This window comes from Cricetulus griseus (genome assembly GCF_003668045.3).
Source record: "Cricetulus griseus strain 17A/GY chromosome 1 unlocalized genomic scaffold, alternate assembly CriGri-PICRH-1.0 chr1_0, whole genome shotgun sequence".
NCBI lineage: Eukaryota > Metazoa > Chordata > Mammalia > Rodentia > Cricetidae > Cricetulus > Cricetulus griseus.
The window spans coordinates 267,394,011-267,466,099 of record NW_023276806.1 but is presented as its reverse complement, the minus strand read 5'-3'; the positions used below and the strand labels follow the sequence as shown (position 1 = coordinate 267,466,099).

At 44.2% G+C, this 72,089-nt stretch overlaps 1 protein-coding gene across 1 annotated transcript; it reads left to right on the top strand.

The window, feature by feature from the left end:
• Positions 1 to 28,011: 28,011 nt before the first annotated feature.
• Slc16a9 (solute carrier family 16 member 9) lies at positions 28,012 to 54,205 on the top strand. Its single transcript, XM_035450514.1, has 5 exons — positions 28,012 to 28,207; positions 37,961 to 38,104; positions 46,139 to 46,234; positions 52,609 to 53,508; positions 54,027 to 54,205. Exons 1-5 carry the CDS (start codon positions 28,012 to 28,014, stop codon positions 54,203 to 54,205), a joined length of 1,515 nt encoding a protein of 504 aa, XP_035306405.1.
• Positions 54,206 to 72,089: the final 17,884 nt, after the last annotated feature.

Genomic DNA, 72,089 nt, shown 5'->3' with positions numbered 1-72,089 from the left:
GCTAGAGAGCTCATGGAGGGCTGCTGCTCTTCAGTCTATGTTGGAAGTCCAAAGAAGTTGGTTCTAAGACCATCAAAGGAATATCTCAGCAACAAGATAGATGAACTTGCCTGTGAGAGTGAGTGCAAGCAGGCAAAAAATCAAAGTTTCCTTCTTCCATGTTTATGTCCTTTATCTGGGTTGTCACCAAAAGGTGTCATCACCTAAAACAGAGGTGGGAGGGGTCTTCCTGTCTCAAATAATATGACCAAGAAAATCCCTCTGTTCCCGCTCTAATTGGTGGCATAAACCTGGGCGCGTGGAGCCTAACAATGAGGCTAACTGAAGTTTCAAGTAATAGCCAACTTTATTCAAGGCATCAGACAATTTATATTCTGAGAATTAGGCAGGGTCATATAAGTTTAGGCCGTATACAGTCACAAGGGCAACCCATGCTTGGAGACATGTTGTGTAACAAAAGTGAGCAGCAATGTGTCACCTGAAGCAACCCCACTCCTGTTTACCATACCTGGGAGGGGTGCCGGAGCACATTCCAAGAACAAATCCATGTTATGGAGAAACAGAGGTTACAAAACTCTTGCCCTGTTTACTTGAAGTGTTCCCACAAGCTCTCTGAAATCTGCTCACATGGCTTCCTTCATGGACAGTGTTGTGACACCTCTGTAATGGTCTGAAAGAGAAATGTTCCCCATAGGCTTCAGTATTTGAAGAACTGGTCCCCAGTTGGTGGTAATGTTTGAGGAGGTTCAAGAGGTCTGTCTTTGCTGGAAGCATCTCACTGGAGTGGGCTTTGACAGGTCAAAGACTTGTGCCACTTCTAGTTTGCTCTCTGTGTCATGGTTCCAATTAAGGATGCAAGCTCTCGGCTTCCTAATATGGCCACTATACCTAATGGCCTGTATCCAACATAATAGATTCTTATTTCTCTGGAACAATGAGCCAAAATAAACTCTCTTTTTCTGTAAGTTACTTCTAGGTGTGGTGTTTTACCACAGAAAAGTAACTAATCTGCCCTGGAAGGCATGCATGGCAGCCTGCATTTCGGTTGACTCCAGATCCAGTCAAATTGACAACCAAGATCAGTCATCACAGCCGAGAACAATGACCATGGCTTGTCTTGTTTTGGAGGACACCCCTGCCCGAAAACTCTAGGCCAAGCATCATCTTACACCTGGCACAGGGCTTTTTATTTGTCAACCTATGGCTTTCTGCAGTAACATTACCCTACTCCAACTAAACTCATATACGTGCAGCTTATAAAAATAGGTTTCCATATAACTGCTTCAAACATCCTTAGGGTTAAATAACCCTTTCTCCACCCCCTCCTGTGCCCTCCCGCCCCTCCCCATCCCCCCTCTGCCCTACTCTCCTCACTTAACCCTTCATCCTCACTGTCTTCTTCCATTCATATTACCAGCATTCTGCTGTCCTGTCTTCCTTAACATAAAATCATTTTTCATGTGAAAATGTAAATACGGATCACTGAGAAGTCCCCGATTTTATTTGAGCAGTCTCCAAAGATTCCAAAGATACTCCCTCCCCCCAGAACACTTGCCACTTCCTTGAGCTTAAGGAACACTTCTGGGTGGCCAGCACTGTGAAGCACTCAGTAACAAGGATGGTAGATGGTCTAACATTTGGGTTCCCTTTTGAAGTAACCCTAAGGATAATAAACCATAGAGCTGTTGCAGGAAGTGTGGACAAACCCTAGCCCCAGGGGAGGTGTGCTTGGGATAAACCATTTCTGTCGATGCTGGGGACCAGGTCTGAGGAAAGGGCGTCAGGGAGTGATGTTTGTGTGATGGGTCGTACCCCGGTTATTGTTCTGAGTTATTGTTTTTTGGCTCTTTGATGCTCTAACCAGGACCTCTCCTACCTACTGAACAGACTGTGGGCAGGAGGCCATGTGGGCCAGTCCATGACGAGCTGCAAGCTCAGACTTATTTATAAACCACAGGACAGCCCCTGAGCATGCTCTTCTGTGTGACCTGGGACTGAGGTTAGGGAAGATTACTGTGAAAGCCACTGAAGCCTTTGTAGCCAACTGGGTTTCCAGTGTAGGTCACCTGTTCTAGTCAGGAGGCAGCTAACATCAGAGCTCCTGTGTGTCAGGCCCCGGACTCCTGTAAGGGGAGCTCTCCAGACACACACAGTCACTTTTGCAGCCATGTTTATGAACTTATTTTTCTAGGTAGAGATTATTTGCTCAATACACACTGTCACACACCAATTGCCTGTCCAGTGGTGTGGTGGATATAGGCACAGATTGAAGAACAAAGTAAAAAGTGTCCCTGTTCCCCCTGGAGTTGGCTTTCTCATATGAAAGGCAGACAACAAACTGATAATCACATGAAGATTCTAGCTGTGTGAGAATAAAACATAGAGCTAGAGTAAAAAGAATTAATGTGGAGTGAAGCCATGAACCCTTTCCTGAGAAAGTAACACTGGAGTAGAGGTTTGACTGATATGGCTAGCTATGTAGAGACTTGGAGAAAGAGTGAGAACTCTGAGTAAATAGCAGGTCCAAAGGCCCCGGGGTATGCAGAACCCATCAAAACACAGCAGCCTAGAAAACACCAGGAGATAATGCTTCTAGGTTGAGAAAGACCAGCTTCATTAAGGCTATTTCCCTACAACCATGGTAGATGTCTCCATGGCAGAGGATAGAATGCGAAGCTATGTAGGTGCTGGCGCATGTCCTTTCTGTCAGCTGATATCACAGACGCATGACTTACAAGAAATTTAAAATATATAGCCAAATGATCATACACTCATTTGGGGCTATTTTCATCACCCCAAAATAGGAACTTTGTGTCCTTTCCAGCTCTCACAACTGCTAAGCCATCTGCCCATAGAGCAACCTGATTCTAGATATTTAATATAAATGCAGTGGTGTCATTTCTAGTCTTTCACATAACATAGTTTTTCAAAAAGTTCATCATGGAATAATATGCATCAGCATTTTCTCATGGCAGAATAGTAGTAACTGTATGGATATCCTGTGTTTTGTTTATTTATCTGTCAGTCAGTGGACATTTGGCTTGCTCCAATTTTTGGCTATTTTTAAACAATGCTTCTAGGGACATTTGTACACAAGTCTTTGTGTATGTTTTCACTTCTCTTGGCTAAATCCTCCAGGGTGCAATTAGTTCATATTATGCAAACCCAATTCCTAACCTTTGTTTTTAATACAATCTAGACTAAATAATTGCTCTTCCTTCATTTTTAAAACAGCTACAATTAGTGTAGCACTTAATGATAATTTACATACCCTCTTCTAAAACCAGTGTCCTACTCTGAGCTTTGAAACAACAGAGTTGTTGGTGATCAGTATAATATTACATCTCTTGATATTTTTTTCTTTAAAAGAATATGTTGAGAGCATATCCAGAAAGCAATGAATCCATAATCACTTTTCATAAACATGCAATAGATAGAATTTTGTATTAAAACATCCCAAATTTATAATTATTTTGGAGAAAGTTCATCATTTTTTCTTCAAAATTCTTTTTTATCTCCCATAAGCTTTACATGGAAATGTTAAAGATATGCAAACTAAGTGTTCACTAAAATTTACCCTATTAAACAAGTTTAATTGATTTGAGATTTCAAACATGCAACAATATATTTTTTATATTTACCACTTACTGTTCCCCAAACCCTCCTCTCAGAACTCCCTCCCACTTCATGTCTTTTTTTTTTTTTAAAACATAACTTACTGACTCTGCCTTTGACCAGTTGAAGAGCTGTTAGACTTTTACAAATGGCTGTTCCACATTTATAGTTTTGGGAATGCTTTCTCCTCATCTTTATGGGGAAGGAAATATTTTTGGCACACTGATAACCCTTAGGATTTCAAATGTTAGATTGTGATGATGAATCTCAGCTGCCAACTGGACTGCATCAACTAAAACCCAAGATGCTGAGCACTCCTGTGAAAAAAAAATTTCTTATTCAGATTATTTGAAGTGGAAAGACACACCCTAAATCTAGGCCTTGCCCGCTGGTAGTGGCCCAGATAAAAGTCATCAAAGAAGGAAACTGCTTTCTGTCTCCTCATCCTCACTCTTTGCTGGTGAGTTCATTTATCCTGCTTCTGTGGCATCACTAATATTAGAACCAATGTCTTTGGGATTACAACATAGACTGGAGCCCAGCAGTTCTCCTGGAGTGCTCCGGACCTTCAGCACCAGAGTGTAACTGTTGAGACATCCAGTCTTGTGGAATGAGCAACCACTGGCTTCTCAGTCTCTCCAGTGTGAGACAGATATGGTTGGACTACCTGGACCACATCCTGTAAGCCAGTCATATATATTACATAATTATATAAAATATTATATGATATCTAAAACATATATATTATAATTACACAATATAATATATCAGTTCTATTCCTTTGGAGAACCCTGGCTAATACACAGAAAGATCATGAAAAAAGGGTGAAGACTAAAGCCTCTACTTTCAGCCTGTTAATCTACTTTGAAGTTTTTAAAATTTCATTGGTTTTCTTTAATCTCTGTTTTATGACATCCAGAAATCATAGCTGCTTCTGGGATTCTTCCCTATGTTTTGAAGTCCTAAAAACTCCTTCACATTACCCTCAAGTATCCCAGGCTAAGGCATTCGAAGAGATTTTTTTCATCAGTGATGATTAGAGTCCATCGCCTAATTTGGAGCATATGTAAATTGTATTATCTGTAAGTTTCGCTTTACAAAAGAAAAAAGGAATTATAAGATACTCATGCATATGTTAACACATTTACTTGTATTTAAATGATATGAAATATAAAATACAGTATATCACACCATAATTTATAAGAGCTATGTTTGTTGAGTACTGTATTATACTATATTACTATACAATTACAGATTGCATGTCTCTACATTATAAATTGTATAGGAGTTTCATGGATTACATATTGAAAGGGGCTCATTTGATTAGCTGAAGGTTAGGAAAATGTCATTCCAATGGCTTATTTTTCATAGGCAGAAACTTTGAGGATTGAGGTTTAGGATTTTGGTGTTCATTAGCTATGAAGTTCTCACAAATTGTGCTGTTGGGGTTACACTATGTCAAACTGATTACAGGTTATAGTTGCCAGCACTGTTGGGTGTTTCTTTTTCTACCCCATAGGAAAGTTCATTTCTTGATTTATTAATGGCATAGTGTAACACTATTGGCTGAAGAATCTAGTGAAGATTAATCTTGGCCTGCCAAAGAAAAGTTGAATAACCGGGCTATCCAAGAATCACAGCTAAGTCAGAGCCCAGCTCTCTGGATCACTTGGAGGACAGTTGACAGAAGATACTCGGAGTTGGAGGTGATGTTGGTGAGATGTGGAGTGAGAACGGTGTCTGAGGAGTGGTGCAGGTCGACTTAAATCACTCATTTTAAGGTATTTTTGGTTGTTGTTGTTGTTGATACTGCTGCTGTTTTTCAAGATAGGGTTTCACTATGTAGTGCTTGCTGGCCTCAAACTCACAGAGACTCACCTGAGTCTGCCTTCTGGGTGCTGGGATTAAAGGTCTGTGCCACCACACCTGGTTTTTAAGGCTAATTTTAAGACTCTATTGGTCTTCTTTGTTGATTATCCTAGCTGATTGCCATAGTGAATTGATAATACAGACATTTCTTGAGTAAATCTGGGCAACTAACACTGATGATGTAACTTGAAGGGTGCACTATGCAGTGTCTGTCCATAATCACTGTAACAGATGTACTGTCTACTGCACAGTATGGGCAAATCAGAATGAAAATTGTGGTGGAGTTCTTTGGTACACTCATGTGAGTACTCACTGCATTTCTAAGTATCAGGCTGTAACAAGTACCTTTTCTGGTATAATTTACAGGTTTCCACAGTTACGATGTGACTTATGTGTTAGAGATGAAGAAACAGGACACAGAAGATAGAAAACCCAACCGAGGTTACAAAGCCAAGTGTCAGTCTTGGCTTTAGCATCCACACTTTTGTCCTCTATGCCCTTTGCCTCTTCACTCAACCTCTTGGGACTTCTGTCTCTTCACCTAAAATTGTCGGCAGGTTAAATTCTGCCTGAAATGGGAGTAATGTGTGTGCTGATGGAGCGTGCCAATCTCCAAGTTGGCCTCTACTTCTAAACTTCTGATTAAATTCAGTACTCTCAAATAAATCAATCCAGAAACCCATTTAAAGCCAGGTGGGATGCCACACACCGGCCATCTCCATACGTGGGAAGCTGGAGCAGGTGGACCAAGAGTAAAGGACACATTAGGCTACAAAAGGAGGCTCTGGGGGAAAAAGAAGAGACAGTCAAGGAAAAAGATATTCTAAGAATGAGAACACTCAGAAGCAACCTCCCGGATCTTCCGAGGATGCCTGGAGGGCCAAGCTCAATGGGAAGAAATGCCTCCAGTTATCATTATATGTGAGGTTTATGGTTCATTCAGCCTCATTTTGGTGAGTACCAGAGTTTGAGTGATAGCTCCAAGCATTTCTCCCGTGGTGACAGCACTCTGCAGATTTGGAAAGGCAATGGTTTTTAATATAAGTACACAATGATGGATTTATTTGGAGGTAGAAGGAACTAGCTATATGTCTGGGTTTGATTGATGGCTGTTTGCTTATATTGCCAAAGAATGTCACTCCATTACTTCTTAAGGCTCCTTTAGCCTGATCATCAGCTCTTGATTTCTCACAAAACATTACCATCTGCCTTGACAGATACCATTCTTAATCTCCTGGGATTGAGTAACTGCTACTTTCTGTTTCTGTTGTGTCTGCTGGCTCATCTATGATCTAGTGTTTGAAACCACAGATCAGGAAACTGAATCTTAGATGAGAATCTGTACTGTTTCCAGTGGAAAAAAGAAATCTTGGAGATATTTCTTGATTCAGTAATGCTGCAACTCCATAGAAGGTTTTGTGAACTGTTGGAACATTGGGATGCTGTGGGCTGGACCACTTCTGGACTGGTTTGCAGTTGGAATATATACCTCCACGTGTTCTCAAAAGCCCAAGTGGGTGAATCAATTAGTTCCTTGGATTTTTTTACTTACAAGAGTGCTGGTGAGGGGTTACTTACAGAAGCATGCACAACTCAAAAGCCACTGCATCATGAAAACCCATACAGGCAGGGTGACGGCTCGTGGCTGGAACCCTGGAGCTCTGCATAAGTTATTAGCAACTCTGCAGGTTGGAAAGTCTTCTCCTCAGTAGGCTTTTCTACTTGTATCACCTTGGGGAGGGGATCTTGGAAATCTGGTGCCAGAGACTCCCGAGTTGTTTATGAGTCTTAAAGTTCCCCTCTGGAATGGAATGCTTTCAATCCGATATCTGCCCTTCTCTTCCTGTGTTCCCGGAAGTTGAGCTACTGTGAGCAACAGTCCCTTGGCTCCCTCAATGCCAGGCTTCTGCTTTGGTTTGTCCATTTCTGGGTACTTTCAAAAGACTGGAGAGCAGAGCCACATATACCTTGTCACTTTAGCCATGAAGTGCCATCTCTTTCTGATTTCAACTCTTTGTATTGGCCCTCTGTATTAATCAGGGTTCTCTAGAAAAACAGAATTTATAGAATGAATATATATGGGATTCGTTAGAATGGCTTATAGGCTGTGGTCCAGCAGTTACAACAATGGCCGTCTACCAACAGAATCCAGTAGTTGTTCAGTCCATGAGGCTGGATGTTTCAGCTGGTCTTCAGTATACACTGGAATCCTGAAGTAGGCTCTAATGCCAGTGAAGGAATGGACTTGCTTGTAAGAGCAACAGCAAGTGAAGAGCAAAATCTTCCTTCTTCCATGATATATATATATATATCCAGCAGAAGGTGTGACTCAGATTAGAGGTGAATCTTCCTACCTCAAAGAGCCAGATTAGAAGTGATTGCAATTCAAATGATTTAAGAAAAAAAAAATCATCGTAGATGTTCCCAGTCATTTGAGTTTTAGTTCATTCCAAATGCAGTCAAGTTGACAAGCCAGAATAGCATTGCATCCTCCTTACAGGTGCTGTTCTCCCAGGCACTGGGAACGAGAGATCTGACCTTTTGTGTCATTTGAGACTCATAACCAGTTTTATAGCTCTTGGTTTCTCTTTTGAATCTTCTCAGACTTCTATTTATAGTTTTCTTATAGACTTCTATAAATAGTTTTCTTATAGACTTCTATAAATAGTTTTCTTTTCAATAGTTTGACTGACTGGATCAAATGAGTTTGTTTTCTGCCTGGATCCTGACACTGTGAGTATTAATTGGTGAATAATGTGAACTATTGTTACAATATTACATTATTGATAGTATTAGCATGAATATTAAAATAGTTCAAGAAGTAAAACAAATATATATTATTAATAGTAAATACTGTAATCTGACAAATATGCATATTGAGTTGAAGGTAGGATCATCTTCATCTTTCAAATAAGGCAGAGGCTACTTTATGTCTACAGAAGGCTGCTTGGCTTACAGTTTGGAATAACTTTCAAGCACTTGTCCTGGCTAGTTGTGCATCACCTTGACTCAAGCTAGAGCCATTTTGGAAGAGGAACCTCATTAAGAAAATGTTCCCACTAGGCTGGCCTGTGGGCAAGGCTGTACTGCATTTTTTTTTTGATTGGCAATTGATGTTGGAAAGCCCAGTTCACTGTGGTTGGTGGCACCCCTGGGCTGGTGGCCCTAGGTCTTATGAGAAGGCAGGCTGCACACATCATGAGAAGCAAGCAGCACTCCTCCATGGCTTCTTCATCAGCTCCTGCATCCAGGTCCCTGCCCTGATTCTGTTCCTGCCCTGGCTGTCTTAGTTGATGTACTGTGATGTGACAGTGTAAGTGAAATAAACCCTTTCTTCCCCCAAGTTGCTTTTGGTCATGTTGTTTCATCACAGCAATAGTATCCCTGACTAAAACACGTACTGCGACAGAAAGTGTAAGACCTTGTATAGCATAGGGGTTAGAGGTTTAGCTCAGTAGTAGGTCACTTACTTAGAAAGAGCAAGATGTTGGCTTGGCCCCCAGCACTGAGAAAAAAATAGCCCAAGGATTTCTACAATGTGGTGGGTCCTAGTGATAAAGATGAGAAAATGTTTTGATGTGTGTTGTTGAGGGTAGATGTGTTATTCACTTTTGGTCTGGTTCTGTCTATATCCATTCAGTTTGTCATCACAGTGATACTCCCTTCTGAGGTTTAGTTTTTCTCTTTAACTTTTCATCTCGTAAGCTAATGGCCACTATCTCAATCATTCCCAAGAAGTTTAATGGCTACAGTTTTAGTAATTCCCAGGCCTTTACTTGCTGGAATCCCAGAGTCAAGTCTTTGAACTGGCCACAAGTGTAGGGTTGTCTGGACTCTGTCCATGTATAGAGTACAGATCATGTTCATTCTCTCTCTCTCCATAAAATTTGACACTTTGAGCTGAGAAAGTACTTGGCAATCTCTCAACTTGTTATATAAGGCATGGAAGTCTGATTCTGGTGGGAGGGCAGATTTGAAGATATTGGCACTATTGAGGAGAAAGATTCACTTCACTGGTCTTATGTTTATTTTTACATAATATCCATCTACTCCACCTGTATTTTCCCAAGAAGAAATTGGATCCTGTGGTACATTTGAGCCCAACAGTTTATCTCCAGGCAACGAGCCCTTTGCTCCTAGTATGTTATCTAACAAAACTGTACTATAGGCTTATGTCAACTGAATATATGCAGTCCATGTGGGAAATGGCCTTGAACCATCCTAGACACTTGAAGAAATTTTATATTCCCTTCTTCAGTGCACTTAGGAGAACTTATTGTGTGCCAAGGAATGGCTCCTGGAATGTTACAATAACTTTTCCTTGGGAGACATGGGCAAACTTTGAGTTACCCCAGATAAGGCACCAGTGACAGACCAAAGGAATGGTTCTTCTACTCATTGAGTTTGGTGACCCAGTGAGGATTTGGGCTTATACATGGTACATGGCTAAATGGTTACTTACAGGGTATGCATAACTCCAACACAACAGCATCATTGAGAAGTCTGGCCCCAGTGTGATGACTTCCCATGTAGCTAACCTACCTCTGGGTACACTAGCACTTCCCAAGACCCACAGGCAGCTGGGAAGGAGTTCTGGGATTGCAGATGAGACTCTAATAGCCTTCTCTAATCCCTCTTCTATGAGAGAACATCAAAAGGTCCAATCTTGAGGGTCATTTGCCTGTAAGCACAGCTTCTGTAAGTGGCAATGGCTATGCTTATAGGACAGTGTCTTACTACATGGGATAAGCTGTGAATGTATGCAACACATGAACATGGAGGTCACATGATGTAAGTATCACTGCCTGGTTTGGGTTTTTTTTGTTGTTTGTTTTTTTGGGTTTTTTTTTTTTTTTTTTTTTGGCTCTTCTTGTCTTTGCCACTTTGACACCCTCTGTGGCTCTGAGAAGTTCATTCAACTTTATGGTACTTTATTTTCTGTATTGGTTATTTTTGGGTCTCTGTAACAAGAATACAAACAGAAATAGCGCTCAAAGTTGCGGAGAGGTTTTAGTCCATTGCTGTAGGAAGGCAGGGTGGATTGCTCCATCAGTGGCAGGTGGAACAACAGGCGGTGGTTTGTTTATATGGTAGCAGGCAAGAAGAGAAGGCCAGCTGGAACTAGGGGCTAGTGTGACCTTAAAGGCCTCCTCCATGGGGATGGAGAGATGGCTTAGTGGTAAAGGGCGTGAGCTGCTCCCAAAGAGGCCCCTAGTTCAGTTCCCAGCACCCATCCTCAAACCATCTGTAACTCCAGCTCTGGGAGATTTGATGTCCTTCTTTGGCCCACATGGCTTCTGCATACATGTGTTCATACATGCGTGCACATGTGCACATACACACACACACACACATAAAAATAAAAAAATATTTTTAAAAGAAGACTCACCCCTAGTGTAGGTGAACTTTTCCATTTAGACCACCAGTCAGCTCTGTCCCACCAGCCACTCCTCACATAACCACAAAGAGACTAATTATTAATTGTAAATGCTCGGCCAATAGCTTATGCTTGTTACTAACTAGCTCTTACAACTTAAACTAACCCATACTTCTTATCTACCCTCTGCCACGTGGCGGTACCTTCTTTCAGCGTGGTGTGTTTGTCTCTTGCTTCCTCTCTGTGTGTCTCTATCGTGACTCCTCACACTCCATCCTTCTTCTTTCCAAAATTTTCCTACTGTGGCTTTCCCACCCAATCTCTTTCTTCCCAGCTACAGACTAATCAGCTCTTCAGCAACTAGAGACAGTAATACATATTTACAGTGTGCAAAGATTGTTCCACAGCATCTTAGTGATTCTCTCCTGCCAACAAGACTGTACTTCCTAAAAGCGCCCAGGCCTTGTAAATAAAACCTTAATGGTTCCCCTTTTTGTATAAAATGAATAAAAGTTAACAGAATTTGCTTTAGAGGATTAAATATTTAGAACTCAGCAGAACACACCCACCAAGGAATGTCCAGTGCCCATTGCAACAAGACAGTTACTAAGTCTGGTCATTCATTCATTCATTTCCTCACACTGTCATTTCTTCATTTGTTTGCTCAACTAATAATTTCTAAGCACATTTATGCTCTGTTCCAGCCACTGTGAAGTTGGGGACAGTGAGGAACAGGCTACTTCATACTTGTCTTGAGCAGCTTGTCATTTTGCGGAGTGGAGAGATGGTAAGCACATTGACATGGGGAGTGTGTGTGTGCACTGTGGGTCCTGAATGTGGAAATACACTGTTATGTGCTTTGAACTAAAGCCATTGAGGAGTGGGTTGTTTCAATTGGCTTTGAAACCATTCACTGTAAGCCCAAAGTATCTGAGACAGAAAATGCACGTTCGTGTACACAAAAGCAATGTACAACATTGTTCCTGACTCTAATTTTCTTGATAACGAGGGTGGAAGTTCAGTTTCATTCTCTGTGCCCAGGCTACCCAGGTGGAAACCCCAGCTCATCTTTCAATTACTGTGACCAGGACCAAGGATTTAGCCTCTTTTTAGCTCATTATCAGTATCAACAAAACATACTTAAATTACTACTAAAGAGTTGTCTAAATAGTGTTGGTCTCAGTCGAGTTGGGTCAAATGAACTGGGAGTCCTCGGTGTTTAAAATCAGGGTCTGTGTCAGTCTCCCATCTTTTTTTTTTTTTCCTGAGGCAGTGGAAGGATCTGCTCCATCACAGACCCACAGGAGAGTCAAGAAACCACAACCCTTCTGAACCCCCATTTTCCTCATCCATAACCATAGGAGGTTACTCTGAGGTTAAATGAGATGGCAGACTTCTTGGCAATCAACTGCCTTTCAAGTTTATTTCTCTCCCTTCATCCCTTAAGCTTCAAAACCATTTGTGCAGGTAATATAAAAGACCAAGGCAGAAAAGGATGAGATATAAATCTGGGAGAACAATCCAAATATGATGTAATGTATTTTCAAAGTTATTTGTAACATTAAAATCACTTTAGGGGGGCCAGGTGTTGGTGGTGCACTCGGGAGGCAGAGGCAGGCGGATCTCTGTGAGTTCGATTCTTGCCTGGTCTACAGAGAAAGTTCCAGGACAGGCTCCAAAACAATACAGAGAAACCCTGTCTCAAAAAACAAAACAGAACAAAAAATCATTTTAGAGACTGCAGGGATGGCTCAGCAGTTCAGAGCTCCGACTACTCTTCCACAGGAGCTGGGTTCAATGCCCAGCACCAATATGGCAGCTAACAACCATCAGTAACTCCAGTGCCTAGGGATCCTATCCCCTCTTCTGTCATCCACAGACACCAGGCATGCATGTTGTACACAGATGTACATGCAGGCAAAAACACCCATACACATAAAATAAAAATAAATAAATACTGTATATGCATAAGAGAGAATGACTTACCCACTTTTATTATTTTCTGTTGTTTTTTAGAATATGAAAAATGAAATGGAATTCACTTCATGACTTAGAGATCTTTTAGGAAACTGAACAAAACCCCAAATTGTAGGTTTTCTTTGGTTATTCTTGTTTCCAAGTGCAGGGTCTTTGCAGCTATGCTGCCATTCATAAACAGGGGAGAAATGTGTCAAAGAAATCGGGCTCTCTACCTAAGTCAGGAAAGAGACCTTTGCCAGCAGGGCGAGTGGTAGTCCACGGTGACTGCTGTGCTGGCCTGATGTACCCTTCCAATCTACAGACACTTTCCTGTCCATTTGGTTTCTGCTTCTTCACTAAGAGGAGAACCACGAAAGAGCAAGGTTGATGTCCTGATCCTAGTCTCTCAAGAGACGTATATGCTACAGATATAGCATATACCTCAAAAGTGAGATACCTGAAAATATTCACTAAGTCCTTCCTAAATGTTTGATGGTGCTAGTAACACTAGGCAAAGAGCAAACCCTTCAGTTTGGGGCCCTTCAGTTAGAATGCCCTTAAAAACTCTTTTCCTGCCAAGTCAGGTTCTTTTAAATCCAGCTTCTTTACTGGCCTGCCGTCCCCCCCCCCTTCCCTGCCCTCTGACTGGTTAAAATGACATTGACTTTGGGCCAAGAGCCTCAGCTTTGTCTTGCAGGCCCTGGCTCTTCGAGCCCATGGGAGGGAAAACACAGAGGTATGAAGAGATGGTTTTAGTTTTCTTTCCACCAGTCTCTCTGTGCTTCCAGACCCAGTGTGGTTGGTGGGGGAGGGACTCCTTGGGCTTCTCTGGGTCAAGTTCTATTTGTAGATACAAGGCAGGGGTGGCCTGGATCACTGGGTTCTCTTGCTTGCCTCAGTGTTCCACCACAGTGTGACTGAAAAGAAAACCTCAAGGGACAGGGACAACTTTCACATTGCATCCTAGTGGCATGCCCTTTACTCCCAGAGCTGGGCTCCAAACACTAAAGTTGCTCTCTTGCCACCTCATCCATTGAACAAGCCAGGCCTTGCAATTAATTGTTCGAGTCTGGCAGGAACCTTGCCTCTGTGTAAGGACACTCTTTCAGTCTGCACGGACAGGTATGGACTGGTAGACACAGTGTACCCACCTACTTATTCCTATACGAAGCATTTGGTACAGGGGGGGACAGGCTGGGCCTCAGCTGTTCACAAGCCTGAGGATGCAAATATCCTTCTTCCTAGCAGGGTTTCCCAAATGCATTTTCACAGTACTCCGATGGCTAGGGTCTGTGCAAATAAAGGAAAGTGTTCTAAAACACTTTCTTTTGAAGCATGGAGGAGAAAGTTTCCTAGGCCATCAGTCAACTATAAATACAGTAAACATAAGCCATCCCAAATGAAACCACAGTAGGGAGCGGACACTGAGTCTCTTTTTTCTTCACAAGTACATTTTTATGATGTTAACAGCATAGTCTCCATTCTTTTTCCTCCCAGACTTCTTCTTTTTTTTTTTTTTTTGGTACTGTATCCCTCCCATTGTCACTATTTGGTTGTTGTTTTTAATCAGTAGTGTTTATTTTTAGATAGGGTCTTCATAGCCCAGGCTGGCTTAGAACTCACTATGTAGCTCAGGGTGAACCTGAACTCCTGGAGATCTGCCTTTTGAATTCTGTATGGGTGTGAATCACCACAGTGGGCCGTTGTTGCTGTATTTTCCCTATTTCCCTCCGGTTTAGTGGGAAGCTTGGTGTGTGTGTGTGTGTGTGTGTGTGTGTGTGTGTGTGTGTGTGTATACTAACTCTAGCCCTGGGGCTTTTTGATTAGGTTAGGCTCTGCCTCTCCAGTGCTGTGGCTACAATGGCTTATTTGTAGGCTTATATATAATAGGGTGCTGGGGATGGCAAGCTCTCCCCAGGCTCAAGCATAATATTTTTGAGGGGACTCCCCCATCACCTGTATAGAAAGGGTTGTGGGAGAGAAGGGCTAAAGCCTACCATCTTCTCATGGTGGTGGGTGTGGTCAGGTTCCATACCTTTTCTGAATCTTAACTCTGGCACACTCCACGATGCAGGCAAGATTCTGAGAATCTCACTATGGTAATAGATAAGGAAATAAACTGGAAAAGGCTAGGCAGCTTAACTGAAACTAACTTAGCAGGCGGTAATACTTGTCTAAGTTAGAACTCAGGCTTTGCCAGGTAGGTATAAAGGGAATTCTCAAGCTGTTAGACATAGTCACCTTCGAGAATTCAACAGACAAAATGTGCACGGGGCAGAGGGCGAGCACCTGCCACGGTGCAGGCATATCCCTGGAGCGAGTGGTGTCTGCACATTCGTTAGCCACTGGAACCCCGGGATTGTCTGCAGTGGGCTTCTGAGATAGCCTGGAGCGCAGCGCTTAATAGTTCCCGGTGCCGGTTATCTTGTACCATAAGCTAGGGTTAGCCTGGTTCAAATGCAGGACACCTGACCATCTTCACACAGTTTCTCTCTCCCTCTTCGTCCTGCCAGACGCCCTCCGAACGCAGAGTTGTCACAAAAGGAAAGCCCTTGGCATCTTTACTCTCCACTGCCAGAGTACCGACTTCACAAAGTTTTAGGGCGCGTTCTTCTGGGATCGCTGCCCACGGCTATAGCTCCAGCCAGGAGGCTCTCAAGTGGCCCGGGGAAGCCAGGGAGACCAACAGACCCTTGTGTTCATGTTCAGACCCCGGCTCCTCGCAAATGCCACACGGTGCTCGGCGGGGGCACATGGGGAGCTTGTGGGGGCCAAGGGGACTCGGATCCGGCCCTCTCTCCTCCTAGCGGGACCTGAAGCCACCGGAGTAGGCGAGCGCCCCTACAGCCAGCTTTTCCGCCTCCATCTCCTCCTCCACCTCCTCTTCCTTCCCCCAGCGGGCGTGCAGTCTCAACCGGTTCAGACTGGCCAGGGTGCCTCTCTGCAAAGGCAATCAGCGAGTGGGACCACCCCGGGAACTCCCGGGGTGGGGGCGGGAAGGTGGAGTTGGCGGGGAGGGCTGCACTCCATGTGTCCCCGGGGCAGAGGGCGGCGGCGGCGGTGGATTGCTCACAGCGGGATCGGTCGCCCAGTACACTGCCAGGATCAGCAGCCGCGGCCCGAGCTGAGTCCGCGGCCCCAGCCGAGCACAGGACTCAGGTAAAGGCCCCAGAAGCCAGAAAGGTCCCGATCAGAGCAAACCGGTCACTCAGCAAACTGCAATTAGAGAAGGCGGCGCTGTCACTCGCCGGCGCACAGCTGGCAGCCGGCTTCTGGTCCGGCTGTCTGTCCGGGACTGAGAGTGCCCTGAGAGCGCCACAGCGGGCTCTGCACCCCCTTTTTAAAAAGAGTGCTTGCCTTTGCATAACACTTCCAGAAATCCGAGGGCTTCATTTTGAATGGAGTAGCGGGGGCAAGGGAGATGAGGTCCGGGATGTAGGCGGATGCCCCGCTATAAGTCTCTGGGAATACCTTCTGCCAGTGCTGGTGGCAGATAAGAAAGAGTTGTGAGACTCAGGTGGCTCTTCACTTCCCAGAAGGCCGCTCCAGGAAAGGTGGACTCGAGTGCTGGGGGAGAATTCGGGATGGGGAGAAGAGGTGCCTCTAACTGTAAGGACATCAGCTCAGGCTGCGGGTGGGTCCTGCCGGGCTTCAGGCAGTGCAGCACCCGGGCTGCGCTCCAGAGTGCAAGAGCCCAACTGCCAGGCAGCTAGCTCCCCCACCACCTGGAAACTCAAAGGAGCAAAACTTGGGAGAATTTTGATGCATATGCCTCCTCTCTGGTTCGCCTAGCTATCCTACTTTGGTTTTAACAGTGCACGGGTGCTTTGGAGAGGGTGGCAAGCCATTGAACTCGACCACAAAGTCGGGATAAAACCTCGTTCTTGAGCTGTCAGGCGTATGCAGCACAAAATGGAGAGTTTAGGCAGCATTGCCATGACATACATTATTCAAATATTATTATTTATGTTAATATCTTAGTAACCTCATTGGATCCATCTCAAGGGTTCAGTCGTCATATTTAGACATCTTGGATTGTCTGGATTGCCATGTTCACCTAGACCAGAGCAGTAACAGCTTAGGTACTCTCAGGCAACAGACGGAGCTGAAGAGGACACAGGTGTTCAAAGCTGGTTACAGCCTCCACTAAACCCGGTGTGAGTGCTAGTACCCATAGCCTCCCTCAACAAGCAAATAGAAATCAGACAGTAAAATGAGTTCACTTGCAAACTGGCAAACACCTGTATCAGCATCACTGATGCCCGAAAAGCAGGCTTCGTGGATAAGTGGAGAGGCAGGCATCCTTCCTGTCTCTAAGGAAGAGTCTATGGAAAGACCAAGGGTGTGGTAAGGTGGTGTGGAATGGGGAGCCTCCTTCACATCTCTAAGGGTCTAGCGAGGGGGCCAGGAGTGTGATGAAATGGCAGAGATGGACATGAAGAACTCTTGACTGGCTTCTTAATGTTTTCTTTGCTGCTCTGCAATACTAGCTATGGTGGTGGGCGTCTGAATGCCAGAAAAGTTGCTTGGCTTCAGGGAGACCACACCACTGTCTAAACCAGTGGTTCTCAACCTTCCTAATGCTTCGATCCTTTCATATAGCTCCTCATGTAGTGGTGACCCCCCGATCATAAGGTAATTTTCATTGCTACTTCATAACTGCCATTTTGCTACTGTTATGAATCATAATGTAAATAGCGGATATACAGGATATCTGATATATGACCCCTGTGAAAGGGTCGTTCAACTCCCCCTCCCCCAAACAGGGATCTCAACCCACAGGTTGGGAACTGCTGCACTAGACCAAGAGGTTGATAAGACATACGAGGTCAGATTTCTACTTTGTATTCCATCCCCTTTTTGGGGATCTCCACTTTCGAGGTCTTTTTCTACACTAAAATGCCCACCAATTTTTTACTGAAGACTGACTATAGTTGTGTGGAGAAGTTGTGGGGACCAAGGCAACAGAAATCAATGTCTTGCTTGAGGGATTGCAACTCTCTGGACAAGAGTGATCTAGGGATAAGCATCATTCAGTTTTAATTAAAAATTGTCAAGGAAGAAAAGCTTGAATTCTAAGCCAACTAGTGTTTGTTTAGTTTTTTTTTCTTCTTATAGACAACCAATGATTCTTTGTGGATGAAAGGGTTAAACTATAATTTATTATTGAGTCCAAATCAAAAAAAAAAAAAAGGTATGCCCTCTGTTGAGTCTGGTAGGAAAGACAGCATGCTTCCATGTAAGTATCGTGTAAGATGGCGTGGAGGGAGGGGTTTAGAGGCAGCAGAGCAATAGTGTAGGATTACTGAGTGACAAGAAACGATAGGTTCATTCGGGCTATGAATGGAAGAGTTTTGTTTGTGATGGGCACAGGGTCTTCATTGAGACTGGGATGGGACTAGGATCTCCCTGACAGGAAGGCATCCTACTGACGAAGAGCCTAGCACAGATAGGGGCGAGTCTGCTGTGTTCAGAGCAAACATAACCACTGGGAGTAGCTGGGCTCTGAAATCTACACAAGATGATGCTGGGAGGCAAGAAGGCGATAAACACCATACCCGAGGCTAAGACATTGAAGTGTGACTGAATGTTACCCTTACGATGTGCCCTAACAATCTGGGTATCCTTGCCTATGTCCATGACTTTCAGTTTGGTTTTGTGAATTGCCTCTAACCTAAGCAAATGATTAAAATCTCAGGGTTTGCTTTCCATCCACATTACTAGGGAAAAGAAAAAAAAACTCACGTGGTTGACTCCAATTAATGTGGTGAATCACAACTATTCGTATCCAGTTGTGATTTTTCTCTAGACCTGTGTTTCATGACTTTATGATGTAGCTATGCTTAGCCCGAACATGTCTTTGCCTTCCTGGGCCAGTAGGGTAACATGTTTCTATCCTGTTTCACTTGTTTGTGATTCTAGCAACCGTTAATGCTTGTTAAACCTGCCATCAAGAGAGCTCATGACTTTTGCATTACTTTGATTTTAGACTAAGAATTTTGATAAGTTCACTCAACTACGAAAATAGTCCATCTTGGGGCCAGAGAGATGGCTCAGAAGTTAAGGGCACATACTGTTCTTGCAGAGGACCTAGATTCAGTTCCCAGCCCCCATGTCAGGTTACTCACAACTGCCTCTAACTCTAGTTCCAAGGGGGTAGATAGAAGTCTCTGGCCTCCACGGGCACCAGCAGTCATGCACATACTCTCTCTCTCTCTCTCTCTCTCTCTCTCTCTCTCTCAAGATAAAAAAATCATGTTTAAAAAGAAACTAGTCAAGCCAGCATTCAAACACAAAGTTGCACACCATTAGAGCCTGCACTTGGAGCTATCGCTTTGCATCATTAGATTATTCATAAATGTTGACTTTTATTAATACCGTTAAATGCCTGGTCCCTGCAGTCTTCTCTTGGCAGTCAGGATGATGGGGCAGAAGCATTAGACATTAGAGGCCAACCTGGCTATACAATGGAAATCTCCCTTAAACAAACCAGCAGACTCTATTACATGATGTGCTTTCAAAGAAATTCTTAAGCTTGAGCAGACGCAGGATACAGAATAAGAAAAATGTTAGCAGGCTCGACAGCCTCAAAGGGACCGTTGATCTCCATAGCTCTCAATATCCCCAAGAATCTCCCAGTTTCTCTCTCCTAGGTCACCTGTGCTATTTAGCCATTACGGTGGCGGGGGTGGGGGTGGGATAACTACAGAACAGTAGACACTCTTTAAATTCATTCAGTTACTTCAAACATGCAACAGAGAGAGGATAGTCTAAGTACCTAGAGCACAGTTGAGCTTTCAAAAGTACTATATTCCTAGGAGAAAGCAAGCATCGTACCTGCTAATCCTATCAGCATCTTCTTTAAGGCCTGTGTGACTTAGCTTTTCTCCTCACCATGACAGACTCTCGGTGGACTGGCGAAAGGGAAAAGGCATTGTTCTGGTGCACAAGAGGTCATAGGGAACAGAGTCTTCAGAGACCAGACTGGATTCTGAATAATCAACATGTAAGTTGTAGAAAACTAGGAGACAGAAGGTCACGTCAGTGACTTTAGCGTTGCCGTTGTCATGGGTCTCTTCACCAGAACTCTCCTGGGCCAAGCTTTTGGCTGGGTTGTAAGGAACAGATGTAGCAAGATCCTGGCATCATAAAGCCCATGGTGAGGGCAGGACACAGAGAGGTGGTGTTGCCAACCTGTGTCTATGGAAGAACTGGGTGTGGTAGCTGTGTGCTTGTATAGGCTTGGTTCTGTTACACCTTTTGACTCCAGATAGTTGGCACATCCTGTTGGATATCTTCTCTGAGGCCGGACAGGACTTAGAATAGGTAGCTACTCCTTGGCTTGGTGAGTAGAGTCAATGACCAGTGAGACAGGCACTAAGTGAACAAACAAGGTAGGGGCTGAGCCAGAGACATCAGGGCAAGCAAAGTGAGATACTAACTACAGTTAGGCCTCATCCAGACTCCGAGGCTTATTAGAGAGTAGAAGAAACTGGAAAGGTGTTCATCCAACAAAGGCCAGAGTTACTCAGGTTTAGCTAATTATTACACAAAAAATGAGGGACCAATGTTGGCAGGATTTCTATTTTCTTTTGGGGAGAACTCTGAAATTCAGATTTTTAAGGGTAATCTTCTAGAATTGAAGCATTGGCAATACATTCAAATTTGCCAAAAACCAAAACAAAAGTGACCACACTGAGCAGGTCAAGCGAAACAGTCTCGGGGCCAGATTTGGCCTTCACATTGACAATGTGTGTGATTCAGTGACCTTAGCCTGAATCCATTGACTCATAACTGGCCTCTTCCTTCCTTGCTAGAATGTGTCACTCTGCTCCTTTGGTGGTGATCTGTGGCAAGTGTTAGGCTGCTGTCCTGGTTTCCTCTCTTGTTGCTGTGATTAAAACACTGCCCAAAAGCAACTTAGGAAGGAAATGACTTATTTAGCTTCCATTTCCAGGTTCCAGTCCATCGCTGAGGGAAGTTAGGGCAGAATTCAAGCAAGAACTTACAGCAGAAACCATGGAGGAACACTGCTTGCTGGCCTGCTTGCAGGAGCATTCTTATACAGCCCAGAATCTTCCCAAGGAATGGTGGCCTGGACTCAACTACAACAATCATTAATCAAGAAAATGCCCCACAGGCCAATTTGATCTGGGTAATTTCTCTCTGAGATTCCTTTCTTGGATTCCAGACTGTGTCAAATGGACAAGTCAATCTGACAAGTCAACTGATAGTTCAGTAGGTTCAACTGCAGACATCTACCTTGCCTGGGAGGTCAAAGGGCATTCTTTGCTCATGACCCTGCTGTTAATCACATCAGAGCATTCAGCAGCTAATGACTCCTGTTAATTATTCCTTCCAGTGACATTTAGTGTGGCTGAATCCCAGGACCCAGAGGTGTTTCTCTGAATATTTTCCTTGCTGTTCTTCTGTACTCCATCCCATGTGACATAGTAAGCTGTCTTCCTCTTGGACAAGGGCTATTCAGAGGCCAGCTCCTGACACTCAGAACTTCCATTGCCTTCATCCTGCAAGATTTGCCCAGGCATTTTCTTCTCCCTCCTCTTCCTTTTGAAATAGGGCCTTACTATTTAGCTCTAGCTGGCCTGGGTCTCACAGTGATCTGCTACCCCTTCCTCCTCTAAGTGTTAGGATTAAAGGTGTGCCATTGTGAAACCCAGTCCTCCTTCTTAAACAGAACAATCTCCCAATCTTCTTGAATTTCAACCAAATTAGTTAAGTTCAGGGTTTTGCTCTTGGGAGTTATGTCAAAGTAGCAGTTTAGATTGTTTTATAGTGCATTATCTGAGTCGGAAAAGGGACAGGAAAACAAAGTTATGGATTTCCTTAACAATTCCAAGGGGAACTGTGCAATGAACTTCTTTAACTGAACTGGATTTTTAATATTCGATATGTATATGCATGCGTGTATGAATGTATGTATTTTTGAGGCAGAGTCTCACTGTGTAGCCTTGGCTAGCCTCATCTATCTGTAGATGAGACTAGCTTCAAGCTCACAGAGATCCGCCAACTCTGCCTCCCAAGTGCTGGGATTAAAGGTGTGCGCCACCACACCCAGCTGCACCGAATTTTCAGAGATGGGTTCTGGGATTTGACAGATGTGAGTGCACTCCTTGATTCATGTCAATGAACTATTTTATAAACAGGGGGGCCTGGGTATAGCCTGAACTTGAGAGCCGTCATTGATGAAGAGAAGAACACATTTGAACAAACAAAATGAGAACAGTGTATTGGGAGAGGCTGTGGACCGTGTGTGCCTGAGCTGGCCTGGAGAGGGTTCAACGTGGCAGTTTAGGGCCACACTATGTTCTTGTTCTGGGCCCATACACTATCAAGTCAACCCTGCCTTGCGTTTTAATGAATATAGCAGCCATCTCCAAATGTTTAACTTAAAAAAAAAGGATATACTGCCTTTTAGCATTTATTTGAATCTTATTTTTGATTGACATAGTATTTGTCCATGTTTGTGGAATACTTATGGTGTGAGAATTAAACAAACAAACGTGTATCAAGTGTAACAGGCAAATCAGGGTAATTAACAATTTCTGTTGCTTCAAATATTTATCATTTTATGTCTGTCTCAGTTGTCTTGAAATATGTGCTGAAACGTTCCAAACTGTATTACCCTACAATGCTAAAGAACATTAGGATGAATTCTATTTTAACTGAATTTTGGTAGCTATTTTCCAGCCCTGTCTTCCTTCCTGTCACTTCTGCCAGGGTCCAGTATCCTGTTCTACTGATACTCTGCAGCGATAAACTTTCTTAGCTTCTACATATGAATGAGAACATTTAGTATTTGTCTTTGAGGGTCTGACATATTTCTCTTTACTAAGTGTCCGTTTCCATCTATATTGTTGCAGTTCACAGGATTTTATTCTTTTTGTTTTTGTTGGAGACTGGATGCCTACATAGGAAAGAATGGGTCATCAGAGACACATTGTCTGATATTATAATGGTAAAGATGTAGATTCAAGATTTCCTCCCTCCCTCTCTCCCTTTCTCCCGACAATCTTACTATATAGCCCTGGCTGGTCTGGAACTTGCTATGCAGAACCAGGCTGGTCTTGAACTCGCAGAGATCTATTTACCTACACCACCATCTGTGGTTCTCAGCAGTTATGGTTGGGGAGTCAGCGATGGTACCTTCCTCCTGCATCTTCCTATACATTTCAAAGACAATCGAGTCAGTCCCTTTGCTGTGGTCACTATTTCTACAAGAATTTTCTTTTCATTTCTTCTTGAAAGTCTAGGTGTGCTGTTGTATCAAGATTTCCAGCTGAGCCATGGTGGCAGACAAGAGACAGAGGCAGGCGAATCTCTGTGAATTCAAGGCCAGCCTAGTAGAGAGTGAGTTCCAGGAGAGCCAGGGCTACACAGTGAAACTATATCTTGAAAAACAAACAAACAAACAAAAGGTTTTCAGGGTACAGATAAGGGGTAGAGCTAAAACAACAGTCTGGACTGGCTGTTGTGGATAGGTGAATGGGGTGGGGGTGTTCTGTGTCATCCCCTTGCTTAGAAAAAGCATAGTTTATCATACTTATATCCCAGCATGCAGCAAGGCTGAGAGGCAAGAGGGGCATGCTTTCTAGGCTAGCCTGTGCTACACAGGAAAACTTGTCCCTAAAAATCCCCAATAACATCAACATTTGGATCTCTAAAACAATGGGATTAGAAGTGTTAGGCCTGGGCCTTTGAGAAGAGATGAGATTCTAAGATGTGGGGAGCAAAATACCTTCACTCCCACCCACCCTATACTCCTTGTGAGGACTCAAGAAGGCAGTATCCACTTGAGTAGAAAGTGACCCTCACACACAGAAGAGTGGGCCTTGAACTTGGCCTACTGGTTCTCAGGAACTGTGTGATAAACTTTTATTGTTCATAAACCACACAGTTTGTAGTACTTTGTTATAGCTTCCTATATAGTGGAGGGCTGGAACTTGCCCTAGTCCCTCTGTTTTCCCAAAGCCTCTTCCTTCTCTTCTGTGTCCATCCTTTATTGAAGGAACCGTGAGACAGTTGGCCAGAGTGTGCTCTTCCATTCCTTGGGACAGTGACCTTTGGCTTCCTGGCTGCTGCACCTGGTTCCCCTCTCCCTCCTCTACCCTCTCCTTTTCTCCCCCCTCCTGCATGGCCCAGCTCAGTCTGGTTATGTCCACCTGCTCTCTCCCAGATGTCCCCGCCTCTTCTGTGCTCTCCCTTTTCTCTACAATAAACTTTCTCCTCCAACATATTTATGAGCAGTCATGTCCTTTCCTTTCCATTTTATTTCTTTTATTCATGCACCAGTTTAAAGAATAATGGGTTTACCCAGGCAGTGGTGGTGCACGCCTTTCATCCCAGCACTCGGGAGGCGGAGACAGATGGATCTCTGTGAGTTCGAGGCCAGCCTGGTCTACAAGAGCAAATTCCAGGACAGCCAGGGCTACACAGAGAAACCCTGTCTCGAATGAATAACAAAACAAACAACCAACCAAAAAAGAGTAATAGATTTTCTGTACCCTGATAATAGCTTTCTTCGCCGACTCAGTAATCCAGACAAAGCAGAATTTAAAAAGTAAAAGGCCAGGTTTACTCTGAGCAAAGCAACTACTGGGTTGCCTAGTACACCCTGTTGTCTGACAGAAGTTACACAAGTTTTCAAGTGGCCTCTGAGATTGGTTCAGTCCTTTATTTAGTAGCAGTTTAGTTAAAAGAGATTTGAAATTCTCAAAGAATTTACTAGAATGTACAATGTGTGCCTTTCCTTCATGCATATTTCCACACTAGTGAATGAATAAGATTCCTCAACACTGAAAGTGCTTATGGGTGTTGATGCCAAATTATACAGTATCTTCTGGTACCAAGTGAGGCTTCTGATGGGTGGTGGGGAGGGTGAAAACCTGTTACTTAGGTAACATGAGTGGCTTGTTATGTCAGGAGTTTTTATGTGTGATGATTACTCTCCATTGTCAACTTGACTGGATTAGGAATCACTATGGAAACACATTTCTGGGTATATTGTTGGGGATGGTTTTAGGACAATCTGTCTGATGGGGGAGGAGCCATCCTCAGTGTGACCTGCACCACCACACCAGCTCGTGGCCTCATGTACAGGACTGAATAAAAAGGAAAATGGGTGAGTATCGGCGCTTAACCGCTCTCACTTCCGCTGCTACGCCTCTCTGCCATGACGGACAGCATCCCCTCAGTGAGTCAAAATAAATCCTTTGTCAGGGCTGGAGACATGAGTAGTTAAAAGCACTGGCTGCTCTTCCAAAGGACCCTGGCTCAATTCCCAGCACCCACATGGCAGCTCACAGCTGTCTGTAACTCCAGTTCCAGGGGATCGTATCTGCTCACACGGATAAACATGCAAGCAAAGCACCGACACATCTAAAAATAAATTAATTGAATAAAACAAAATAAACCCTTCATCAAGTTACTTTTGGTGAGTTATCTTGTCACAGCGACGAGGAAATGTCACCAGTGCACTGTTAAAGTATAGAAGGAATCCTGTGTTGCATAGAACTGAAGATATATGTCCCTACATGTCAACGGAGTGCTGCCATGGGCCTCACCTTGTTTGCTTCTGTGAGCCCTGTGCCTGCACCCCTCTTCACCTTCACTGATTGCCCCCTCCTGCTTGGGTTCATGTTGCTTCTCATGGCTACAACCCCCTTTCATGAACCCCACTCTCTTTAAAGCCAATCCAGTGTATAAGAAGTCATCTGCTCCCCCAGTGTTTGAACACTGAGTGTCCCTCCATCTCAGTAGGCAGGAGATAGCTAAGCAGTGACAGAAAGCCAGGGAAATCATTACACAGCCTTGTCAGCCACCCCCTGTCACATTGGCAGATGGAATGACACTTGTGTAAATAAACTTGGGAGATGATGAGGGATCAGGGATCAGCTGTCAATCAACACCAGGAAAACTTGCCTATTGAGTCCCAGGGGATAGCTTAATAGGCACTTCCTTTTCAAAGATTTGCTGTCCTAAACACTTCCTGTGAGAAATTACTCTATTCTTGCCCTCTGTGTTGCAATAGCCCCCAGGCATGGCCCATGGCAAGGTGGAACAAGGGTTGTCACTGAAGAAAGGAATTTCTTAGGTTTATGAGGGAACATAGTGTTCACCCTCACCTTTTTAGAAAAATCCAGCTTTCTCCCTGGTCTGCCTCTGTCTGTCAGCCTGCACTTTCCCAGAGAGTTATGATTTGGGATTTTCCATGAAGTCCGCTCTCAATCATCTATACATAGCTTGTCCGTCCATGAAATGTCTGGTTGCCTTGCCATACAGCGTCTAATTTGGAGAATTAAACTGTATTTTTTTTAAAGAAGATTCTAAACAGGACTCATGTTTGCCAGAGAAGCCCAGAACCCACACAATAAGCCAGGCTTCGTTGCACATTCTTGTAATACCAGTGCTGGGGTATGTGTGTGGGAGGCAGGTGAATCTGTGGGGCTCACCAGCCAGCTATAGCTGAAGTGATAAGTTCCAGGCCAGTGGAAGACAATGTCTCAAAAGATAAATTAGGGACTAGCAAGATGGCTTAGCAGAGAAAGGTGCTTGTTGCCCAGCCTGATGACCTGAGTTCAACCCCTGAACACACACCGGAAGGAAAGAACTGACTTCCACATGTCGTCCTCTGATATTACACATGTACTGTGGGCAGAGACACAAATGAAAAAATAATAAAGTAAAAACAAACCACACTCATAAAAGAGAACATCTAGGACTTTTTTTTCTTTTAGTTTTGAACCACTGCAATTTTTTCTCCTAATCAGCACATAAATTAGTGCCCAAGTAAGCAGTTAGCCAAACAGTGAGTTTACTGTGTACTAAAAAAAAAAAAAAAAAGACTAGAATCATGTGAAACCTCAAAGAATACTCAACGTATGAAACAAATGTCCAAATGATGATTTTTGTCAAGAAAAACAAAAAATATAAGGATGCTTGCTTGGTTTGGCTCACTTGGATATGAGGTGGCCCTGGGAGAGTCCCTGGGTTGGCAAAGGTTGGGATGTGTTATCAGGTCTCCTCCAGACTCCAGGAGCCAAAGCATCCTTGTTCCAGCTGCTGGAATCATAGTTGGCAAAAGGCTTTCAGCTGACAGCCCTTGGGGACAAATTCCTCACTCAAGTTCACTACAACTTCCTACAGTCATTAGGAGTGGGCAGTATTGATGGTATGAAGGCCAGCCCCAGGGCCGGACTGAAAACACTTCCCAAGTGCCCAAGCCTCTTCATTTTTAAAAATGCCATTGTATTTATTTGCTGTGGGGAAGTGGGCATGTTCATAGCACAGGGTGTATTGGAGGGCAAACCACTACTTAAGTTAGCTGTCTGTTTTCTTCTTCAACCACATGGGTTCCAGGGAGATGGTTTAGCAAGTTAGGGTCCCCACCTCCAAGCGGGGCTTGATTTAAGCCTTTATCCTTTAACATCTCCCTCACTCTGCTCTGTTATACTCCATAGGTTCTGACCCAAGACTCCTACTGAGTCTTTTTCTTATTAACCCTCTACTTCCTGGAGAGTCTCATGAATAAAAAGCAAGGAGGCTAAAATCAGTGGTTTCATATGATTGGGAAAAGAAGGAAACCTGGTGAAGGAGGTCAAGATTGGGAAAGGCATCTCAGGAGATGCCCACTTATAATTAAAAGAAGTGCACGACTTATACAAATTAGAATTGAAATGTAAACTTGATATGGCAGTCATATTTTGTAATACATAGATATCATCCATGTATATGTTTAGATATTCTTCTTTTTTAATTTAGGAAAAGACATTTAATTTTTTGTTTTAAAGATTTATTTTACTTTTAATTATTATTTGTGGTGTGTGTGTGTGTGTGTGTGTGTGTGTGTGTGTGTGTGTGTGTGTGTGATACATGAGTGCAGTGCCTGCAGAGTCCAGATGATGGCATTAGAGCTACTAAAGAGGTCAAAGTTACCATTAGTTGTGAGTCACTCAACATGGGTTCCAGGAGCCAAACTTGGGTCTTCTGCAAAAACAGCCAATGTTTGCTCTTAACTGCTGGCTTATCTCTCCATCCCAGGAAGAGGTATTTTAATCCCAAACTCTATGCCCATCACATTCTAAATATTCTTTTCTCTTTTCTTTTCTTTTCTTTTTCTTTTTTTTTATTTTTGTACCTACAGAGAGAAACCTCGTTGATTTCATCTCACAATGGAGTTTCAGAAGTCCCCTGATGGCGGGTGGGGCTGGGTGATTGTGGTCGTCTCCTTCTTCACTCAGTTCCTCTGTTATGGATCTCCATTAGCTGTTGGGGTCTTGTACATAGAATGGTTGGATGCCTTTGGTGAAGGAAAAGGAAAAACAGCCTGGGTGGGATCGCTGGCAAGTGGAGTCGGCTTACTTGCAAGTAAGTGGATGAGTTTCTGTGTTTTCTTACTCTTTAATCACTTAATTACATTTGCTGTGTCATTAACATTGCGTGGGGCATGGAAGGCTTCTACACATTTGATGCTTAATGGGTGTTTTCCTGCTCGTTGTTGAGGTTTAGTGCCGTGCCTTCGATGTAATGAATCCGTGTGAAGTACAGGAATTTTGCACGCTTACAACTCATCTCATCATCAGTTTCCTCGAGAAAGTGACAGGCAGCATGCTAGATGATGGAAATGAAAAGATGGGGGGTGGGTGGCTAGAGAAGGTACACTGCATCCACAATAGACCACAGCACCCACAGCAGGCTTCTCACAACCGCTTGCTCCAATGGATCAGACACCCCCTCTGGCCTCATAGACATGTGAACACACACACATACACACACACACACACACACACACACACACACACAGAGAGAGAGAGAGAGAGAGAGAGGGAGGGAGAGAGAGAGAGCAGAGAGAGAGAGAACAGAGAGAGAGCAGAGAGAGAGACAGAGGGAGAGAGGGAAAGAGAGAGATACATAATGAAATTTTTACAATAAAATCTTAAGAAATGACAGGTTGAGCTGCAAACATAGGGTTCCTGCCTCTAAGGGGCTCACAGGGCACAGGGGCTGGGGAGATAGCTCAGTTATATAGTGTATGGGGACCAGTTAGATCCCCAGTATTTTATAGGAGAGCTGGGTGTTTTAGGGCGTGGTTATAATCCCAGAGCTGGGGAGGTAGAGACAAGTGGATCCCTGGGGCTCATTGGCCAGCTAGCTTAGCTTGGATAAGCTCCGGATCCATTAGACACTGTCTAGAAAAACAAGGGAGACTTAACATTCAAGAACAAGAACAATAGTGTTCTCTTCTGACTTACACACACACACACACACACACACACACACACACACACACACACACAGAGCTCACCATCTATCAAGGAGCACATATATTCCCATGGATGTAATAATTCAGAGGATGTATATATGCCGTGTGCAGGCATAGTCACAGTATGCAACTGATCTCTGTGTTTTCCAAGCTCTCACTCATCTTGGGTTCAGCACTAGGTTCAGTTCACATGTCCATCAACTACAGCAACCTCCTCCAAAAAGTATCCCACAGCAAGGACAGTCATATCTCAAGTGGTGATGTTCTTTAGGCTTTTCAGAGGGGTTATATGAAGATCTATTTAAACAGTAGTTTGCAGTATAATTGGGATTTCTGTGTTTAAGGCAAACAGGAAAGGATTTTTTTTTAAATTATCCTTTTGACCATAAATATCATATACAATTTCAGTGTCTGGAGTCACAGTTTGAATTCTGCGGTAATTTTTAATGACTATCTCTCTACCTTATCTGGCACTATTTAAGCACCAAATGGCCTGAGACAGGCATAGGTGGGGATGGGTACCCCTGGAGCCTCTTCCTGTGTATAAGACAGGCATAAGTGGGATGGGTACCCCTGGAGTCTTCCTGTGTACTATGAACTTAATCTCCAAACTGTGGAGAAACTAGGGAGATTGGGTGTGGTGATTCATAAGGTGTTTTTGAGTTTTAAAATTGATCTATGAAAGTCTGCTTAAAACAAGCCTGCATTAGTCATCTTTAAAAAAAAAAAAAGATATGTCTGTCTCTTAGCTATTAAGGGGGTTGCTGTGGAAAAAAAAAAGCAATAACATCCAGTTGTTAAATCCAAAACAAGATACATAGCCATGGGGAAAAACCTGCAGGCTCCTCTGATCTTATCAGATAAGATAACTAAGCATGACTAAACAAATGAAGAAAATCATGATGCTCCAGAATCAGGAGAAACAGGACATTTGCTCAGGATTTGTTTGAAAGAGTTTTTGTTTGTTTGTTTGTTTGTTTTGTTTTTGTTTTTGTTTTTTTTTAAAATAAGGATTGCAAGGCTGGAGAGATGGCTCAGTGGTTAGGAGCACCTGCTGTTCCTATCCATATCAGCTGGCTCACAACTGCCTGTAACATTACTTCAGGGGATCCAATGTCCTCTGGGATCCATGGGCACCTGCACATACATAGTGCATATGCATATACTCAGGCACATACACACATGTGCAATTGTAAAATTTAAAAAAAAGACTGCTTGTAAAATTGTCAAAGCACAAGTGGCTAGTAACTGATACATTCATAGAGAGATTTGAACATATGGCTTTCTAGGAAACAAGCTGGTGTCGAGAGGAGATTGTACAGCATTTTCTTATATTTCATCATCTCTACTAGCAAATTATTAAACAGAACCGTAATTATCGGGGCATCCAGAAAAGAGCCAGAGGGTAATTCCAGCAGCATTCCCCTTAGTGCATGGTAGGAAGACAAGGCTTGTTCCAGAGTTGGTTCAGGAGGCAGAAGAGAGTTAATGGCATCTGGGGTATGGAATGTATGCATTGATGTAAAAGCTGAAGTTGATGGCAGCTGGTATGGAATGTCAACACCGGTGTAGGAGCTGAAGTTGGTCTCCCTTAGAATCTGACCTGTAACTCCACATTACCACCACGACCCTAGGCCAACATCTCCATGTCCTTAGGTCAGCATCTCCATGTCCCTAGGTCAACATCCCCATGTCCCTAGGTCAACATCCCCATGTCCCTAGGTCAACATCTCCCTATTCAAGGTCCAGGATCAGCCATCTTCATTTTGAATAGGACTGTCTACATAATTTATAAACCCCAGAGCAATATGAAAAAAATGGAATCCTTGCTTAAGGATTATTAAGAATTTCAAGACAGTGACAGCAGATCATGGCCCTAGAATCTGGGCCCTGTCTAGTCTAAGAAGCCAGCCTGGCTCAGAAGACAGAGAGAGATGGATGTGAGGGGAATTCAGGGAGAAGGTGGAATTCTAAAGAGCAGTGTGGAGAGTTTGTTACCCAGAGCTAAAATAAGTCATTCATCTTAATGTTTCCCCTTTCGAGCCATGGGGTTGCTTTGATACTGTTACTCACTCTTGAGCCACCCAAGAGCCCAGCTGCCTCACGCCAGACATTATTGGTCCAGTCCTTCAGGTCTAGGCTTCTGAGATGTTGCGCCTACCCTTCCAAGTCTCTTAAGACGCCTAGGCATGCCAAGAATTCTGGCTGTGTTTGTAATGTTGCATTTGATAATCTGTGTCACAGCTCACATTTTACTAGAGCAATAGAGAGAAGGAAGAGAGGCATGCTAGGCCAGTCCTTTGGAAAACTTAAGCTCTTATCTATTTGGGGATTAGCTATCTGATCCAACTTTTCATTTCTCTTTTAAATGTTTGTATTTCTCAAGCACAAACTCATTTTTAGATATACAGAAACCGTTACAAGCTTCATTTTGTACAGGCAAATTTTGGCTACCAACTATGTTCTCTGCAGAACAAATTCCATTTCACAGTGCATCCAGGAAATAGCAAGTGTATCTGGACATCACTTGGTCAGTGTGAAATCACTTTCTCACACACCTCTAAAACCTCCTCTGGTGTTCTCAAGAACACCAATAACAAATTAGCTCATTAATCTCTAAGTATAAGTCAACAAGCTGCTGTTGTATAGCCTTCTGATATTCTAAATGGAAGGGACTGTTGTCCCTTCATAAAAGTGAATATATTTTAAATGAGGCAGCTCCAAATTGCCGGCTTTTTAGAGAAATGAACTTTTCACTTTCTTCAAGCAAAAAAAAAATTAAATTCTAAAATATATGGAATTTGAAACACTAACAAAATCAGGAAGAGAAGTAGTACTCATAGGGGTTTGGGGTGAAGGCAAGAGTCTAACTCAAGTCCTGGCTTAGCCACTGCTTGGGCAGTCCATTCACCTTCTCAGGGGACGACACCAGCTAGATGAGGAGGCCATTGGACTTACAGCTCAGAGCTATTGAGGCTGAGCATAGAAAAGAGAAGCTCTGAGAGCTCAAGGAGGAACTTGTTAAAAAGAAGTGTGTGTGTGTGTGTGTGTGTGTGTGTGTGCTTGTGCATAGGTGATACTCACTGCAGAGCCACACTGGCCATCCACCTACTCAATGCCTTCATTCTGGGAAAATCAAGTGGTCTGCCTCAAGCAGGGGGATCACACTAAGTTGAGGCTACAGGGGGACAGAGCTTAGAGTCAGTTATCTGTTGGTCTTCTGACCCCATGCTCCTGCTGGTCTGATGATGTGTCAGCGTGTACCCCCAGACCCCAGTATTTGGTGTCCTTTACTTTTATATGATCCAAGTAAGGGGATTACATCGGATGTGACCCATAAGCTCACTGGTATGATTTATCTGATATGGTCTTGATCTACTTTCCTATGGATGTGTTCCTGATTCAATTGGCTTAGCTCATATGTGGGTAGATGGTTTTTGTTGACCTGCACAAACAAGATGTAGAACCCATTCTGCTTTATAAAATGGAGTCATTTGGACCAAGGCAAAGTGACTATACAGTTCGGAGTTATGTGGAACAGGACACAGCCTATCCCCTTGGGAATGCAAAGAGGATTTACAAAATACATGCATACTGTAGGCCTTGTAGTCTCAGGGAACAGACAGAAGGAACAAAGAGAACTAATGGGTTGAAACTTCTTAAATACCAAGGTGACTAGCAAGAGTGGGACTATCTTTGGAATTTCTTGACTAGAGATAAAATTAACCTAGGTAAGAGCCAAGAAAGTTGCATTTATTCGGAGGCTAATTGAGATTGTAATCCAAGCAAGCAAGCTTGAAAAGCCTTGAAAATGTGCTCCAGAGTTTCCCAGTATGCAACCTTATTCATAGCAAAGGGCTTGGAAGTTGTCTGACTTGTGAGTCAGGACTTCTGATTGGCACTGAGGGCAGTTAGGCTGTCTTGAATGAAAGTCTGGGTCCTTGGGGAGGAGACCCTTGTACTGAAGGTCAGCAGAGTATAACAGTACTTCCGTGGGTCCATTTGTAGCTAAGGTGGGTGTGTCTGGGCCTTGTTCAGGAGTTCAGCTATGGATGGGTGTTATGTGTAGAGTAAGTGATGATTGCCTGCTGATACATTTTCAGTGTATTGTCAGGGCTGCCCTCTCTCTCTCTCTCTCTCTCTCTCTCTCTCTCTCTCTCTCTGTGTGTGTGTGTGTGTGTGTATGTGTTGGTGCATTTGTGTCTGAGTGCTCATGGAGGCTAAGATCAACCTTAAGTCCTTCCCTAGGCGTTACCCAACTTCAGCTCTCAGAGTCATGGAGGCTGGACAGCCAGTGAGTCCTTGGGGAACTTTCTGTCCCGCTCTCCCACCACTAGGATTACAGTATAGACCACCAAACCCTTCTTTCCTAGAAGGTTCTGGAGAAGAGCTCAGGTCTCATGCACAGCAAACACTTTACCAACTGAGTGGTATCTTCAGTTCTCATTTCCTATTTATTAGGTTTGTTTTTGGTTTGTTTTGTTTTTTTTCCTAGACAGGGCTTCTCTATGTAGCCTTGGCTGTCCTGGAAGTTGCTCTGTGAACCAGGCTGCCTCAAACTCACAGAGATCTGCCTGCCTCTGTCTCCCAAGTACTGGGATTAAAGGCATGCACCACCACAGTCCCCCTTTTTTTCTTGACTAGTTTTATTGAGATTGTCTGAGGTGGGCTGCCAGAAGGATGGATTGTCATGGTTAGGCAGGTAGGGAGCCAGCAGGCTTTGCAGAATCCTTGGATGCTAAGACCTGGGGTCTGCACTGTTCATGACACATTCTGGTGAGGTAAATTTGACTGAGGAAGAAGGCTTATGGTGGGAGATGAGATGGTTAGTGCTCTGTGTCAGTTTGGCTGCATTCATTCATTCATTCATTCATTCATTCATTCATTCATTCTCTGGTTACTCAAGTCCTAAAGCTGACATTGCTAGGAAGGTTTTTGTTTTTTAAGATGTAAGTATGCAATCGGCTTTCAGAGAAAGAGTTTAGCCCAGATAATCTGGGAGGACTCCAAAAAAGAATGGACCTTTCCCAGAAAAAGCAGTCCTGCCTGTGGCCTACAGCTTCAGCTTGTACCTGAGAGTCCCAGCTTGCCCCTCCTGGTGGTTTGCCCTACTGGCCTTACTTAGACTTGCCCACCTAGTCAAGCATCGCCTGGCCCGTAGCCCACAGGTCCCTCACAACAAATGTCTTAATATCTGTTTCCTGTTGGTTATATTTCTGTGGTTGGCCTAGATGAGCACAGGAGTGGAAGGTCAATGAAGCAGAGGGCTGCCATGACCTTGCAGCATTCTGAGATATGCTAAAGCACCCCCGGTCCACATGTCATTCATCCTCCAAGTTCAAGGAGAAGAATGGTGCCAACCTCCTTGCTGAAACAATGGAAGAACTCTTTCGTCTTCTAGTTTGAGGCTCAAGGTAGAAGCAGCAGTCCCCTTTGCCCCCAGTTTTGGTTCATAATTCCTCCAGCCTCCCAGTTGCCAGCATGAGTCAGTAGAAGATAAGTCAGTGCAGGCGGGTCCACCAGCTCAAAGTGTTGTTGAGTGCTGGCAGGAAGGTATATGAGGATTAGACCTGAGCTGCGAAGTACCTTTAACTGTGAGGTGGCTTAGCAGCAGCCCCTGATTTATGGTCTCAACCAGTACCTGGCTCCTCCGTGCTCCTCATCACATAATCGATTCTGAACTAAATCATGTGATGTGAAACTTCCTGCCACCCATAAGTGGCCATAAAAGGTCAGATTTCTTTTTTGTTCAAAGACTTGGTTCCCGGAAGAGGCACCTCTGGCTTCCCTCTCTTGGCTGTTAATGCTCATCCTCCAACTCCCCTATCGTGTGTGTGTGTGTGTGTGTGTGTGTGTGTGTGTGTGTGTGTGTGTGTGTGTGTGTGTCTGTGTCCTCATTCCTAATCTTTTGTTTGTTTGTTATTTTGGTTTTTCCAAACAGGGTTTCTCTGTGTAGCCTTGGCTGTCTCGGAACTTGCTTTGTAGACTAGGCTGGCCTTGAACTCAAAGAGATACAATGGCCGGCTTCAACCTTCCTAACACTGTGACCCTTCAGTACAGTTCCTCATGTTGTGGTGACCCCCAACCGTAATATTATTTCATTACTACTTCATAGCTGTAATTTTGCTACTCCTATGAATCATAATGCAAATATCTGTATTTTCTAGTGGTCTTAGATAACCTCTTGGAAAGGGTCCTTCAACTCCCAAAGGGGTGGAGACCCACAGGATGAGAACCACTGATTTATTGTTTTATCTTAGTCTCACATTTATTAATGGCCTTGAGACCCTCTCATGCAAGCAAGCCTCATTCCTGAAGGGAATCGTCTATGTGTTATTAGCTTCCCGTTTCTTTTGTCATTATAACACAACCTCTGAAACCCTGGGCATCTTTCCTTCCTTTGTGTTTCTTGGGTATCTGTGGCAGCGAAAGAACACCAACAATAATCATGACCTGTTTGCTCCGTTTGGAATGCTTTTGCATCCTGTTTGTGACTGCAATGATACGTCACTGCCTACTCAAGGCTCAGGTCCTTGGCCCAGGGTGACAATCCTCCCCTGAAATCCCCAAAGGCCCTGTAACCTGCCTTTTTCAGTGGAAATATTCTAAAGAGACACTCCTGTCCCTTTCTTTGGCGGTCGGGCTTTGGAAACAATGGACTCTTAAGAAATTAGAATTTCCTCCATAGCCTCCTACTGAGAGCACACAGGGCTGAACCTGGGGAATCCAGAGGAGGAATTTGTCTCTGGAGAAACATTGACATCCTGTGAGATGACCTTAGAGAGACTTGGAGCTGAGGCCGTGGCAGGCAGAGAGCATGCCTGCTGGACCACTTAGTTATGCCCCTCTGGCTCTCTGTTTAACCCTTCCTCCTCATGCCAGGACCCCAGTCCCCGACGGGTTTGGGAGGGTCACTGGATCTCTTTCTCTTTCTTCCCACTGTGGCCACATTAATAAATCTCCCTTTTCTGCCTTTCACTATTAATTTGGCTCTTTTAATTGGCTGATTGAGGACAGGTGGCCAGAACAGGCTCTCTCTGGGGCTCTGCCTCTCATTGTCTTCATACTACCTTGCATTTTGAAGTGATATTCTCACGACTGCTACTATTTCCTTGTTAGGAGACTCTGTTCTTCAGTGGAGTAGCCCTGACAGCTGGCTATTCTGTTTGACATGTCTCAAACTGAACAAGCAGCAGAGCTCCCCTTTCATCTTAACCATTTCCAATGGTTCATATTTTGGGCAAACCGCTTTCATTACAAAGGTCTTTTCTACTAAGTGGAAGACTCAAAACAACACAAGAAATCTCCCTTGAGAACAGTCCTTTGATTTATTTGATGGAAATCTGGGACTTGCCTGGTGCTAAGGAACAATGCTTGGTAATTATATTAGAGACCTTGTTTGTTAAGACAGAGACTTGCACCCATGAGTGTGTCCGTTCTTCAGGGGTGATTTGACAGAGTCTGGTTACACTTTGTGGGTTTGAGTACTTTCTGTGACAATCATTACCCATCTTTAACACCTTTGCATGCCACGCCCTGTTTCGCTCCCATAAATTAAAGAGTATAGATTTAAAGTCCCATTTGGAGAACACAAAGTGAACCAACCAAGGGCACTGGTTATGCTTGCTAGTTCTGTTTGTTTGTTTGTTTGTTTGTTTTTCAGCTTGATATGAGCTAGGGGCATCTGGGAAGAGGGAACTCTGAGAAAATGCATGCATCAGATTGGCCTGTAAGCAAGGCCATGAGCATTTTCTTAATGATTAATTGATGCATAGGCTCCAGCCCACTGTGGTAGGTCCTCCCCATCCCCCCATCCCCCCCCCCCCCCAGAAAATGGTTCTGGGTGGTTCAAGCAAACAGGCTGAGCAAGCTATGGGGAGCAAGCCAGTAAGCAGCATCCCTTCATAGCCTCTGCTTCAGTTGCTGCCTTCAGGTGCCTGCCTTGAGTTCCTGCCCAGACTTCCCTTCATGCTGTAACTGCAAGCTTCGAGGTTCTTTGTTCTGCTGTGGACTAGAAATGGCACCTTCCTGGAATTTCTCTCTCCTTTCACGTGAAATGAGCTTATTTGGGCCCAGAACCCAACACCTTTATTTCCAACCTGCTCGGTGCTATCATTTTGTTTTGTTTTTTTGTTTGTTTGTTTGTTTCGAGACAGGGTTTGGATATTGCTTTTGGATAATGTCCTGGAACTTTCTCTGTAAGCCAGGCTGGCCTCGAACTCACAGAGATCCACCTGCCTCTGCCTCCCGAGTGCTGGGATTAAAGGCGTGCACCACCAACGCCCAGCTTCTGTGCTATGATTCTAAGCATTTGCCCTGGCATGGCACCAGTGAGACACAATCTGTCTCAAGACCTATTTCACACAGTGCTTCTTACACTGAACAATTTCAGGCATGGATCTTTTCTGCCCATTCGTCATCTGTGCATGAAACACTGAGAGGTGCCAACTGTTAATCCCAATTGTCAGATGAGCCTCAGGGAGTACAAATAAGTTGCCTGAGATTCAACAACTTGACAAGAGGGAAAGCCAAACCCTGGGTCAAGTCTGACTCCAATAGATAATTGCCTTTCTCTACAGTGAATTCACCATCCTTTTATTTAAAAAAAAAAAAAAAGGAATAGCAACAGTATCTACTTGGCAGGGCTGCAATAAGGCTAAAGTGGAGTGTGACTATCAGATAGAGCACCTCAAGTAATGTCTAGTGTACAGCGGTGTCTAGAGTGCCCAGAACTGTAGATGTTGTCTTTCTGTGTTGCATTGTAATGGATAGAACTGTTTTGAACTGACAATGGGTGGGTCATGTGGTCATAAGGAAGGGGTCACTGCTATATAAGTGAAGGTCTCAATTTCTTTTAGGTCCTGTCTGCAGTCTCTGTGTGTCATCTTTTGGAGCGAGAACCGTCACAATCTTCAGCGGCTTCCTGGTGGCTGGCGGCCTGATGCTGAGTAGTCTCGCCCCCAATATCTACTTTCTTTTTTTTTCCTATGGCATCATTGTAGGTAAGGAACCAGTCCCCATGAGTCTTCTAACTCCATGTCCACATCATTTCACCATTGTCTTTTTCTTTTTCTTATTATTATTAAGTTAGTCTGAGGAGTGAAAATGTTCAGCAATACCTTACTTTCCAAGAGTTGTTGCTTTAGGAAATGTCTGCCCATTGGATCAAAGTCTGGAAGAGATAACCACATTAAATTTTGTTGTTGTTGTTGTTCTTTTATGATTTTATATGTATGATGAGTGTTTTGCCTGCGTGGATGTCTGTGTGCCATGCATATACCTGGTACCCATGGAAGTCACAAGAGAGCAAAGGACCACTTGGAACTGGAGTTCCAGTTATGAGTCCCCCTGTGGGTGCTGGGAAATGAACCCAGGTCTTGTGGAAGAACAGCCAGTGAGACACACAGTTTTTACTGCTGAGCCATCTCTCTAGTTAGTCCAGGGATAAGAACACCTTGACAATCCCCCTGTGCCCCACTTCGGGGAACAGGAAGAAATTTCAAGGTTTTATCTCTATATTTCAGCAAGGAGGTGTGAGATAGGAAAATGTAAACCTAGATGATCCTGATGTTGGTCATTTCTCTCTGTTTGCTGCTGGGACTTTGGCAACAGTGAGCAGAGTTCCAGCTTATTGCCAGCACCCCATCCAGAAGTTCTGGTAGATGTACAAAGTTGATTTTAAAGACAAGGCGTGAGAGTGAAGAAGATGGCATAGAGGGAATGCTTAATGATGACTTAGTAACAGATGAGTAACAAAGAACCTGGACCACTTAATATTTCATGAAATTCCTTTGTAATGTATTGTATTTAAAGGTGTTCAATGTTAAAAACCACTAGACTGTGGTCATGGGAGTCCATATCTGGTTCTGTTACTTTAAGTATGCTAATAAGATAGTGGCCATTTCTTATATATTCACCTTAGCAAAAATAGTATCATAAACTTCTCCCCAGTCCTCACTTAGATAGTTTTATCATCAATGATAGCTATTTTTCTTCTCTTTTTTGTGATCTGCCTCCTGGGTGCTGGGATTAAAGGTGTATGCCACCAAGACCAGCCTAAGGTGGAACTGATTCTTATCAGTGTACAATTGTGTTGAGCAACTATGATTTTGGGTGTCTTTTGTTTTGAAGCAGGATATCCTTCTATGGCTCTAGATCTTCCTGGCTCAGTTTCCCTAGTTTGGGGATTGCATATGTGCACCTCCATGTCTGGCTACGTTACCTATGATTTTTAGTATTGTCTGAGGCTGTATCTGTAATGTATATGCCATAGACTTGAGTGAAAAGTGCAAGCTAATACCAAGACAATGGCCGTTTTAGTACTACATTCTACACATAGATGATAGACGTTTATGTCTTCAATGTCTCTTAATCCCGTGTAATTGCGTTAAAGGTCAGAAGGGAGAATTTGTGAGTCATGGTGCTGGTCATCTAGGTAGAAGGACAGACTTATCCAAGGGTAACTTGCCACACAGCAGAAGCAAGGGCAGTGACAAAGAGAAGCCAGTGCCTGGAGCTGGTGTAATGTGTGTGTGTGCGGAGAAAGGCTTTAGGAATGGCAGTGTGACAGAGTCTGTAGGGACAGGTAGGGTGTGGCAAGTGGATGGATTGGAAGGGAAGCCAAGGTAGTGGTAGACACCACTACCAGAGAGCCAAACACCCAGAATGGGATACAGTGGATAACGTACAGCAACCTTTTAAAGAGATTCTCTCTCTCTCTCTCTCTCTCTCTCTCTCTCTCTCTCTCTCTCTCTCTCGTGTGTGTGTGTGTGTGTGTGTGTGTGTGTGTGGTGCCTGCTGAGGCCAGAGGGGGCATCATATCCCCGGCAGCAGGAGTTCCAGGTGGTTGTGAGATACCTGGCATGGGTACTGGGAACCAAACTCAGGTTCCCTGGAAGATCAGCAAGTGCTCCAGCCCCCAGCAGCTTTTCCTTTTTTTTTTTTTTTTTTTTTTTTTTTTTGGAATGGATATGTCACCTGGGAAACTGCCAGAGCATTTGATAGAATCCTGATGGGGAAATGCTGCCTCTTCTGTCATTTTTATTGCAGAAACATGAAGTGATACACACCATTACACAGCCGCTTAGACAGGCAGGATTGTGTTGAAGGTTCACAGAGCTAGGAGGAGGTAAAGGTTCAGATGAGAAATTCTGAGGAGATGAACTGGCAGTTGGAGGTGGACCCTTGGAGCAGTGGGTGTGATAAAGAGCTTAGTGTCTGGCTGAGTTATGTAACTTGGATAAATACATCACCCAGAGACTAATGTTTGCGGTTCAAATTTCAAGCTGAATATCAGAAAAGCAAAGCAACTAGCCACTAGCTTCTTACCTCTACCTCAGGCTGAATGGGCTGATCCTGTCTCCATGAGCTCTCACCAAGCCTCAGACTGTAACCTCTCCTCAGTGTGGCTGGAGAATGAATGCCCCATACTGAATACTGAAGATCCTGCTTCTATCTTTTATACCCATCTAGTGCTGGGATTAAAGGCATGAGCTTTGATTCACTCTCCGTTAACCCAGGGTGGCCTTGAACTCAGAGATCCATCTGCCTTTCTCCTGAGTCCTGGAATTAAAGGTGTGTACCACCACCACCTGATCTCTATACCTTGAGGCGGACTTTGCTTTTCTGAATCCTCAGTCAAGCTTTAATAAATCAAAAATAATACATCACTACAGAGTTATATGTCCTGCTGGATAACCACGGGAGATTCTTCAAAGATCATCTGTGTTTATTGAACGATTGAAGAGTGTAGCAATGGGGACACACACACACACACCTTAGGAAATGTTGGGTGTGTTTAAGGAAGTCTGTGAAGGTGAGATAAAGGGAATTATATAAGCTGTTTTCAAGCAAAAATCCTTGGCTACATGCATTTGTTCTAAGGTGGCCTTGGTCCTTGTTGGAAGTGCTATTTGAGTGTGGTTGCAATGGCCTCTATGCAGGTCTCGCTTTGCAGAGTCATTTGTGAATGGCTTTTGACAGCTCTCACTATTAGGGACGTATGCCTCAGATCCTGTCCTTCATGGGCTCCTGGCTGTATTATTTGTTTATTTTTGTTTTATGGCTTGATAACAATGATTGCATTCTGAGTCTATTTTCACAGAGTGGGGTCTCACACTCACACACACACACACACACACACACAAGCAAGATTCTAGAGTTGCTGTCTCATCCAGATGTAGGTGAACAAGCACATACTAGATAAAAAGAATCATTAGGCCACTGAATTGCATTTCCTGTTCACCTGATTAAGCAAAGGGAACAGTGACACGTCACTTGTGTTTATGCCTTAAATACTCAGCAGTGTGGACTTTAAAAATGAGTTGTGCCTCTTCATTGCCCATGGTACTGTGTTACATAAGGACAGGTATATATCGTACATTATACCTTCCCTTTAACCCCCTCTCCCTCCCCTCTCCCCTTCCCCTCTCCTCCCATTAGTTTCCTAGACAGTTTCACTAAACTCTAGAAGCCACAAATGAGAGAAAACATGATAATACTGACCTTGGCTGAATTTGCCTAACTATGGTTATTTGATGTTAAAACTATTATTAATGCTCCTCGGAAGTTTTTTCACTGCTAGAATCTGATCAAAGCTGACTGGCCACCAGAGAGTGTTTTAAGACAATCATTTGGAAACTTTAACATCATGGGACTTTTTATTTTCTTCCTTAGGACTCTGAGGAACTTCAGATGGTATGGAGTAGACATTTATTTACTGAATTGCATCCTAATATATTATGTACAAAATATAATAAATTTGGGGCTGGGGAGGTGTCCCAGCACTTAATAGTACATACTATTCTTGCAAAGAACCCACATTCAGTTCCCAGCACTCAGAGTGGGCAGCTCACAACTGTCTGTAACTCCACCTGTGATGGGTTGGATCCCCTCTTCAGGCCTCCACAGGCAACAGGGATCAACCAGTTATGCAGACCTAGCATGCCAGCATACTCAGCATATTGCAACACGCAGACACGTACAATACACATAACTAAAAATACAATAAATCTTTAAAATAATAAATGAATGAATAATTTAAAGATAATTTTATTTTTAAATGTTTATTTATGTTTTTTCTTGTTCTTGTTTGTTTGTTTGTTTGTTTTCAGACAGGGCCTCTCTATATAGCCCAGGCGGTCCTAGAACTCACTATGCAAACCAGATTGTCCTTACAGTCACAAGAGAGTGCTGGGATTAAAGACACGCACCACCACTTATGTGTATGTGTGTGTGTCTGCGTGAATGCATACATATTATACGTGTGTGGGTGCTGTAAGAGGCCAGAGGGTGTCAGATCTCCTGGAATAAGAGTTGTAAGTATTTGTGAGCTGCCTGGTATGGTATATCCAGGTACTCTGTGAGAGCATTGAATATTCTTAACCATTGAACTCTCTCTAGCCCCTTAAGAGACAAGGCGCTTGTTTATCAATCCACTTAAAGGTCACAGACTCACTGCATGTTGACAGCAGTAACAGATTTATCGTGAAAAGTAATTATATTTTCTGAGACAAAACAAATTTAGTGACTGGCATGCTTGTGTTGTCAGAGGGGTTTTGGGTGCTGGGGTTAAACCCAGCACCTTGCTTGTGTGCTAGAGAGGTACTCTACCATGAAGCTACCCCTAGCCATGGGAAGAGTGGTCATGTCTTTATGTTCACAAATCACTTTAGTTTTATCACAGTTGTGATAAATGTCTGAGCAGATATCACAAATGCGAAAGGATTCCCTTTGGCTTGAATTTATAGAGGTATCAGGCCATCATGGTGGAGAGAGTGAATCCTTGTGTTAATGACTCCCCCCCCTTTGTTCTTCTGAGCCCCAGCTACCGATGTGCCATTCACATTCAGGCTGGGTCCCCCACCCCCCTTAGTTAGCTCACTCAGGAAAGGGCTCACACTATTCCCTTAGGTCGTTTTGGTTTTCGGTTTTTTGAGACAGGGTTTCTCTGTGTAACAGTCCTAGCTGTCGTGGAACTCACTCTGTACGCTGGCCTCTGCCTCCCAAATGCTGGGATTAAAGGTGTGCATCACCACCATGCCTGGCAACCATTCTGTACTTCTTCTTTTTTAAGATTTATTATTTATTATGTATACAGTATTCTGCCTGCATGTATGCCTGCAGGCCAGAAGAGGGCACCAGATTTCAGTGCAGATGGTTGTGATCCACCATGTGGTTGCTGGGAATTGAACTAATTGAACTAATTGAACTAATTGAATTAGGACCTCTGGAAGAGCAGTCAGTGCGCTTAACATCTGAGCCATTTCTCCAGCCCCCATTCTGTTCTTGTTCTTTTGTTTATTTGTTTGTTTGTTTGTTTTTGTTTTCTGAGACAGGGTTTCTCTGTGGCTTTGGAGGCTGGACATCCTGGACATCCTCTTGTAGACCAGGCTGGTCTCCAACTCACAGAGATCCGCCTGCCTCTGCCTCCCTAGTGCTGGGATTAAAGGCGTGCCCGGCCACTCTGTATTTCTTAATCCAATCAAGTTGAGTCAGGGTTCACCATCCCAGTCCCACTTCCTAGACGACACATGCTCTCTGTGTCTGTCTTTACCCAACTGCTGCAGTGAGTGTTTTTGATGGAAGCATCTGAGGAAAGTGTAGGCTGACACACACCAAAAATGTATTTGGAAAAGGAAAGAGTTCTCCTTTAAGATTCATTTTATTTAGCTGGGCGGTGGTGGCCCATGCCTTAAATCCCAGCACTCGGGAAGCAGAGGCAGGTGATCTCTGTGAGTTCAAGGCCAGCCTGGTCTACAAAGCTACACAGAGAAACCCTGTCTTGAAAAACCAAATTATATATATATATATATATATATATATATATATATATTATATATATTATGTATATTATATATACATATACATATACATATATACATATATAATATATGTATATGTGTATATATATATACATATAATTTTTTAATTGCATGTATATGTGGCTGCCCACTCATGAATGCAGGTGCTCACAGTGGCCAGCAGAGGGAGTCAGATCCGCTGCAGCCTGAGTTGGGCAGTTGTAGGCCACCTGATGTGGGCGCTGGGAACTGGACTCAGGTCCTCTGCAAGAGCAGTGTGCTCTCTGAACAGCTGAGCCATCTCTGCAGCCCCAGGGAAGGGTTTTTATTTATTTATTTGTTTGTGTTATTTTTTCAAGTAACTACATATATATTTCTTTTTGATACAGTAGCAGAACTTGGTAGAGATGGTTTCCCCATGATGGACTGTGATGTGGAATCTAATGCGCATTAGCATCCTTCCATCCTTTGGATACGGGATCCATTTGTTTATTCTGTGCTTGGAGAAGAGCTATATTCAAACCCGATTATACAACACCATAAATTGCTTGTCTGAAAAATATTGGTTGTATTTTGTTATAAAACACCCAAAGTCATTTTGTTATTGTCACCGTCTTAGTGGCTGTGGTGTTGCAAATCAGCTGTGTCAGTACTGGGGGGGGGAGTCACACAGGAGGAATGGAAGTTTGAGGCTAGCCTGGGCCTTACAATGTGTGACTGAGCACTGAGTTCCCAAAATGCTTACTTGTATGTTTGCTGAAACCATAGCATCTGTTTACTGAGAATCTAGGTATCTGTCTAAGTAATGACAATGACCTTAGTCCACTTAATGAGCCAGTGGTTCCTTTTCAGTTAGTGGCTTATGCGTTATTTTTAGAGTAGTCATCATGACCAGAAAACATCGAGGAAAGCAGTAAAAAATAAAGGCAGAGAAGCCAAATGAGAAGCTAACAGAAAACAAGCAGATGGTACCAGATCTTACCAGTATTCATAGGACTAAAAGATAAAACCAGCAAGCTAGACGAGACCAAGAGACAATTCTTACCCTTGGGACTCAAGAAGACACAGGTAGCTGCAAGATTGCTTTTATTTGTGGAAATTTTCCACTCTACACGAAAATAGAGAATACCATTGCAAGGAACCATGTGCCTGATTCTTTTCATACTTGTGGGTATCTTACTGTATTTGTGTCCTTTTTGATTTTCTCTACGAAGTTTCTTTAGCTGAAAGTAAATAGTCACTCTAAGTAAATAGTCACTGTAGTTTACTGTTAAATAGGATACAAAGCAGCTCTAATGATGGGGACTTACAGATACAAGCTTCAGGATGCTGGGATGATGATTGAGAATTGAAGCAATCTCTTCAGACCCTTTATTTTGCTGATTGAGGTGTGGAAGATAAAGTCAAGCAGAATAGCTTGGTGTGAGAAGGAAGAGCTGGAGAGAGGCTCAGTGGTTAGGGTCACTGTCTACTTCTCCAGAGGATGTGGGTTCAATTTCTGGCACCCACATTGGGTAACTCTTAACCACCTGTAACTGCAGCTCCACAGGGATCCAATGATTCCTCCTGGCCTCCACGGGCATCCTCCCCCCATGCATGTGTGTACAAACTGACACAATACACATAAATAGAAATATATATATATATATATATATATATATATAATATATATATATATTTAGAGCCCGGCTGAAGAGTCACTGAGGACTAGCAGAGACACAGGCCTGAGGTCAGGCGTGATTAAGTTTTGGTATATAGTGTATGGCTTAACCATTTCCTCAGATTCCTTCTTGTGTCTCCAGTTACACTGCAATTAATCTTTTTTTTTCCTCCCTTTGTTTTTCAAGACAGGGTTTCTCTGTGTATCCTTGGCTGTCCTGGAACTTGACCTGTAGACCAGGCTGGCCTCGAACTCACAGAGGTCAGACTGACTCTGCCTCCAGAGTACTGGGATTAAAGGCATGTGCTACCATTGCCCAGAATGTTTTTTCTTTTTTGAATTATTCTTTTATACTTTAGAAATTGAACTAATTTTTTTTACTCGACTCTGATATTAAGGTGGGCGAAAAATGATGCTTCTCAAAGTCCATTGAGCCACCAGTACTGCCAGAGCTGTCAGGGGACTCTGATGTTTAGGCAGCTGGTTCCACAGCATCCTAATGTGGACCCTTTATTTTCTTCTTTTGGGTTGAAATTGTGCACCTGTCTGAATTCCTGCTCTCTTCTTATGTGCAGGTCTCGGATGTGGCTTGTTATACACCGCGACAGTGACCATTACATGCCAGTATTTTGACAGCCGCCGAGGCCTCGCACTTGGCCTGATTTCAACAGGTACCATTTCAAAATTAAGTACAGTATTGTCACAAGTTAACGTTCTAAACTGAGCAAAGAGGTGTGAAACACATGTGTGCTGCCAGCCTCTACCCAGCTGCCAATCAGAAAGCAAAATGGTTTTTTACCACACTTCTGGAAGGAAAGTTTGTTTTCTACCATAAATATGGGAAAAGCTCTCAAAAAAGCCCCAAGATCCAAGCCAGGCAGTGGTAGCACACACCTTTAATCCCAGCACTTGGATGTTAGAGGCCAGCTTGGTCTACAGAGCAAGTTCTAGGATAGCCAGGGATACACAGAGAAACCCTGCCTCAAAAAAACAACAAATCAAACAACAACCACAAAACCCAAACAAACAAACCTCCAAGATCCATAAATAGCAGACCTGAGTATTAGACCTGGGTGTGATGGCTACTGAGGAAGCTTCTAGGCCCAGGGTGTTCGTAGCTATCTGTGTGGATGAAAAGCATAGAATCCTAAAACCACCTGCTCTGGGAAGAAGGAAAAACCAAATGGAAACAATAGCTGCAGCCACTATCAGAGTCTGAGGTCAGCCTTGCACAGAGTATAGAACATACAACTGTCTAAGGACCTGCTCTCTGAACATGACTCACTGACTTAGCTATACATCCCAGCAACACACTCTCTTATTGTCCCTTTAATAACTAACAGATGATCACTGAAGTCATAAAATAACACATAAAAATATAAATTAAACAAGGTGTGGTAGCCCATGTCTTTTATTTCACAAAAATCTGGGACAGAAGGCTTGTGACCATGAAGCTAGCCTGGGCTATGTGTAGTGAGAGCCTGTCTCAGAGAAACAAACAAAGAAAAACATATATACACTTTAGATATAATTTCTGGCATCCTCCAGGTATTTGGGGGTGGTAGTTCATGTTTTAGATGGATTAAAAAAAAAACTGTTAAGGTAGTATCAGTTTCCATGACCGATATTTTATCAGTCTGCTTAGGGCAGTGGTTCTCAACCTGTGGGTCAAATATTCAACCCCTTTCACAGGGGTCGAATATCAGATATCCTGCATATCAGATACTTTCATTATGATTCATAACAGTAGCAAAATTGCAGTTATGAAGCAGCAAAGAAAATAATCTTGTGGTTGGGGGTCACCACAACACGAGGAACTGTATTCTGCAAGACCATGAAGTGTTTTATTTTAAGTTGAAAATAGATTTTTTTTATAAATACACTCTGATTATGGTTCTCCCTCCCCCTGGTCATCCTAGATCCTTCCCACCCTCCCAAATCCACATCATTTTCTGTTCTCTCTCATTAGAAAACAACCTGGCGGTGGTGGCATATACCCTTAATCCCAGCCCTTGGGAAGCAGAGGCAGGAAGATCTCTGTGAGCTCGAGACCAGCCTGGTTCCAGGACAGGCTCCAAAACTACACAGAGAAACCTTGTCCCCCAAAAACAAAAACAAAAAAGAAAGAAAGGAAGAAAGAAAAAAAAACAAAACAACCAGGCACCCAAGAAAAAAATCATAAAATGAGACAAAATAGAAACAGTATAAACCTGAATAGGAAAAAAACAAACAAACAGAAAAAAAAGCCAAACAAAAGCACAAGACACACATATAGATGCAGAGACACACACATTGGTGTGCACAGAAATTCCCTAAAAACACAAAATCAGAAAGCATAATATATAAGCAAGAGACCTGTAGGGTAAGAAAAAGAGCCCAGACAAAGCATTATGAGACAAACAAATATAAAAACAAAAAACACCATGGAGTTCGTTTTGCATTGGCCATCTGCTAGAGAAAACTAATTTTTCATTAGTTTTTCATTTCAATGGTTATCAGTTGGCGATAGCTTTTGGGTTAGGGAAGGGGGCTGTGTCCACTCTCTCATTGCTAGAGAAAGTGTTCTTAATGGCCATCACTCCAGCCTCCTGGAGCTAGATTTCTGTCACTCACTTGCTGGTTAATGTTGGACAAGATACTTCTCTGCTCGGTGCCTCCGTTTTCTACACTGTAAAATAGGAACAGTTATATCAGACATGACACTGGGTTTCTGGGACTGTAAAGGCACACATGGACTGTAGGATGGCTAGTGATTGTAGCTGTGACCAAAATGCCCTGTCCTGCCCAAATTTACTGGTGCTGAAGACTCTGAAAATTGCCTGCTGTTGTGCAGCTTTTTCTTTACACTCAGTCTAGAGGACAGGGCAGAGGGGCTGCACTGTACACAGCAAATCAAAACTGCAACACCCATGGGCAGTTGAGATTTGGAGGGTTTTTAGTATCAACCTAAGGGAGCAAGGTGAGTTTAAAGTAGAGCCAGGCATAAATCCCCCTTCATCTAAGGCAATCACAGCTAAACAGAGTCATGGTAGCTTTTCCAAAAGAAACTGTGAATCAATTGCTTGAAATGTGACTACCTAGTTGAAAGAGGTAAAGTGTAGAAATATAAGCACATTACAAATGTTTTAGCCTGATGTGGTGGTGCACATCTTCCATTCCAGCATTTAGGAGGCTGAGGCAGGGGAATGTGAGTTCAAGGTCAGCTCTGGGTCCATTGGGGGCAGCTGATTCAAACAAGCCCCAACAAAAACCTGAAGTTTGTGGGCTGTGACCTTCCTCAGTGGTGAATAGGGATTAGAAAATTGGCCTCTGCTCCAATCTACTTGGCTCTCTGTTTTTGTACATTGCACCAGCGTGGTTTTTCTATTTTACCCTATATTTAAAAGTGAAAAGACCATTCCATAATGTGTGAACATTTGGAGAAACTGAATGTCCATAGACAGCCTCTCTGTCCCTCTGCTGTCTGGTGTTTCTGTTTCCCAGGGATAGCTAAGTACTGGGGACTGACAGGTGTTTATTGTATGGCTCATGGTGTCTTAAATGTTTGTCCTCTGACCTGTTACAAGAAAGCTTGAAACAATTGCATCGATGCGCTAATTCGTACATGTGTGTGTCTCTGGCTGCTTGAGGTCCCCTCTGTAGCAGTGCAAAATCTAGACTCAGATGAAAGTATAATTGGTGTTTTTTCTCACTTTGCTCTCTACACCGCCTGTTTTTCAATTAAGATGTTCTTGTAGACGATTAAAATTAGAGCTGTGCATTTTCCAACAGCCACCAGGAAGCTCTGAAATGGCTTCCTATTGCCCTGAAGAACGGCTGCATCTTTCTAAGTCACGGATATGTTCTCATGAGATACAGGCTGAGGTACGAAGTTTGGCCTGCCCTGTCACACAGCGTATCATAGCTATTAATGATGTTGGCCGAAGTGATTTGCTATTTCATGATATTGACAGATGGACTTTGATATTGCTCTTTCTCAAGATCAAAACAGAACTTAGGACTTTAAATTTCGCTTCCTTATTTGTGTGTGTGTGTGTGTGCATGTGGTTGTGAGCATGAACACCCACTTGCCATAGCTCATGCAGAGGTCATGGGAAAACTTGCTGACTCTGGTACACTTGTGTCAGCATGTGAGTCACAGGCATTGAACTCAGGTCCTCAGGTGTGGTGGCAGGTGTCTTTCTCTGCTGATCCATCTCTCTGCCACAGAAACAGAACTTTTAAAATATCAAGAATGCATTTAAGGGTCTGGAGAGCTGGCCTAGCGGTTAAAGAGCATGGCCACTCTTCCAGAGAGGCTGAGTTCAGTTCCTAGCATCCATGTGGCAGAATACAACCGTCTGTGACTTCGGATCCAGGGGATCCAATGCCCTCTCGGGCCTCTCCAGGCACCAGGCACACACGTGGTACACAGATGTGTATTCAAGCAAAACATCCATACACAATAAATGCAAATCCTTTAAGATGAACATGTTTGGTGTCTACTGGTATGCTGTCTTGTGAGAATCTGTGGAGCATGTTAGGTAAAAGTCACAAACAAGCAGTTCATGGTGATGACACAGAACAGCTGTCTTGGAGTTATTCATTCTGCTTCATTCTTACAGAGATCCGTCTGCCTCTGCCTTCCAAGTGCACCAACGCCCGGCCATTCTTTGTTTTCTGAAGGCTCTTTAACTGTTGAAGCATGCACCACTTCTCAAAGATAGGGATGTGCCATGACTATGTCCAAGTATTGAGCTTGGAGATTTAGTTAAAAACAGAGAAGTCTGGTCGCTTTCGCAAAGAGCATGCGTGTGCTTTTTTCTATTGCAGTGAGTGAGCAGCCTTATATACAGACTTACAGCACAGTGGAAAACCGCAGGTGTTAAGAGCTAGAGTTTTTTATGCCAGTGGGGTACTGCTGGGGCTGTAATCCAGGACTAGAAAACAGGATGCGTCTGTGGTTATTGGCTGACAAGCAACTCGTGGAGACCCCATGGGGGCTGGGACCCAACATCTCTTCCAACAGGGATGAGATTGAATTTGTCTGTTATTTTTATATGATGTGTATGGATGTTTTGTCTGTGCATCATATTCAGACAGTGCCCGAGGGGAGCAGTAGGAGGCACTGGATTCCCCAAGGAACTGGAGTTATAGATGGTTGTGAGCTGTCATGTGGGCCCTGAGAACTGAACCTGGGTCCTCTGCAAGAGCTGCCAGTGCTCTTAACCCCTGCATCGTATCTTTGCTCCTGATTATAATATTTTTTGATGAGATGAGTTTTTAGAGCATGGATGCTATGATCATCTAACTCAAAATTTTAAAAAAAATTAGCCTGTCTACATTTTCCTGCTATGACATTTAAATTTTTAAATACTCAACTTAAAAAAAAAACATTGAAATAAGAACCCAACAAGAACAGCGTAAATTAAACAGCGTTGCAGTGTGTTTAGGGAGATAGATGCTGAAGAGGAGGTGTTTAGTCCCTTGTGTGATGTATAAGCCAGCATACTGTAATTGAAACACTCCATCAAATCCCACTTCAGCTTTCTCTCATACTTCCATTAATGCAGGAAGAATACAAATCACCCGTTCTAGTGATTCGGGAATGAATTTAAATGGTCAGACCATTATTAATATCCTAAAACTAATCTATAGCAGTCATCTTAAAAATGAAATGTAAAGATTTGCTTTTAGAAAGACAATAAAACGTAGCATGGAGCCCAGTACATAATAAATGCAAAACATAGTCAAAGGTAGTGTTTGTTAAGAACATAAGGGCCTGCAAGATGACTCAGTGGATAAAGGTGCATGCTGCCTAGCCAGATGACCTGTGTTCATGTCCTGGGACCCACAGATGCCCTCTAACCTATACATACACAAACACATATAATACACACACACACACACACACACACACACACACACACACACACACACACACACACAAAGCGTGTGCTGTGGAAAGTGCATGGTTACATAAAAATACACGCTACACAAACAAAAATTGCAATTTAAAAAAATTCTAAAATAACTACATTCCATGGGTTTCTGGAGTCAGGCTGACTGAATTCTGTTGTTTACAACTCTGAGATCTGTGGTAAATTTCTCAAGCTCTCTAGCACTCATTCACTATATCTGTAGATTGGGGTTATAGTAGGATGTACTCAATAGGACCATTCAAACTAATAAGATCTTGTATCCACAGGACACAACTGGAAGCTGGGGAGATGGCTTAGAAGGTAGAAGCATGTGTGGCTCTCACAGAGGACCTGAGTTCCCTTATCAGGCAGCTCACAGCCACCTGCAGGGGATCTGATGCCATCCTTTGGCCTTTGAGGGCACCCACTCCACACAGAGTCACATACATATAATTAAAAAAAAATAAGATGAATCTTGGCAGGACTGAAGAATTGGCTCAGGGGTTAAGAGCATTGGTTGTTCTTGTAGAGGACTGGACTTTGGCTCCCAGTACCCACATGGTGGCTAACAACTGTCTCTAACTCCAGTTCCAGGGGATCCAATGCCCTCTACTGGGCATTGTGCACAGTGCATATGTGGTGTACATATGACCATGCAACAAAAATACGCATACATATAAAATTAAAATTTAAAAATCCTTAAAAAAAATAAATCCTGCCGGGCAGTGGTGGCATATGCCTTTAATCCCAGCACCCTGGAGGCAGAGGCAGGGGGCGGATCTCTGTGAGTTTGAGACCAGCCTGGTCTATAGATTGAGTTCCAGGACAGGCTCCAAAGCTACGGAGAAACCCTGTCTCAAAAAAACCAACGATAGATAGGTAGATAGATAGATAGATAGATAGATAGATAGATAGATAAGCAAATAAATAAATCCCAAGTATAAATAGGGTCTTTGGATGTTGATTCTGAAGATGGTTGTTCTATCAGTACTGCTGTCTTATTATCTCAGTGTTCTCAGTGGCTTTAATACAAAGGTTCTGTGAATACCAGTGTAAGCTATAAGGTAACTATGATGCCACCCATGCGCCTCCCAGGGCTATTGAAACGATCATACTGAGACTGAGGGGTTCTTGCTGTCTTGCAGGTTCGAGTGTGGGCCTTTTTATCTACGCTGCTCTGCAGAGGTTGCTGATAGAGTTCTATGGCCTGGATGGGTGCCTGCTTATTGTGGGTGCTTTGGCTTTAAACATACTAGCCTGTGGCAGTCTGATGAGGCCCTTGCAGTCTCCCAACTGTCCTTTTCCTGAAAAAATAGCTCCGGAGAATGTTCTGGAGAGATACTCCATGTACAACGAGAAAGAGAAGAGCCTGGAAGAAAATATGAACATCTTGGAAAAGAGCTACAGCAGCGAAGATAAATTGCCCAGTGGTGACTGGGGACGGGAGACTCCTAAAAGCCCCACAGCCGCAGCACACACCAAGGAGCCTGAGCCGTACAAAAAGAAGGTTGTGGAGCAGACTTACTTTTGCAAGCAGCTCGCCAAGAGGAAATGGCAATTATATAGGAACTACTGCGGGGAGACAGTGTCTCTTTTTAAAAACAAAGTTTTCTCAGCACTTTTCATTGCCATCCTGCTTTTTGACATCGGAGGGTTTCCACCATCGCTACTCATGGAGGACGTAGCAAGAAGTTCCAACGTGAGGGAAGAGGACCTCACCATGCCACTCATCTCTATTATGGGCATCATGACAGCTGTGGGCAAGCTTCTTTTAGGCATCATGGCTGACTTCAAGTGGGTCAACACCTTGTATCTCTATGTAGCTACCCTGATCATCACCGGCCTGGCCTTATGTGCAATCCCCCTTGCCAAGAGTTACGTCACCCTGGCGATACTTTCTGGGATCCTGGGTTTTCTTACTGGTAATTGGTCCATCTTTCCATATGTGACCACAAAGACTGTAGGGATTGACAAATTAGCCCACGCCTATGGAATCCTAATGTTCTTCGCAGGACTTGGGAATAGCCTTGGGCCACCGATTGTTGGTAAGATACCCTTCTTCAAGTCGACTCAGTTTCTTGTTCCTCACTGTGACATCCCAGATAGGGACATTCTCAATAATAGCATAGATTTGCACAAAGTAAAGTGGATTATTTCACAGTAGTTTATTCAAGATTATTTTGCTAGAGCTGGACTGTAGTTTGGTTGGAAGAGTATTTGCCTAGCATGCAGGAAGCCCTAGGTTTATTTTCCAGCTTTGTCTAAAACCAGGTGTGGTAGCTCACGCCTGGCACTTGGGAGGATCTAAAGTGTTAAGTTCAAGCTCATCTTTGATAAATAGTGAAATTGGGACTAGCCTGGGCTACATGAGACCCTGACTCAGCCACACACACACACACACACATACATACACACACACACACACACACACACACACACACACACACACACACGATATAGTTAAGATTAAGCTGATACACTTCTTCTGGCTTTATGCCCATCTTTATTTGGAAGAAACTAAAAATATGTGAAACTCACTTTGTTTTCATCACTGTCTTCTCAGGTTGGTTCTATGACTGGACGCAGACCTATGACATCGCCTTTTATTTCAGTGGCTTCTGTGTCCTGCTGGGGGGCTTCATCCTGCTGCTTGCCTCCTTGCCCTGTTGGAACACATGCAACAAGAAACTCCCTAAGCCAGCGCCAACAACCTTTTTCTACAAAGTTGCCTCTAATGTTTAGAGGGATATTAAAAGGCATTATTTTCTCTATTTTCTACTTTTACCATATATATATATATATATATATATATATATACACACATACATATGTATGTATGTATATATCAAATTGTTAGGCAGGTTCCCTAGAGTCAAGATCTTATAGTAAAACTTTTGGCTGACTCTGAGGGAGAATGTACTTTTACATACCCTGTTTTTATGTACTGTCATTATAACCTCTACCCTTGTGTTCCCCTCCCCCAAGAGGTGGGACTGTTCTGTTCCACCGTCATTCATGAGTTCAAGATGTAAAACCATTGACTTGCTTCACCAAGTTTTCTCTGGGTGAAGAAGTTTAGGCTCTCTGCTTTCCCCATGAGTTCTACCGAGAGGTACTCAGGGGTCCTGTCTTAAACCATGCACTCCTGACAGAATGTTTGTGAAGACCTCTAAGGAACAATTGCTGTCTCCTCTATGTGGGACCTGCAAGTCCAAGAAGATGCTCAGCCATTTCATTTCCAGAAAGGCAAAAGTGGTGGCTACAATGTCACTAAGGCTTTGAAGACCTTAGACAAGATATTTTAAATAGCAGCTGCCCATCACTGTCTGGTTTCTATTTTATTGTCCCCGTTGGAACACTGTGGGGGCATTTGATGTCCACAGTGTGTGAACTTTTTCAATTCCTCCAGCAGCCTTTCTGTGTGGCTGGCTTATAGGACCTCGCACCCTGGTGTTGGTCAGCATCCACTCTGATGCTGTCTCCTAAGAGCTGCTGATTTGCCAGTTTCCAGCTTGGAAACACACCTTTGAACCATTCCATCTGGCAAGTGGGAAGCATCCATTTGCTTTGAACACTGTGGGAATGGGTTGCAAGGCCTTGCATGTCTTCCAAATGAAGCCCATGGTGGTTTCTCTTGGGCTTTTCTACTATTGCATTTTAATTCATGGACAGGGTTTTTAAAAATGATGTTCTCTGTGTCCATTAGATGTGGGAAAGGCCAGGGTGAAGAAAAATGGCTACTCCCATCCAACCTTATTTAATCCCAAGAACATTGGAGGGCAAAAATAATGTTTAATAAATAGAAATGGGTTCACCTTTGGGTTCATTCAACAGATGGGTTTCCTCTATAGGAATGGTTTGCAACTTTGCCATGCTTCAGGATCCCCTATAGACCCTTCAGAAACTTAAGTGCCTGGTGCTATGCTTTTAATTTGAATTCTGCATGTGGGCCCAAGCATCTGTATTTTAACAAACTCTGCAGGGATTCTGGTGACAGGGCCCAAGGTCAGCTGTAGACTGGCAACAGTGAGGCTGTGCTGAAGCTTGGGGAGCAGTGAGGGTATAGCAGGTGGGAAGCCCTGAGTTTGTTGATCACCAGCACCACAAGGGGAAAGAATAAACAGAACAGATTGGCAATAAACAAACATTTTCTTTTCTTGAATAAAAGGAGTAAAAATGAGAAGCCATCAAGTCAGGTATTTTGAGACAAACAGCCAGGGTTTTTTTTAAGTCAGGGCCTGCTTCCTGCTGTGCCAACATTGTCTTCATTTTTTAAAGAATCTGAGAGATTATTTTGCACAGCTACCTTGCCTTTCTTTGCAGGCTCCTGAAGCACTTTATTACTATAGCCCCCAGAGCGCCCCCCTGAGGTCAGTAAGCAGCTTTGTCCCGTGTCATCAATCAAGTAGAAAGATTTCATAGCAAAGTCAGTCCTGTTCAGTCATGCAATAATGGGATTCAACACACATGAGACTTGTGGAAAATTCTCTGTACCTCATTCTTCAGTCTATCAAAGTTAGTAAATAAGCCATAACTCTAGCTCTAGGGGATCCGACACCTTTTCTTGTCTCCCACAGATACCTGTGTACTAGTGACGCGCGCGCGCACACACACACACACACACACAAATGAAAATGAAAAAGAAATCTTTAAAATTTATAGCTATGATTTTTTAAAGCTATAAATAAATAAACCTTAAATGAGTTCATATTCAAGGTCATGTTTTGGTCAATATTGTGTTCAAGATATCCAATGACCTGAAAGGTTTGACTTCACTGATAACTTCTGCATCCATCAGTATTGACAACTGCCCTGATGTGTCCCTCCCATCAAGGCTGCCTGTGTATGTACTAGTGTCTGTCTGGGGAATGAATTTCAAGTTATGATGAAATATTTGGGTTTGTCTTTCCTTGGCGCGTTGTTTACCTTCCTCAATACAGTGACACTTCACGGGAATGAAAGTATAAACATTACTGGATATGGTTTAGCTCTAGACTGGAACAGAGTGACTCAAAAGCCAATGCACTGAACTGCTTTGACTCCTGGGTTGGAAGAGCTAGTGTGTCAGAACTGCAGGATCCTGGCCTTGCAAAAAAGAGAGTCTTATTCATGATCTCATCAGTCATACAGAGCTTTCCTTTTGAGTCAGGGTCTCCCTATATTGCTCAGGCTGCTCTGGGCTCCAAGGCGCCAACGCAGTCTTGTCCCAGTGTCTCCCACAGCTGCGATGATAAGCACGCAGCTGCCGCCATGTGCAGCTTCGGCATTTCCTCAATGCGTTCCAAGCTTATACCATTTGTCTCTCACAACAACCCTGTGATGTGGTAACTACGGCTCTCCCTCTTATAATCCAAAATGGAACTCTCCTGATGTGATCACTGTAACATAAAAGCACAGAAAAAAGTCATTTCCAAGAACAGAATGAGAAGGTCTCACTTTGTGGAGACTAAAGCTCTCCCTTTGATTCCTAAGGTGGGTGGGAAACAGTGCCCAGCTGGGGCGTTTCTGTCAAACCAAGTGTTTCTGCCAAGAAGTTATATAAATAGTAATGCCAGGGCTGCCCATTTTCTAAGAACAAGCATTTAAAATGAACTTCGTGAATTTTTTCTGACCCGAAGTGAGTCTTCTGTGAATAGATATTTCCAGACATTGGCAATGCTGAGTGTGGACTTGGGGAAATTTGTCTGCAATGCCCCTGCCTACCCTACTAGTGTTTAACAGTCCTCACCTGTCTGTTCTCTGAGGAGCCAGGTGCTGGCCTAATTCTCTGGAGAATTAGAGGGAAGGTTCTGCCACCAGTGTTTAAAGTCCCGGTGAGGAACAATCCCTTAAGAATCAGCATTGGTAGGTTATGACTCTGAGTGTGTGTTTCCCTGTGTGCATGTGAGGGAGGGAGTGTAAAGACTCAGGCATTATTTTGGCCTGCCCCATCACTTGGCAGAAAGCGCTCAGGCAGTACCCTGGTTAGCCCAGGCTTCTATGGCTACTAGTCTGCTCACAGGTGCAAAGGACCCCTTTAAAGAAAGACCCCCGTCCACTTATGCTCTCTTTCCCTCTGTCCCTTGGGACAGACAGGCCTTTTCATGTCTCCTCCTTCTCTCTGTCTCTGTGTCTCTTTGTTTTCTCTTTCCTTCCCTCTCCTTTCTAACAAAACTCACTTAAGCTCTGTCTGCCTGGCTTGTTTGTCATCCTCGTCTGCCATGGAATCCACCAAGGTTCCCCATGCTTTATTCCTAACAGGGAGGGAGAGAGAGGCATTGATAAAGAAGGTCCGTGGCCTCAGAGTCTCAGTAGTGTTGCTATCCCCAACCAGCACGGGATTATTCTTACATTGGAGGCTCCAAGAATGAAGAAGAGAATGCCTCCGTTTTAGTCCGAGTGCAGGAGGCAGTTAACACTGGCAGCGCATTTTTCTCTCCCTTAATTACCATCTCGGTTGTGTAGTCAGTTGTGTCTGAAGGATGCCAGCTATGAGACCCCTCTTTGGGGAAGAAGTGATCCACAGTTAATCAAAGTGATCAGAGGTCTGTGAATACAAGGTAAGTAACATTTGAGGATGTCACATCCTCATCATCCATGACCAGATGGCCCATGCTCTGTCTAGTTCAGTCCCTGAGTCTGGGGGACCATGAGTATATTATTGGCTTCTCAAGATTCTGTTTTGCTCTTACAAATGACACCATTGGTCTATCCTGAGAATTAAGTAAGATGACACTCGGAGGTTACTGGAAAGCCACAGATGCCCATTAATGCCCACTGTTTTTATTCTGCCTGTATTCTCAAGAGCACAGCATCTCTCGTGGGAGGCAGAGTGTGTCCCTGGGCACGGGTGGGTAATGTTTGCACTGCAGAGTTCACTTAGAGAGTAAGAAACCTTCTATTGTCCCCTGCTTGTAGGGACTGCCTTCCTCCTGCCCTCTGCCAAGCACGCGCTTGTCAAAATCCTCCGGAGACAGGAGTCATGACTCAGTACGTTTCCCCGGCTTTGCCAATCAGAAGCTCTGACACAAAACAAAGCAAACAGAACCAAACACAGGCTGTTCCTCCGCAAATCAAATAGGATCCACTGTGTAAACTGAATTGCTATGGGAGCATGGACTTCTGTTTATTTTTCTTCAAAAGCCTTCACGCCAGCTGCTTGGGAAGGTGGGCCCGGAACTGGGTAGAGAGCCGAACCCATCTGAAGTGTTTACTGAGTCCTAATTGCCTACAGCTCTGAGTCCCTATCATGCCCCTTTCCAGGATGCTTTTGTGATTTGCTGTTGAGGGAATGAATGCAATTTTAGGCCCTGACTTCTGGGATTTGGCTCACAGATCTCTCAGCTGCCTGAGTTTGCTTCCTATCACATACACCGGTAGTTAGTCTCGTTTATCATACGCTTTCTACTTTTAAGAGTTAAAAAGCAGGGAGGAGGGATGGCTTAGTGGTCAGGAGCACTTGCTGTTCTTGCAGGGCATGCGGATTTGGTTCCCAGTACAACTACCTCTAGCTCCAGATACAGGGGATCTAATACCCTTTTCTGCTTCCTGCTGTCATGTGCACTCACATGGTGCTCAAAGTGACACCTACACACACATAAAAAATTTAAAAATAAATACATCTGAGGGAAATGACACATCTCTAAAAACACTTTAACTCTAGTGTTCTTTCTTCCCTCCCTCCCTCTCTCTTCGCCTCTTTCTCTCTCCCCCTCCTCCTCCTTCTTCTTCCTCCCTCTCTCCTTCCCTCCCTCTCTCCCATCCTCTCCCTCCCTCCCTCCCTCCTCCCCCCTCTTTCTCGTGGTATTTTAAAAGCTCTACTGAGCAATCTGTTTAAATAAAAGATAACATAATACCATCTGGCTGTAGGGACCCTTAGTGCTCCACAGTCATAGGGATGTTTTTGATATAGTAAGACAGGTTATTTTCAAGGTTGAGCTCAGAAGAATCCTGAGGATCTGCAGCTTTAGTAGGGACACTGCCCACAGGTCATTGGAGGACCCTAGCCATAAAGGAGGAAGGCGCTTGTCTGTGTGCTAGCTTCCTGTGTGCAAACTCATTTTCATGGTTTGTCTCTCACCAGAAAACCCCACTAAAGACAGATACAATCCAGTACAGGTGGTAGCAGGAAACAGGGTCACCAGAGCACAGTGGTAGGGTGGGTCCGGGACTGCCTTCCGTGCATAAGAACCTAGGTATTTCACAAGTGATGAGTTGTCCTGATTAAACTCCAAAGGCATTCACAAGGCTGGGAGCTGACTATCAAGATGTCTCCAAGGACATTTGGGGTCTGGCTCTCTCCTGGCAGGTCTGGGTGGTTCACTTCAGATTCATCCACCTAATACAGGGGTAGGCACTTTCCCAGGCACAAAGATAAAACTGTGAGCTAGGCAAAGCTCCAGGGGGTGAAGAAAGCAAGACAGCATGTGGTCTCCAGAAATCTGGCCTCCTCTGAGAGTGATGCAAAGCATTTGCTTGCTCTACTATGTGTGTAACGTTTGAAAGAATAATATTACCATTATTCCTGGCAGTGTGATTACCAAACACTTCTTTGCAGCACAAGTGTCCTTGCATGACCTACTCACATTTGTTCAGCATCCTTGAAAATAGCCCCTACCTGAGTGACAAAGGCACCCACTGCCTGCCTCCTACGTTTATTTATGTGTCTAATTTGACATTTCTTCTATTACAGTTGGGTGCTGAACAACACTTTTTATTTTTTTTTTGTATGTAGTTAGGGGTAATTGAACTGATTCTTATTTTAAGTTTGTTTATTTATTTATTATGGTGTATATGCATTGTCTGTGTTCATGTGCATGCGTGTGCATACACACATATATACATGCCCTGAAACACTTTGAGGAACTAGTTCTCCCCTTCCTGTGGGCACTGGGAATTGAACTCAGATCAGCCTAGCTTCCATGGTAAGGGCTTTTACTTTCTAAACCTTTTGATTCCTTCAAATTATATATTTATTTATTTAATGTTAATGGGTGTCTTGTCTTCCTATGTTATATGTCTGCCTGGTGCCCGAAGAAGTCAGAAGAGGGTGTCAAATCCCTTGGGACTAGAGTTAAATTCAGGTGTGAGTTAAAGATTGAGTTTAACCATGGGGACACTGGAGATTGAACTTGGACCCTCTTTGAGAACAGCCAGTGCTCTTAACCACTAAGCCATCTATCTCTACAGCCCTTGATTTCTATTTTTAGAGACACTTTGTATGCTAGTGACATTTATCCTTTGTAATGTAAGTCAAAAGTGATTTCCCCCACCTTTTCATTTATCTTTTTGTTTTGTTTATGACCGTTGACCTTGTTAAAGCTTTATAATTTTTTTATATTCAAATCATTTTTGTCATATTTTCACAATAGATTTTTTCAAGACAGGGTTTCTCTGAGTAGCTTTGGAGCTTATCCTGGCACTCGCTCTGGAGACCAGACTGGCCTCGAACTCACAGAGATCCACCTGCCTCTGCTTCCCGAGTGCTAGGATTAAAGGTGCAGCACCAACACCCGGCCCCAATAGATTTTTGTATGCTTATAAGCATGCTTTAAATTTTATTCATTTACTGCTTTTCAATGTTGCTTTTTTATGGCTAAGGACTCTATTTCAAACAAAAATTTAAAAAGCCTTTGCATGAGCATGTACCTATTGCACACACATGTGTGTCTGTGAAAGCCTGGGACCCAGAGTTCAGCTCCCCAGCAGACACACGAAAGCCAGGTGTGGTGGGCAGCCCTGTAACCCCAGCACCTGGGAGGCAGAGATGGGATCCCTGCGGCAAGTTGACTGGCTGGACTAGGTAGAATCCATAAGCTCCAACGCAGCCAGAGATCTTGCTTCAACAAATAAAGAAGAGCGTGATTGAGGGAGATAGCCAATGCCAACTGTGGGCTTCAGTGCACGTGCTCACCCAAGTATACGCACATTTGCAACATACAATCATACCCACTCATGTGTACCCACACATATGCAAACATGAATACCCATAAGCACATATGACATACACCCACATATACACACAAAGGAAAAAAAATCAAAAGCTATTTCTCTAGGTGCGAGGAAGGGATGGGGAAAGGAATTCCTGCCTAGGCCAATACCCTGCAGTGTCCTGGAGGGACTGAGATAGTGCTCATTGGCTTCTCTTTGCCCCCAGGTGCAGCAACCCTCAGCAGAGTGCACCTGTCAAGGGGAACTTGTTCTAGGGACCAGTCTCTGGGAGTGACTGAATTAAGGGCATCCTTCATACTAGCAACCCACTCTCATCTTCAGCTGGGACCCTGAAAGGGTTAAGCACGGCCTGTGGGAAGCACCTCTCAGGTTCCATAGAGACAAAGCAGCCCTGGTCCCCCAACTCACCACAGTTGTTATCTGGAGGCACTGAGCCCTACATAATAATCCCAATGCACTACGACGCATAGAAGCCTCGCAAGTGTGCTTCCCATGGCCGGCTCTCCTACTGCTCGAGTTTACTTTCTGTTGCTGTGACAAACATCATTACTTGGAAAAAGAAAAGTTTACTCGGGGTATGCTTTAAGGTCACCGTCCATCATCGAGGGAGGTCAGGGCAGGAACTCAAGCAGAACCATGGTGGCAAGCTGCTTATTGGTCACTCCCTAGCTGGTTCCCAGGCCCATGCTCAGCTAGCCTTCTTACACAGCCCAGACCTACCTGCCTAGGGATTGTGCTACCCATGGTGGGCTGGCCCTCATACATCAATCATCCATCAAGACAGACTCTCACAGAAATGGCCATGGCCCAATCTGATCTGGGCAGTTCTCTCTTCCTAAACCCAGGTTGTGTGGCTGACAATAAAGTCTGACCAACACACTTACTGCCTCCATACCCCTGTGTGTTTCCTGCCATCCATTTTCTCTGGGTGGTGCTATGATTTGGCAAGCCTAAATGCAGCCACCCTCCCCTAGAAGTGGTGTATTTGCATGTCAGTTGTACAGGATCTCACTGTCCAGGCAATTTCCCTGGACACAAGGTAGGGGCCCGTGGCAAAGGCCCTGCCTCCGTGTAGAAGTTTACCTGCCTGCAGCACCTCCTGCCAATCTTGCTGGTCCTTTACCTTCATCCATGCTGGGGCAAAGGGTCCCACTCATTCTAAGAGGAACAAGGAGCAAGCTCCAAGGTTGACTTTGGGCGACCAGGCTTCACCATATGGTTTCCCGTTGTAAATACTTTCCCTGCTGATAAATCTTGAGATTTAAATATGGGGCCAATTGGTTTGTTTGACTTCTACCAAAAGTGAACTGACATTGGCCATCCAGGGTACCCACCACAGGGGCTGGACTGGGAGAGTGAGCTGACAAATGGTTCAAAGGGAATCATAGTTAAGACGGACTAGTTGGGGGGTCCCTGGCCTTGTCATCCTCTTGGGTATGGAGTCACATGGGACAAGGCATTAAGGTTGGATCTTTTCGGTGGCCACTGCACAGATGAGGGTGTAGAATAATAGCCTCTTTGATTCTGCAGCACTGTCTGGTTTGAGAAGTACTTTCTTATCCATTTTCCTCATCTGGTCCCCATAGCAACCATGACAGAGGCTAAGTAAATTATGCTATCATCCCTTTACTTAGGAGGAAACACAGAAGGAAATTAAAGATTCCTGTGGCTAAGGAACTGCCTCTGGCCTCCCTTCTCCTGTGGAGTACACTGGTCAGATCTGGGGCTGGCAGAGCCCTTTGCTCCAGTGACCAGTGGCTGGAACTTGTTTTGCTGAGGGAAAAGATGATGGTAGCCTTCCACCATGGTGGTCAACAGCCTGAGGCAACTTCACCCTGCTCCAGTGTGGGGCAGTCATCTGCTCTATCCTGAGTTCTCTCTCTTCCTTTTGATCTCTTCAGTTTGTCTGTTTTCCACAGGCTATACTTTGAATTTGCCTACGAGTTAGCTGCAACTCTTATAGATGGTTCTAGATGCCATCTAGTCTATTAAAATCAAATGTAGTGCCTTTTAAAATTAAGAGACCAAAGCATCAGGTGAAATGACGCAGTATTCCAACAGATGCAATTACAGTTTGGGCTCATCTTAGGTGTGAATGAAAATTCCTGAAAAGAAACTGTGTCCAGCTGTGAACCAAAACCAACCAACCAAACTAAAACACCCAAAACAACAAAAAAGACCTTTGTAATGAGTTTCTGTGTCTGCAGAGACTACTGGGTCGATCACAATCTCAGTTCTGTGGAGAGATTAGAATTTTGTAGGTTCAGAGGCTAATGGCTTTTATCTCGTGCTAGTGTTAGCTTTCAGGAACAGTCTTTCCTTACCCCACTCTATATCTGACCTAATACTTTGCAATAACAAATAAAGACCTCGTAGAAGCCGGGTAGTGGTAGGGCATGCCCAACTTTTGGGAGGCAGAGGCAGGTGCTATCTGTGAGTCTGAGGCCAACTTGGTCTACAGAGTGAGTTCCAGGACAGCCAGGGCAACACAGAGAAACCCTGTCTCGAAAAACCAAACCAAAGGAAAACAAAACAAACCAAAAGCAAACAAACATTTAAAACTCCAAAACCTCTTAGATGCTATTAACTTAGCAGAACACTAATTTCCACTAATCCAAGACCTAAGAATGTCAGAGATAAATGCCAGGTGGTGGTGCAAGCCTTTAAATGTGTTGGTATAGGAAGCTGCCAAGCAGCCAGTGAGGAAAAGAAGAGAAACTGGGATGTGTTTATAACAGACTATGCTTAAGACAGAGTAAGGTGTGTGTGTGTGTGTGTGTGTGTGTGTGTGTGTGCGCGCGCGCGCGCGCGCGCGCTCACATGCATGAGAGAGAGGGAGGGGAGGGATGGGAGTAAGTGGGGGGATACAGGTATGTGTGAGTCGGGATCCTATCTAGAACCAGAATTTACCCCCTGCTCACAGACTGTGACTTCAATGGATGGGCTGTGACTACGGGGGAGGCAACAGGGGAAATCTTTTACAGCTTTGGGGTTGCTCTGCTGTGGGTCTTCTTGTCAGGGCACCAACTGTGCCCTCCCACTGGAAATTGCCTTAAGTTACCTTAGGGCCAGGACATCCAGGTTGAGAACCATGGGAGCCATTGAGTGACCCTGAAGTGCCATCAGGGGGACCTCACTGAATTGCTCCTCTGTTCAACTTCTACTGAACAAACTGCCATTCCACTTGTCTTGCTGTCTATCTCCCAGAAATCTATCTACATGCATTTCTTGTCTGACCTGTTTCCTAGAAATCTAATGGCAGGCCTACGGTGCCGGAGCCAAGGGCCTGAAAGTTTTGGCACCTGGAGAAAGAGGCTGCACACTGGAACTCAGCTGGGGAAGTCTCCACCTCCTACAGGGACTCGTGGCCAATACTGAAAACTAGGAGGTCACCAGAACTGTCTTCTTTTCTCCTGTCCCTTTCCAGGGTCTGCCACATAAAAGAAGCCAGTGTGGCATTCTGGGTAATGAGGTATGCAGGGGCAATTTCTAGGAGGAAAGATAAAATCTATAATGGTCTGGGATGCGGAGGGTCGGATGATAAAGTGGTAGTCTTTCCTATTGACATAAAGTAAAAGAATATAGAACTATAGCCAGATGTGCCTTATACAGGACAAACCCCTAAGCCAAAGGCCATCATCTTCAGGAGCTCAGTTGGGCCTGCTGGGAAAGGATCAGCACAGCTGAGCTCATTGACTCTTTATTACCCACCCCCCAGAAAGAGGGGGTGGGCGGGGAGGCCATGGGACCTTGAGAAGTCAGCTCTGCTTCTCAACCAGCTGTATCATATTCTGCCCTAATTGCACAGATCGGGAGTCAGGGTGGAGGACACAGATGGGGGAGCCTAAGGGGAGGAGTTCATCTGTGCAGCCTCAGGGAAGCCACCATTCCTGTTAGGTACACTATGGCCACTTTAAGGTCACCTACGCTCAGGTCTGTAACCTCTCACCCATGGCTCTGTGTGGTGGTTTGAAAGTAAATGGCTCCCACAGGCTCACAGGGAATGGCATTATTAGGAGGTGTGGCCTTGTTGGAGTAGGTGTGGCTTGTTGCAGGAAGTATGTGCATGTGGGGTGGGGTGAAGAAGGATTGAGGTCTCAGATGCTCAAGCCAAGCCCAGTGTGGCAGTCTCTTCCTGCTGCCTACTGATCTGGATATAGACCTCTCAGCTCCTTCTCCAGCACCATGTCTGCCTGCCTGCTGCCATGCTTTCCACCATGGAGATAATGGACTAAACCTCTGAAAAGGTAAACTGCCCCAATTAAATGTTTTCCTTTATAAGAGTTGCTGTGGTCATGATGTCTCTTCATAGAAATAGAAACCCTAACTAAGACATTCTGTAAATCCAATAAACTCAGTTTGTCATCAGGACCTTAGGAGAAGGGGTCAGCATTGTTTATGTCTCTCCCAGAGGAGGGATTTTAGCAAGTTCTATTATGTCTCTCCCAGGGGAGGGATTTTGGCAAGACCTATACATTGTTCTGTGTTTTGTTTTTGGAATGATATGGAAGAAAACAGAAAGACATAATTAATGGTTGCTTTTGACAGGAGAAATCTCACCCATTGTCTTCTTCTGACCATTTGACTATTGTTCCTATGTGCATATGCATTTAATATTCTGGTAGGAGAAAATGTTAAGTGAAGGTGTTGAGTGTGTAGGCAGGGAACTGGGGAGAGAGGTTGGAGTAAACAGTTGGCCCCTTTATTTATGAGTAGGTCTGAAAGGTCTTGCTTGGTATACAGAAGAGGCCAAGTTCATGCCTTAAAGGGGGAACTGATGATTCAGTGTAACGCTGAGTGAGACTGATGCCAGTCAGGGTCCAGGACTGTGAAGGAGGTGGGCTGCTAGGTATAGGGGCCAGACTCACTCCTGTAAAATCTCTAGCTTAGAGTCACATTTGGACCGAGGGAATCACAGGACAACGAGAGGGGGGAAGACCTCCCCCCATAAACAATGACAAGAATGGGATCACCTGTTCAAGACAGCAGGCTTGTCAATAAGTACACAATTCCCGAGTTTTGTTAAGTACATATGTGCTTTTGGGTATATTAGTTTCTCCTGCTCATTAACTTCATAGGGACAAAATTGTTTAGCATCTGCTTTTTAAAAAAATAGTCTGGCTTAATTCGCTTAGTATGTTTCTGAAGTATATTTTGTTTGTGAGACAAAATTTAGGATTCATATTTAAATTTCAGATAGTTTTTGTTTTTGTTTTGTCCAAGTGAGCTTTGGGATGCTTATTGTTAGCTCCTGCTTCCTCTAGCCTCATCTGAAGGTGGTGATGCTGGTGGTGGCTGAACATGGGGACAGGACACTGACCTCAGTATTTCTTTGTGGGGGGGATGTCAGGCATGCAGGGTCCAGGAGCCCAAGGGTACCAGATGGAGGCTGGGGATGGGGGTGGGCATCCTAGAACCCTGTGTGCACTCCATGTGAAGTCTGAGGGAGGGTGCCCGAGGGTGCTGGAACCGTTAGCCTTTCAAATTGTTTCTCTCAGGAATCTCGTCACAGCAGTGACAAGCTGACCAGTGCCCTGCAGCAGCTGCACCAGGATGAGGAAACAACAGCATGACATTTGTCTTCAGGGGTCCGTTCCTACCACCAAGAATGCCAACCTCTTTTAGGTCCAGGGCATTGTGGGCAGCTTGGAATGTGCACAGGGAACCAGGGTCTGGGTAACGCTTTAGCAGGCAGTCAGGACACAGGGAGCAACCAGGGACTCTATTATTCCTCACTGGACTAGAAACACTTCAGTTTTTCTCAAGTGACACTGAAGGGCAAAGAGGATAAGGTGCCAAATACATAATAAGACACTCCCCCCCAAAGCCAAAAAAGAAAAATTAGTTTTACCATTTCCTTTTGCTCAAGAGACCTGAAATATTATACATCAAGATTAATGAGAGATAGAGCCTGTCTCCATCGACCCAGAGGCCACATGCGGTGATCCCCGACCCAGGCCTGTGGGGGAAGGCTGTGTTTCTTTTTTCCTCAGCTTTCTGGATTTTGGGAGCAGCAGCCACCCTCTTTTCTGGAAACTTCCTATAGGATCTGCCTGTGGGTGCCCCGGTCTCCGCCCCACCCCACTCCCAGCCCTTAACAGGTGCAGTTTGTTACTCAGTCATATTGGCTGGCTCGGCTCTGGGTGCACCTCTTATTACTTAGCCCTGCCCTGGCCATGGAAGCTGAGCCTTGCCCCTCTTTAAACCTCCTTTAGTTCTCAGGCATAGTTTATTTGTACCCTAAGCTCCTGGACGCAGGTTCCATTTAGTTCCTGAGGATAAGTGGAGATCTGTTGTGGGTTGAGCCTTACCCAGTCACCTCTCTTCCTTTAAATGGAGCCACCTGAGACTGGGGAATTTGTGTGTGTGTGTGTGTGTGTGTGTGTGTGTGTGTGTGTGTGTGTGTGTGTCTTTTCTTTCTGTCTTCTCCAGGGAGGTGAGGCCTGCAAGCTGAAGAGCTATTTGCTGTCCTTTAGCGCCGTCCCGTGGTACAGGAGAAAAGTTCGGAAATGGCCTCCTCCATCTCAGACTCTCTGAGCATAATGAATAGCTTGGAAGACCAGCTGGCTTTTGTTAGCTCCTATAGTCTGAGAGGAAATGAGATTTGTTACTGAATCTGCGGGTTGAGCTGCCTGCTGAGAATTCAGACGCTGTGGTGGCTGCAGTGTGAGCTCCGCCTAAGCACAGATCGAGGCTGCCCCCTCTCTGTCGTGTTAATAGAATCCTGTCTGTGTTTCCCAGAAGACTGAGCCTTCGAGGTGGCTTCTGTAAAATGCTGGGTTAATGCTGTCTGTTGCTCTGAGGTAGCTCTGGCCATGACCTCAGGCAGCCAAGTTAGAAACAAACAACTACAAATGAATAAATAATGATAATGAAGTCGGAAAAAAGCTGATTGCAGTCCTGTTTGCTTGACTAATGAGTGGAAATCTCAGATACTGAGGAAGGTGCATGAGGGCTGGGGAGATGTCTCAGTCAACGAAGCACTTTCTTTGCAGTTGGGAGGATCCTGAGACTGAACCCCGGAACCCACATTCTTGTAATCTCATCTCTGGGTTGGTTTAGACATGTGAATCCCACTGGCTGGCCAGCCAGCCAGCCAGCCTACTAGGTAAGTTCCTGGCCAGGGAGAGACCCTGTCTCTGAGAAAAAGGTGGATGGATGGAGCCTGAGCCTGAGTAATGGTGCCTGAAGTTGTCCTCTGTCTCCCACATCCACACACATGAACACACAGAAAGGCTTATGAGCCAGCAGGTTCTTCAAACGTGTTCCAACAAGAGAAGAGAACAGTGGTTTTGCCAGACAGTGTTGAGGTTGATTCTGCCTCTTGCCTCAAGTTTTTGCTGAGGCTTATGGCTGCCAGTGCATAAACTCCCCCTGGCCTCTGTGGCTTTGGGAGGCAGGGAAGTGGCCTTGACAAAGGACCTCAGAAATAAAAAGTCTTTCCCACCAGGTGGCCCCAGCACTTCGAGTGCTTGAGAGGGTCTCTCATTTCAGTGAAGGCATTGAAGGCCTTAAAAGTGCGATTTTGCTAGGAAAGCAATTTAAGCTTTTATCTGGCATCCTAACCTTAGGATAAAAGCACACATTATGTGGATTCTGTGGGAGATGTGTGGTAATGGACGTGAGCAATGAAATGTGATCATTTTCCCACAAGGGTAAGAGGCAAGAGGCACTTCAGGAGGGAGGCTATCTATGGGCCATGTCTCTAGCTTTATGATCTATAAAGCATGGAGATCTATGGGCTGCAAGACTTGCTATATGAAAGTCACAATGAAGACTTGGGAACTTACCCACTCTTGATACTGTTAGACACCCCCCCACCCCAAAATTCAGGCCTCCTGGATCCCAGCCCAGTACCGTGGTCACCCCAATCACCAGGCAGATTCGAAAACTTGCTGCAAACTCCATGAGGCTTTATTGTTTTTTTTTTTTTTTTTTTTTTTTTTCCCCCCGAGCTAACCCCATGTTAGCTCGGGTCTTTCATCCACCCGCCATGGCGGATGGCTAGCAAAGACACTTGAACCGGCTGCCGAGCGATCTTATAGGGCAGCATAAGGGGAGTGTCTAGGGGTACGCACAGGCTCAGGATTGGTGTGCCTCCAGGCCTGGAGGGCTTGCCCTGTGCTGATTGGCCAATTGGTTGTTATGGCCCATAGGCCCTCCCAGGGTGGTTGCTATGCTCTGCGCGTCATTTCTGTGTGCTTGTCCGTAAAGCACACCCAGAGCCATAAAGCATACCACCACCAGCTAACTTCTGATTGGTTCCTTGCCACGAGGCAGGCACCTAACCTCTAGTGACCAAGGCAAGGTCAGAAAAGCACATGTCTGGCTGTTATGGCTGCTGAAATGGGGAGCTGGTCCCTTCAGATACTTTCTTTAGCTTGGGCTTCTGGGCAGTATCCAAGGTCTTTTGTTAGTCTTAGCATCAGGAGAGGAGTGGATGGCTGAGATGTGTAACTTGGGACTGGGTTCTAAGTGCAGATTCAAATCTTGATGCAGGAGCAGACTTGGAGGCAGCATCAGCCAGTGTCACAGACCAGAACACTGGGGAGGAAGGCCTATTCAGGAAGGGAGCTAGGGCAGTGTGGTTGGCTCAGCAGTTAAGAGCACTCGCTGCTCTTTCAGAGGACACAGGTTTGGTTCCCAGTAGCAATGTGATAGCTCAAAACCATCTGTAACTCCAGCTCCAGGGGATCTGAAACCCTCTTCTGACCTCTGAGGGCACTGGTATGCACTTAGTGTAACAATCAGGCACTCATACATACATGTGAAATAAAAATCAATAAATCTTAAAGAGAGAAAGGATGGAGGGAGGGAGGGAAGGAAGGAAAGAGGGAAGGAAGGAAAGAAGGATGGAAGGAAGAAAGGAAGAGAGAACTGAATGCCAGACACATGCTTGTGGCAGCTAAGTAGTTTTGCAGAAGCTGGGGGCCAGATCTCTTGACTCTGAATATTCTCAATCTATAAATAAGAGATTGAGGCATTTATTTGAAGCTCGTAACTTCACAGAAGACAGAGTGGGATCCGAACACTTACCCCTTGCTTTCTCCCCTAGGTTTATTGGTCAGGGTGTATGGATGGTGTTTTACTGTTTCCTATGGCAGTAGGTGGAACTTGGGGCAGTTCCAAGGATGGTTGGTCATGGATGCATTCAGATCTTCAAGTTCTGTCTCTATCTACTGTACCATTCAATGCTGGCTTCTGTCCTTTAAAAAAGTCTCACAGTGAGAAGATGACCGAGGTTCAGGGCACATGTTCCCACAAAATTGCAATGAAGAGGAGAGGAGATGACAGGAGAGGAAGAAAAAGAAGAAGAGAAAGCCAGAAGTGGCATTTTAAAAAGTCAGGCATTCCCCTCTATGAAGAAACGGAATTTATCTTTGGAGCCCCCAGGAGGCATCACCAATGGCCCAGTGACGCCTGCCTATGTGACACTTGTAGAATGTAAGGAGAATGGGAGAACATGTCAGAAAGCCTGGCATGAGCGTTAATATCTCCACCCTCCATCTTTATTCAGTTGGGGTTTCAGAAACAATTTCTGACAGAATGTCTGGTGTACAACACAGGCTCACTGAAAATGAGTCCTTCCATTTTTAGCCCTCCACAAGTCAAGAATCCAGGAGCTTGATGCCCCTGGTCCCAGTCCCAGATCCTTAGGACAGGAGGGCCACACAGGATGAACAATGGGAGTAACCAGTTTTGACCTACATTGGGTGGTCTCTATCCTATGGCTGGGTGACCCCATGACAGGATGAAAGCATGGCTGTGATAAGGACGTGGGTAGGGGAAAACAGATCTGCTTTGAATTGCTTTGTCTTAGCTTTTAAAGTACTTCCCAAGATCTTGTTCATGGCCCTACTTAGAAAGCTACTCATCCACCACCTGCCTTTTCATACCGTGCCGTTTGAAGAGAGGAGAGGTAGACATGGAGAGGTAGGCAGATCTTGTTCTCTATACACTGGCCAGCACAATGTGGAAGGCTGTGCAGTCATATACAACCATCCTAGCCAGAGTACTGAAGGAACCAAGTGCCTGGGGTCAGTTATGATGCTCAAAGGGGGGATACAGACTTTTAAGAAAGATAGAAAAATGGCTTTGGAATCCATAGAACAGTGTCGATCCAGTCCTGCATGGGCCAATTCATGGCTAAAAATCTTTTGCTGCTAAAGAGGAATCAGATTTCCACAAGGACACAGACATGTCATCTGTGATGGTTAAAATGCTGCATGTCTCTTGATGTGGTGCAACTTGAGCCATGAAGTATGGAGCTTGAATGTTTCATTTCTTTTGAGGTAGAATTTTCCTATGTAGCCTTCCAGGCTGGCTTTGAACTCTCAATCCTCCTGCCTCAGCCTTCTGAGTTCCGGGATTTACAAGATCCAGACTGAACATCTATCTGCCGTGCCAGAATGGCTAAAAATGGTATGCGACAGAGGAGCAAGACAATTCCAGCAAGGGGTAGCGTTCTCCGGGGTCGCTGTCAACTTCACTCACCCCAGAGGCTGAGCTAGATTTAAAAAAGGAAGAGAAAATTGATAAAAAGCTAGCATTGTTTTCTGTGGTGAGATGTTGCTTCAAACCAGCTCAAGGATATGTTGGGGTCACACTGGAAATCTGGGCTGTTTTCTGGAATTTGGTTGAAATAATGATGTGAAGACCACTGACTGAAAAAAAAAAAGCAGTAAGGTAGTATGTG

Coding starts and splice junctions, on each gene's coding strand:
- Slc16a9 (XM_035450514.1), top strand. CDS start 28,012: ATGGAGTTTCAGAAGTCCCCTGATGGCGGGTGGGGCTGGGTGATTGTG. Junction 28,208..37,960: donor TGGAGTCGGCTTACTTGCAA/GTAAGTGGATGA, acceptor AATTTCTTTTAG/GTCCTGTCTGCAGTCTCTGT. Junction 38,105..46,138: donor TTCCTATGGCATCATTGTAG/GTAAGGAACCAG, acceptor TCTTATGTGCAG/GTCTCGGATGTGGCTTGTTA.